The 72,089-nt window shown below is 35.4% G+C and overlaps 5 protein-coding genes across 10 annotated transcripts in view; 2 read left to right on the top strand and 3 right to left on the bottom strand.

Moving 5' to 3' along the window:
- The window catches only part of LOC106624371 (spermine oxidase), a 12,310-nt gene extending 3,583 nt beyond the window's left edge, over positions 1-8,727 (top strand). For both annotated transcript variants that reach the window (XM_014244099.3, XM_036362702.2), the window contains exon 2: positions 7,030-8,727. In XM_014244099.3, coding sequence (XP_014099574.2) covers positions 7,079-8,602 — 1,524 coding nt within the window. In that variant the 5' untranslated portion in view covers positions 7,030-7,078 and the 3' untranslated portion in view covers positions 8,603-8,727. The remainder of the gene's footprint in view (positions 1-7,029) is intronic.
- Positions 8,728-10,806: 2,079 nt separating this feature from the next.
- On the top strand, positions 10,807-12,739 carry LOC106624399 (spermine oxidase). The gene has a single exon (XM_014244132.3). It carries the CDS (start codon positions 10,941-10,943, stop codon positions 12,651-12,653), a length of 1,713 nt encoding a protein of 570 aa, XP_014099607.3. The 5' UTR covers positions 10,807-10,940; the 3' UTR covers positions 12,654-12,739.
- Positions 12,740-13,213: 474 nt separating this feature from the next.
- pyd3 (beta-ureidopropionase pyd3) lies at positions 13,214-16,175 on the bottom strand. Its single transcript, XM_014243934.3, has 3 exons — positions 15,881-16,175; positions 14,358-14,620; positions 13,214-14,287 (listed from the first exon to the last, which is right to left on the bottom strand). The coding sequence occupies exons 1-3, from the start codon at positions 15,982-15,984 to the stop codon at positions 13,497-13,499; spliced, it is 1,158 nt and encodes a 385-aa protein (XP_014099409.2). The 5' UTR covers positions 15,985-16,175; the 3' UTR covers positions 13,214-13,496.
- A 4,694-nt stretch (positions 16,176-20,869) lies between these two features.
- metro (membrane palmitoylated protein 7-like protein metro) lies at positions 20,870-51,850 on the bottom strand. 5 transcript variants are annotated; one of them, XM_036362669.2, is made up of 12 exons: positions 50,697-51,850; positions 29,670-29,748; positions 29,217-29,398; positions 29,035-29,130; positions 28,825-28,956; positions 27,646-27,675; positions 24,747-24,914; positions 24,509-24,691; positions 24,308-24,446; positions 23,713-24,006; positions 23,301-23,644; positions 20,870-21,604 (listed from the first exon to the last, which is right to left on the bottom strand). In XM_036362669.2, exons 2-12 carry the CDS (start codon positions 29,710-29,712, stop codon positions 21,428-21,430), a joined length of 1,788 nt encoding a protein of 595 aa, XP_036218562.1. In that variant the 5' UTR covers positions 29,713-29,748; positions 50,697-51,850; the 3' UTR covers positions 20,870-21,427. The 5 variants fall into 5 exon arrangements, with proteins under 5 accessions (XP_036218562.1, XP_036218576.1, XP_036218564.1 ...); XM_036362683.2 differs by having other exon boundaries at positions 23,713-23,889; XM_036362671.2 differs by lacking the exon at positions 50,697-51,850 and adding an exon at positions 31,817-31,927.
- A 19,667-nt stretch (positions 51,851-71,517) lies between these two features.
- LOC106623973 (uncharacterized) lies at positions 71,518-71,922 on the bottom strand. Its single transcript, XM_014243629.2, has one exon. It carries the CDS (start codon positions 71,920-71,922, stop codon positions 71,518-71,520), a length of 405 nt encoding a protein of 134 aa, XP_014099104.2.
- Between the last annotated feature and the right edge of the window lie 167 nt (positions 71,923-72,089).

The following is a 72,089-nucleotide window of genomic DNA, read 5'->3' as shown; positions in this document are numbered from 1 at the left end:
ATAATAAATTGTTACATATTCATTTATTAAGAGAAAACAAACAAAAGTCTTTTTAATTTTGAAAAGTGAGTCAAATGTGCTGAAATGAGAATTAAAATCATGACATACAAGTATACGGCGGAATGGCTCGTTTAGTTCAAAATTTGATCTACAGGATTTTAGCAGTAAAGGTCTAAACTGCCTCGAAAGGCGAACCGGGATATTAAATTTAATTTCAGACAGGAGAAAAGAACTGCAAACAGTTCCATTCAAAAGTTTCACTAAGAATATTATGCCAAGCATTTCCCACGACTAGAAAGTGTAGGTAGATTAATAAGTTTTAAACGACTAGTGTATGGAGGTAGACTTACCCTAGCATCCCATCGGAAATGCGCTAAGGCGAAAAGTAAAAATTGTTTTTGAACAAACTCTAACTTGTCAGAATGGATTTGGTAGCTAGGGTTCCATACAACAGAGGTCTAATATAGGTCTAACCAAGGTTGTATAAAGTGTTTTAGTAATTTACGGATCTCTAAACTCTTTAGACCAACGTTTAACAAAACTGAGGACAGCTTTTGCTTTCAAGACCATAGTATCAATATGAAGACTAAAATTAATATGTGTGAATTTCGTGAAGATACCTCGACAAATAAAAAAGGTTTCCATACAAACACTTTATTTTGATCTTTCAGTTTGTATGGCAGCTATGTCATATATTGGCCCGATCTGAACATTTTTATACCCTGAACAGGGTGTATTAATTTTGCCACGAAGTTTTTAACACCCAGATGGAAACGTCGGAGACCATATAAACTATATATATAAATGATCACCGTGACGAGCTGAGTTGATTTAGCCATGTCCGTCTGTCTGTCCGTCCGTCCGTCTGTCCGTCTGTATATACGCGAACTAGTCCCTCAGTTTTTGAGATATCGATCTGAAATTTTGAACACTTCTTTTTCTCCCCAAGAAGCTGCTCATTTGTCGGAACGGCCGATATCGGACCACTATAGCATATAGCTGCCATACAAACTGAACAATCGGAATCAAGTGTTTGTATGGGAAACTCTTTCATTTGACGAGGTATCTTCACGAAATTCGGCATGTATTATTATTTAAAGCATTAATCTAATCTCCGAAGAAATTGTATGGATCGGATGACTATAGCATATAGCTGCCATATTAACTGAACGATCGGAGTAAAGTGCTTGCATGGAATATTTTTTTATTTGACGAGGTATCTTCACGAAATTAGGCACGAGTTATTGCTTAAGGCAACAAATTATTCTCCACAGAAATTGGTCAGATCAGATCACCATATCATATAGCTGCCATACAAATTGAACGTTCGGAATCAAGTTCTTGTAAGGGGCCTTTGTTTTTGTGAAGGTTATTATAGCTTTAGCGCAACCGAAGTTAACGTTTTTTCTTGTTTTTCAACTATTGTAGCCTCCCTCGATTTGGACCATAATTCTTGCTATATTTCATGAAGATATATTGTCAAATAAAGAAGCTTTTCGTACAAAAATTTAATTTTGATATTTCAGTTTGTATGGCAGCTATACCTATATAATACAAGGTGCGTTTAAAAGTAAACAGTAAAAAAGTAACAAAGTAAACTCTAGTGGCGCCATCTATATGTCAACTAGTGCGGTAGAATCTGCTATCCTTTATCGACTTCCAGTAAAAATTTCATGACTTTTCATCTATTGGAAGTGAAGTTATTGCGTTTTAAGTGTCAGTATGTTTTTGTCATCGGTGCGAAAATGAGCTTTGAACAAAGAGCCAACATTACATATTGTTTTAAAATTGGTAAAACTTTTACCGAAACGTTTCAATTTATGAAACAAGTTTATGGCGATGATTGCCTATCCGTAGCAGAGTGCTCGAGTGGTTTGAACGTTTTCAAAGGGGTCGTGAGGACATAAATGAGAAATGAGCCGAAACCCAAAAAATCGCGCCTGGAGAAGTCAAAAGTGAAGACAATGCTGATTTGTTTTATGATTCCAAGGGTATTGCCCACAAAGGATTTGTTCCACCCGGCCACAACGTTAATGCGCTATTCTACCTCGGAGTTTTAAAGCGTTTGGTGCGCCGTATTCGACGTGTTCGGCCCGAATATCGCGAAGATGGAAGTTGGCGTTTGTTGCACGATAATGCGCCGTCTCATCGATCGACGCTTGTGGCCGATTAGTTGACCAAAATTCACATTTTAACAATCAACCACTCCCCGTATTCACCGTGCGACTTCTACCTTTTCGTAAAAATGCATTTGCCGATGAAAGGAAAGCGTTATCCAGACGTGGAGGCCATTCAAAAGGCTTCCACCGGCATACTGGCGGCCATACCGGTCAACGAGATAAAACACTCGTTCGACATGCCTTTGGACCATGCAAAAAGCTGTATTAAAGCAGAAGAAGACTATTTTGAATAAAATTAATTGATTTTCCCGATAAAACCATTTGTTCTGTTTTTTTTTTTAAAGTCTTGTTTACTTTGGAACGCACCTTATATAATTCCATTATGTTCGACAGTGTTGCATAGTATAACATACAAGTAATTATGTATGTATTTGTAAAAAACATTAATTTTCTAAAATCTTGTGAACTTAAATAAATATTAAAACTTAAAATGGATTTTCAGAACCAAATTATTTCTTTTCTCGAATGTTTTCCCGCCTTTGAATTGTGTCTGTATGGTATGTATGTAAATCATTGTTTGTTTACAGCGTTCCATATGTCTACTTATTTACATTTCTCGCTTTTCAAAGAATTCAATTTGTTGCTTCGAATTTCCAGTTAATTCAACATAAATGCAATGAGCGTTCTCTTTTTATACACTGAGGTAACTTATTCAGGGACTGTAATCCGCTCAACTAAAAGTAGCTTCTAACAATTTTGAATAACTAAAATAATATGTAGGACTCATACACCTACATATATCGGCACATGAAACAAATATTTCCAAAATACTACCTCAGTGTTAATGGTTGAACCTGCACCACTGCGTCGCAGAACCCACTCCTTAGCTGGAAAAGAGGCGCAGTGAGCTTTTTCACGGATAGATCGAAGCTCAAGGGAAGGTTGTGGAGGGTGTCTTCTATCGGGAGCTCTCAATCAACTCAGAAATGGCAGTCATTATGAGGTCTACTGAAATACTTGCTTTGAGAATGGTTCATACCTCTGCAATGATAAGAATTTTAACCGGACATGGTTTAACATATTAGAGGATGCAACTTGTCAACACTTCCACAGTCCAGCTTTCGGCAGACTAAGGTTCAAGCATCTCGGTAGTCATACCTTCTACGAACCAGGCGAAATGTTTGAAATTTATATTAGCCGCCTCAACAAATTTGTGGCAGACTCAAGGCGTTTTGTCGAAATGTGATGGTCTTTCTGGCTCCAAGAATATTCGCATGACTACTTAAACTAACCTCACTTAAATGTGCTGGTATTACGTCATTTCTGAAACTCTTTAGAAATACAAAAATAAATTAAACAAAGCCGGCATAGTTACTCCGTGTATAACAAACTACTGGACCGAGTTTTATAACCCCTGATGAATTTGTTGCATTTTATGAATAAATACCTATAATTGCTTCAGTTTCGTTTGAAAGCTATTTAAAATTTGTCCGAAAAATGGAAATTTCTATATTTTGCACTGCTACAAACTGCGACGGTATCAAATGTTCGGACCGAATTTAAGTATCACTTATTTATTTATTTATGTTTTCTATATACATACCTTCAAATAAAATTTGTCATCAGACAACTTATTTAATGTCAAGTTTGTTTGTAAACAAGACTGATATTTATACATACCTACAAATGTCTAAAAGTTCGCAACTTAACATATATATGTACAATTAAATCACCAACATTCCTTTCTGGACAAAAGAACATACTTTTCATATTCGTATACTCAGGCGTTCTCGCGGCTGTTGTTGAAATAAGCATAAACATACAAGTATATTTCATTTCCATTCATAAATTTGCCCTGTAGAGAAAATCTCAAATGAACAGTTAGAATGTAAAAAAGCTGGTGAGAATTTCTAGTTTGGAGAATGACATAAAGTAATAAATACTGGAATTTTATGAGGTGTTCAGACATTTTTGCCTGCTGGATGTTCTCAGACCACCAAAGATTTAAATACGTAGGAATAATGGACTATACTAATTAATATGCTTTACTAAAATGTGTTCTATTTAGACATGTGGTTTGTAAGAAGAAATAAAACGCATATAATTTAAAGTTATGGCCATCGCGCAAGCCAGCCGGGGCGGCTCGAATGAATTCCAGCCGAGAGGATTAATTTTTGACCACTTTTGCATTTGAGACCGCTATATTTTGTCAGCTATATGGTATATATGTATAAAGCGCCGAGTATTTTTTTTCAAGGCGTCAATCGTCTCGAGTTTATCTATGTAGACAAGCAACTTCACATAACCCTATATAAAATAGTCTAGAGTCAGATAGTATTATCATTAGGCTATAGTTAAGCTTTTAAGTGAATACGTGCGATAGTCTCCGAGTACGATCGTCGTCGTTGAAAAATACATTTCGAGAAAAAGGCGTTTAAAGATTTAGGTGCTGAAGCTGACAGATTATATCGCTTCCACACCACAGCGTATTACATTGGTGAAATGCTCTTTTTACTTCAACTCCAAAACATTTTTAGATTTTTTGAAAATCCTAGATTGGCCTAACCCCTTAACTTTTTTCATTCATGAATGTTGTAAAAAAAAGCAACGCGATATTCCTGCAGGGCGTTGTAAATATTTACACCACTTGATACGTTGCATGTTGCGTGTGGTTACTGGCACCTCTGTCTGCCCATTACCTTGCATTACACCATTTGTATTTGCTCTTTATGAGTTGCAAAAAATGGGCTCGGCATGCATTTTCACAATTTTTCACACATCAACATTTCCGTACATATACATATGTACATGCATATGTAGATATATGAGTGCACCGTTCCCTGCTTTGTTGAGAAATTCAGAGAAAAACTTCAGCTGTGCTTTTTTTCATAAGAATGCAAGAAAGCTTGGTGTGTTGTTGTTGTTTGTTGTTTTTGTTACTTGTGTGCATAATGCGAAAAATTAAGCATTCAGTGAAACGAAACAAAAAAGTCAGCAATAAGTGGAAAAATGCACAGTTCTTATTTGTTTGCAGATGACGGCATAATGAGTGGGCGTGTAGTGTCGGTGTCATAAGTATGTGTATGTACAAGTATGTTTGTATAAATGTGTGTTGTTTTTGCATTTACGAACGAATGAATGAAAATTTGCGATTTCCTTGCACAATAATGACACTTAATATAAGCCGGCTCTGGGTACTTAAAGCAATAAATGTTGTATAAAGTTACTTTAGAAGGTGTTATGGTGGTTATTTAAGACTGGCTCTAATATTATGTATAAACTTAAAATATGTTTACATTTTTCAGTGTATCAGGTATATGCAGTGTTTCATTAATACAAATAATTAGTTTATAAATGATTAAATTAACGAAGAATATACATATAAAAAAAAATGTTAATACACATCGATAATTTAGCCACTTTGTGTGAGCCTTCGTCAAGTGTTCAGAATGTAAACATTAAATTGAGCATATATGTAGTATATGCATTGTTTAATCCTAAATATCTAAATATTAGGTCTAGTAAAAAGAAATTCATTATTTTTGCATTGAATTGAAGGTTTAGGGTAAATATGCAACGTTTTGTCTAATAACTTATTGGAATTTCGAATTTCATAATAGCACTCTCAGAGAAACCCTTATCCCTATCGGCGAAAACTTGGACAGACGATTTTCAAAAGTTGTTTTTTAGGCGAATTTTCACCGGCAAAATCATGTGAGTGTCCTTGCGTGGTCCTGATGAAACACACTTCCTCACCGATTGGCCAAACTTGGCCACTTTTGAGCGATTGCTTACTTCAGATGGCCCATTCCCATTCTTGCCTTACAGGTGCGAATTAAGAGTTTTACCGTAGGAGAGCAGTTCATATAAGATGATTTCATACCAATCTCATCAAAGACATAGCAAAAACTTCTTGACCGTTAATCTTGGCTTAACTCCCATTTGCACCAGCTCATCTCGATGCGACCACGATCGTTTTCGTTTGACGTTGTCGTAAGTGACCCATTTTTCATTTCAAATAATAGTCCGCTTCAGAAATGGATCGATTTTTTTGCGATTCGCAGATGGAAATTTGCTCCATGAGCTTTATAGCTTTATTTGTATTCGACGTTAGTAAGCCGACTGTTTTTGCTATGCGAGCAACAGATAGTATTTTCCTCTTGAAGTCCGCCGAATATTAATTAAATTATAATTAGTTTAATTTCTGAAAGGAATTCGGTACCTATACTATAAATACTTGTACTAAACCAATGAATAATTGTTCATTAGTATCGCTTAAATTAGAGGACGGCTGGATCGACTTGGTTAATTTTAGTTATGAAATATTTCGTGAACAATAGTAAAACCCATAAATTTAATTTCTCAGTGTAACTACATGAATTAGGAGTTACCTCAAGGACGTAACGCAATAATAATAAGCAAAAGACAGATAGCTGCAAAAGTCGTATTGAGACCCCAGTCTCTGAATTAAATAACTCAATATACCATAAAAATTCCGTCGTAATAGTAATGGACCCAGATTTTTATTCACCTAAGGACTTTCAGCTCAGCAACCAACAACTGGCAGTCCTTCCATAACTCCATTTCTCTTCACTAAATATAACGAGTAAAAGCAATAATGAAGTAGTATTAAGCATTTGCTTTCCTTCAAATAATAGCTATTTTCAAATTACCCAAAATATGTTGGAATTTGATTCAAAGCAGCTCTCTCTATTTGGGTTGAAAATCATAATGGAGAAGAGAAAGAAAGAGGAAGGATAGTGTCACGGAAAAATCAAGAACTAAATACAAAATAATTATTAAACTAAATTTAAATTAATATTTTTTAGTTATAGGTATATTGAACCATAACGAATTTTTATACAAAGAAATGTTAATTAATTATTTTCCATAATTTATTTCATTTTAGATATTTTAACACAACCTTCTAATTGCGGACACTCCCTCACAGTTAGGTAATGACGAGTAGTACGGGTCCCAGGATTGTTATCATAGGCGCAGGCGTCTCTGGCATTTCCTGTGCTGTACGACTGCTCGACTATGGTTTTCAAAATGTACTACTGCTAGAGGCTGAACCCCGGATTGGCGGGCGTGTGTATACTATACCGTTTGGCGAGAATGTCATAGACTTGGGCGCCCAATGGTGTCACGGTGAAAAGGACAATATTATTTTTGAGCTGGCTAACAAACATAAGTTGCTCGAATCGACGGGCGACGTCTATGAAAATTACCAGTGCATACGCTCAAATCGAGAGGTTGTGCCTGAAAGTGTGAGTCAACGACTAAAAGATATCGTCAACGATAGTTTAGTGACGCGTCAAATGGAACTGCGTAACTGTAACGGTTCGTTGGGTAGCTATTTAACAAATAAATTCTATGAGGCTTTGCGTAGGCCGGAAAATTCCGATATTGATATGGCGATAGCTAGAGAGTTCTTTGAAAATTATCAAAAATTCGAGAACTCAGTAGAGGCCTCGGACACGTTAGATGAGGTATCCGGTCGTGGATATTTGGAATATTGGGAGTGTGAGGGTGATATACTACTAAACTGGAAAGATAAGGGATTCATTGAATTCTTACGATTGATAACAAAAGCGCGGGAGTTAGACAATGAATTGGGCGTACTGGAGAAGCGTGTGTTGTTGGAAAAACGTGTGACACAAATCCACTGGCGTCGCAATGACTACGGTGTGGATGTGAAGTGTGAGGATGGTGAGAAGATTATTGCTGAACACGTGATATTCACCGCATCGCTGGGTGTACTCAAGGAACAACAAATAACACTTTTTGAACCAAAATTGCCTGTGGAGAAGCAACGTGCCATCGATGGACTGGCTTTCGGCACGGTAAATAAGATCTTTGTGGAATTCCCCGAGAAGTTTTGGCCTGACGACTGGACCGGTTTTACGATGTTGTGGCGCGAGGAAGACATCAACGAAATACGCGGTACTTCCCGCGCTTGGCTAGAGGATGTGTTCGGCTTTTACTGCGTCAGCTATCAGCCGAAAATTTTAAGCGGTTGGATTATTGGCGCCAATGGACGTCACATGGAGACATTACCCGATGATGAAGTGCTTGCCGGTTGCATGTATCTCTTCCGCAAATTCCTACAATGGGATATACCCAACCCGTGCAGCTTTAAAACCTCAGCCTGGCATACGAATGCCAACTTCCGTGGCTCTTACTCATTTCGTTCCATGAACACCGAAGAGATCGGCACCAACGCACGCGAATTGGCTCAACCGCTCACGGTTGTCACGAGTCCGCCACTAAGTAACGGCGGCGAGTCGAATGCGAATCCACTCTATCCACAAACACGTTGTGATAAGCCGATCGTACAATTTGCCGGCGAAGCGACGAGTGATCATTACTACTCCACCGTGCATGGCGCTGTGGAGGCGGGTTGGCGCGAGGCGAAGCGCTTGGCAGATTTCTACGGCATGTCACGAAATGGCAGAAAGGAGCCAAGAGCACAGTTATAACAGTTTTAGGACTTTGGATGCTAATAGTGGCACGTGTTGAATAATTGTCTCACGTTAGCCACTGTCGCGGCATTCAGAGTCCCGAATATGCGCATTGAAAAATATAAATCGACAAATTTCCATTACTATCCTCACGTTAATATATAAAGAATTGTAATCTATTAAAGACACTACTTGCATAATTTCCAGTCAACTATAAAAACTAAAGTTTTAACTTTTTTATTTTCCGAAGTAAAAATCTCTTTATACCTTTGTAAAAAATAGTGGTAGGACTAAACGTTACAACGCTCCGAATATTATAAAATAACTTGTAGAATTGTTTAAGATTGCTTTGTGAAGCGCTTGCTTTCGCTTAGCATACCCTCAGGCTTTCCTGTTGTGATTTCTGGGCGATTCGTACTTATTGCCTATTCATCGATTTTATTATTTTTCATTTCGTATTCGGTTATTAAAATTCATAATAATGGTTGCCATGCAATTTATACGATTATTAAAAAAAAAATTAAAAAATATTAAAATTTAATAATAATAAAAATTAAAAAAATATTAAAAAAAGTAAAAATAAAAAGTTTATAAAAATAAAATAATAATGTAACAGTCAACAATTTTTCTATATTTACAAAAATATAGTAATACTTATATATATTTACGTACGTACGAGTACAAAATTCAAAACTCAACTCAAACAATGGTTGATATTCTTATATGTATACTAATAAAAAATCACGTAATAAATTTTAATGAAACAATATTGAGCTTGATTGTTAAACAATCCATATTCATTTTAAATACTGAAAATTGTAATGTTTGCAAACTACTGTAACTTTTTAATGCTTAGCAATATAATATTGTACAATCTTAATGCGCAAACTTAAAATAAGTAATAATTATGTAGCTCTGGTGTATATTATACTGGGGAAATATTGCGCTGAATTTATTTCCAAACACATTTTTTTCAGCATTGCAAACTTCTGTTCAGACAAGTTCTACAGATTTAGCGTACATTTTATGAAACTAATAAAATACAAATATTTGCTGAAAATATAATAACAATATTGTTTACAAATTTTCAAACAGTTGGCAACACCGCTTTAAAATAAAAATATCGTCCACACAAGTCCACGTAATTCTGTTCACATTGTTAAAATTTTCTTTATTTGATATATTTTTATGTAATTATTATGTAATTTTTGATATATGGTAACCCCTCGAAAGATATTTTTATTGTAATCCTTATTAAACTTAATAACTTTGATACTATTTGTTTATCTTATACAGTATAGAGAATTTTAATTTTAATAAAGTGGCAACCCTTTCAAATTTATTTTCAGTTAGAAAAGCTAAACCTTTTTATTTAATGTACATATGTGTATTTATTTCATAATTTTTCATTTTACCTAAAAATTTTAAACTGGTGGCAACCTTACAACTACTATTTTGTTTTAATTTATCAGTATAAATTAAAGAACATATTTAAATTAGTATATTCAATAAATAAGTTACGAAATATTTTGGATAAGCTAGCGTGCACCTAGCGCAATCTCTTTGAAAGGTTGACTCGGCGATCAATGAATGAATCTCTAGTCATTTACAAGGTCAACAAATAAAGTGATATATTTCTCTCTTTAGTTATAGCGCGATTTCGACAGTTTTCGGGCGTAATATTAAATACCTTGACACTATTTGTGCAAGGTCTTACTTTTACGAGTATAACTTCATAGATGTTTGATCTGTATATTGTAAAATGAAAGAATCATCAGGACTTTAAGAGCTTGTTATATAGGAAGTAGGCGTGGTCGTCAACTGATTTTGCCCATTTCCATAGTGTACTCTATTAATAACTGGATAACCTCACATACCAAATTTGGTTGAAATTGGTGCAGGTCTCATAAAACCCTTCCTTGCCATCCTGGTTGTGAAATCAAATGCTTCTAGCTCTTTTATTCAGTGAGTTATTGCACTTTTAGTAATTTTAAACATAACCGTTATATGGGAAGGGAGTGTGGTTATTATCTGATTTTACCGATTTTTGCAATGTATGAAGAAATGCCGAAAATACTTCTTCTCAACATGTTTGGTTGAGTTTTCTTTAGTGATTTGGAAGTCCCACAAGTGCCTCTCACTACTGATATCCCCGTTCCAAATCCCAGTTTTGTATCTCAATTCAGTGCTTAGTTATGAGACTATGGGTTTTCGTTTAATGGCGTTTTGTGGGCGTGGCGGTGGTCTGATTACGCCCATCTGCAATAACAACCCTCTTAATTCTAATGTTTCGGCATAAAAAGGCCTAATTTAGAGTATTCCTCTCTTTGCATGCTCAAATATATTTTAAATTTACATGACATTCTACATTTTAGGTTTTGTTGTGATTATAACAAATGTTTACAATATTTTCTTAGACAAATTTATAAATTGGCAATTGAAAAATTCTAATTTGTGTTCTATTTTATTCGGCTTTGCATTTGAAATGTGTTTATTACCGGCACAGAAGAGTGGTTCCACCTTAGATGGTAGTTTAACGTCCGTCAGTAGTGAGTCCTTCGTGCATGCAACTAGTTTTAGGGAAGGATCACAGAATGTTGGAGCGGAACCCAAGTTTCTAATTATTGGAGCCGGTGCGGCGGGTATCGCGTGTGCTGTGTCGTTGTTGAGAAAGGGTTTCAAGTGTGTGACCATAATTGAGGCGGAAAATCGGATCGGTGGACGGATTTATTCAAAACAATTCGGTCACAATATTATAGAAATGGGTGCACAATGGTGCCATGGTGAAACTGGTAATATTGTCTTCCAAATGGTCAATGGTAAAAATATGCTGCGATCCTCAAGTTATATCTATACGAATTTTGATTGCATACGGTCTGATGGCTCGGTCGTGCCGCATGATGTGGTAAAAAAATTGAAAACTATATTGGCACAAATATTTGCCAGACGTGACGAGGAATTACCGACATTTGAAGGTACTCTTGGTGAATATCTTTTCAAGAATTTTTTTAAAATATTATACCGTGATGAATATAAAAATATCGATGAAGTAATTGCAAAAGAATTTTTCGAGAATTTCGCGAAAATTGAACGATCGGAAACATCAGCGGGACTTGATGAAATGTCCGGTCGAGGTTTTCAAAGTTATAAAACCTGCGATGGCGATTATTTATTGCATTTTGAAGAAGGGTTTTTGCACTTTCTACGCACACTAATGGGAGCAGATGAGCTTAGCAATGATTTGGGCATACTCGAAGATAAAATTTTATTCGGTATTCGAGTGAAAGAGATCATATGGAAACGTCATGATTTCAAAGTCGAGGTAACTTGTGAAAATACTAGTGCTGTTTTCCTCGTCGATCATGTTATAGTGACTGTTTCGTTGGGTGTATTGAAAAGAAAAGTACAACAAATGTTCACTCCTGAATTGCCACTATCGAAGCTAAATGCCATCGAAGGACTTGGTTACGGTAGCATTATGAAAATATACCTAGAATTTCCCGCACCATTTTGGAGTAGTCATTGGACAGGTTTGGCAATGCTTTGGCGGGAAGAAGACGTTGCGGAGATACGTGACAGTCAACGTGCATGGTTGGAAGATATTTATGGTTTCTACAGAGTACCCAGGCAGCCATGCACACTAGTCGGTTGGTTGGTCGGCTCAAATATACCACTCGTTGAAACAATGTCAGATTTTGATGTGATTGACGGTTGTTTATACTTGCTGAGACGTTTTCTACCACAATGGAAAATAAATAACGCTGTAGATTTGGCTAGAACCACATGGGATACCAATATAAATTTTAATGGCTCATTTTCATTTCGCTCACTCAAAACAGAAGAGTTGTCCACGTCGTCGGCAGAGCTGGCACAACCAATAACTATATTAGGGCCGGCCCCAACCTATCGTATACTCACTCCACTTAAAGGCGCTCTAGCCGTTAAGCCGGTAGTACAGTTCGCTGGCGAAGCTACACACGATTACTATTTCGGTACAGTACATGGTGCAGTAGAAACCGGTATACGAGAGGCCAAACGTTTAGAAGGTTACTATGCGGTAGATATATAGATTACTCGATGTAATATTTACAACAAAACATTTTACGAGTAGTATATTGTAAAATAAAATGGTTACTTGGTTTTATTTTCTGCAAAGTACGTTCTTTTATATTCTCTACGAATTATCACATGTTTTTATAAAGCAAAACTTCGAATTTGGCAGAAGCCTTCCCATTTGAAAATGACAAAACTTCAAAGTCAATAGTTCATAAAGAAATGACATCCAGCTGTAAAGAGGTGCCTCCACCTCTAATGATGAAGAAAGAAATGTAACCAAAATTTAAGCGAGTGATTTTTGGTCAAACGATTTGCTACTTACGTAGATATGTGGATCACCGATAATATCTTTAGGGTTTAGTCATATGATCGAAATCTTTGATCGCAGAATTTTTAAAACGTATATACATAATATAATTTCTTTTATCAGCTTGAAATTAAATTTGTCTGTTAAAAGTGAGACCGTAGAAGAGCTGAAGAACAACTATCAATACCAATAATTATTGAGATTCGAATATAAAGCTCCGATACGCCAAACTTGATATGTTTTAATTCGGTAAATAATTAGATATATTTTTAAGTAAAGTCCATCATTTATTAGCACTGCCAAGTGCTCCTCACCCAGTCTTGCGGGTATCATATCTTTCTTGATATTGTAAATTTTGATAGTAAAATTAAATTTACAATGTCATAATATCTATTATCCATTTGAGATATACTCGTAGTCCACTCCTCCATTATGAATTGCCGTTTGTATTATTATTTCGGGAAAAAAAACACAGTGTCGCTTTTATTAAAAAATTATGTTAATTTCATAGGGAACAAATATCGGTTAATCACATGCAACCTTCAGCTGTCACTCCCTTATTACTTGGGGCTTAAAATCAAGTTCAGAGGCTCGCTTCAAAGATTCAGCATACAGTGGTAGACGCTGTGTCATTGGGAAGTTCCAGAAGTCTTTCACTTGTCTGCATAAATTCAAATCCAGCTCGGTGACAAGTAGACCATCCCGATGCCTGGATAAGCCCGGGGTACGTGCACCATTCGGTGCCGCTACATAAGATGAACCGTAAAATGGTCCAAAAACTTTATGCGCCTTCTGTCCATCTCCGGAAGTATACTCATTGGGAAACTCTTCGCTACCCACACGATTTATTGCGACTGTGAAATAACTATTTGCGATAGCGGCATTGCGCGCCTCAATACCCCAGAGTGGTTCGCTCAGTGCACCCACGGTGGCCGATGGATTAAATACGATTTCTGCACCGTTCAAACCGAACATCATCCAATTTTGTGGATGATGGCGTCCATAGCATATATTTATTGCTATTTTGCCAAAGTCTGTCTCGAATACTGGATGACCGGTGTTACCTTCCATATAGTAAGTGGATTCGTTGAAGTCACCGACACGTGGAATATGATTTTTACGATGTTTGCCGAGGTAACGTCCACGGTTCGATATCACCACCGTTGTATTCCAGATGGTATCGCCATGCGTCGTATCACGTTCGAGCACTGACGATAGAATGACCATGTTGTAGGCTTTGGCAAGGTCCTGTAGCATTTTTGTTGTCGGGCCGTTCTCAGCCTCTTCGGCGAACTCGCACCAGGGAAACTTTTCACGTGTGCAAAAGGCAAATGGCATTGCTAGGTATGGAGGAAAATAATAGCTCAGTATAATGTTCATTTATGTAAAAAATTTTCTTTTGCAACTTACTCCACGCCTCCTGCATGCATATAATATTTACTTCCGCCGCTGCTGCAGTTTTGATTATAAGACGTATTTTATTCCAGATGGCTTCGCGTTGTTTGTCTACTGGAGCGGTGGTGGGCAGTACAATAGAGTTCTGGACAGCACCCACACGCACGATGCGAGGTTTTCGTATCTGCTCCGTCTGTGCAGAAATACGATAACCCTTTATCTCAAAATCATTATCAACAGCCAAGGCGACCGCAGAAGCTGGTAGTTCCAAAACATCACTGTTACAGAAAAGAAGAAAAAAATGTCGTTAGATGAATATTGTGGAAGTCGTCCAAAAACAATTCTTACATCAAAAAACATGGAAAAAGTGATGTTTGCTCGGATTGCACATCGCATAATTTGACAAATTGCTGAAAAAAGTTTGCCCCGATTGACCCGTAGAAATGATCACGCAATTCAAAAGTGCTATTTGAAAAGAAGATCCCAACTTATGTGACTTGTTGTATGACTGCAGAACTAAGCAACTTTTTCAGGATGACATATAATTATTTAATTATTTCCATAGACCGACCCGAATATGGTAGAAGAATTAAACGTCGAGATCAAAGATAGGGTCCATACATATGTATGTATGTATATAGAGAAAAATAGTGCGGATAACTCACAAAAAATTTAAATTGACAAAATCCATATCCATCCATCTACCTTCATACAACTTAAAGAATTTTACGAACTGGTATACCGATCGCTTACTGTATCACTGAGACCCATGTTCTCTCCAAAATATAAGGAATTGCATATAGACCTCAACCGTTTAACCTAGAATTAGACCTGAAGAGCCCGCTCCTTTCTCGACAAAAAACTATGATAGTTCTAGCTAGAAGCTAAAACTGTCCGTGGGTGTGCGTGTGTCAAGTTAAACATAATATTATTATATTGTTGTTGTATTGCTGGGTGTATATATTTTATCAGTACAGTGTCAAACATGTCATATACCCACCTGTACGCCTATATCTTTTATGTATATATATATTGACATATATACGCCTTTATATATACATTTTAGCTATTAAATACTATAATTATGTATAAAAGAAATGCGAACAAGTAGTATATGCACATTATCGCCGGGGTTTGTCGCGCGTAAATATTGAACTGTAGAGCAGTATATATGTATCTATATGTACATTTTGATCAAATAAAACAAATGTATATACCTATAAACATTACTTATCAAGCTCATATCATTAACAAATCAGACGTATAATTTATGCATCAAAATAAAGTCGTTGTCTCCAGATAAGCTTGTGTATATAGCATATCAAGAGAATATAGTTTTTATGATACTCTTATAACTGACAAGACAAAGATTGTATTATTTACTTAAAGTCGCAGATATATTTTCCCAATTCACTTCTTCACTATTATATAATTAATGATTCTATACACTCAGCTGCTCCAGTTCGATTTCAAAACAAAAACTTCTATACACGCAATTAAAAATTGATATATTTATAGTTTCGCTTTGATCGACTTACTGTTCGGAGACGCCGTACAAAATACGCTTCACCTCTTTCAACTCATTTTGTGGTATATGCTTTTCCAGACACTCTTCCAGGCTATTCAAATTGAAATCAGACATCTTGAATTGCAGCTTTTATCAATTTTTTTAGTTGCAGTACAAATTTTGCAATTTTGTTCTTAAATACTTGTTTAATGTAAGCAAATTGTTTGGTGTTTTCTAATTTTCAAAAATATTCAACTTTGTCGATGTGAATCTAACTATGGTATGTAAGTCCGGTGCTTGCTTGCAACTGAATGACAATGTTTAGAGGGCGCCCTCACTTGGGTGGTGCCAATGCAATCTTAGATTGTTTAAACTTTTTGTGACGTTCAATTGTGTTGCTCTCAATTTGTATTATTTGCTCGCTGAGACAGATATGTACTTGTACTTAGGTGGGTTTGTTTGTCTCTATGCTAGCTAGAGTTTACGCTCTTAATTTGTTTGTTAGTATCTTTTTTGTGAGATATAGTTGTATGTATGTATATGTTTATTTATAAATATTTTATATATGTTTGTATATGTAGTTGAGTTGAGAGAAAGATAGAGAGAGAGGCAGATCTTTGTTTCCCATTTGAAATAATTAGTTTTTATTATGATTAAATGTTTATATACCCAAAGAAAAATGTTGGGAACAAGTAGTGCTAGTATAAATTCGACCGAGATGGACAGAAAACATAAGCAATTTATTAGTGGTTGAAAGCCAAATGAAAAAATCACTATGAAACTACTTTTAGGTATAAGAGATAGGCTACATGGACTAAAAAGCTTTTGGCTTAACTTTGTCTCGACATTCAACAGATCTAATAACATACAATTATAATGTTTGTTCTGTGTTTTACCATGTTAGATATAGGCCATAAAATTAATTCCATATGAATTTCAAAAAATACAGGCTAAATCATTTTCAGCCAACTATTGTGCTTTCGAACCCTTGGGTCGATTTGTCGATTTTTACCGGGCAACAACGAATTGCCAATTGGAATCTATTGTATAATCATGTATCCATTTTTCATAACATTGTTACATTGTCACAAATCGGCACAGAAACTCGTTCTTGTAGCGTGTCATGCTGCCTTTGGAACTCTTTTGGTAGCACTCAAAGCTTTTTCATTTGCAAAAATGCGTTAGTGATATGATCAACGTATCGTTTTGAGATACTAACTAACTTAATCAAGTTCATCTTATGTTTGTTTCTTCAACAGTTTAGTGTTTATTTAGGAAAAACATATACAATAGTGTTATTCAAAATGTCCCATATGAAACTATAACACTTTTCCATCTTTGTGAGGCCGAGCCTTGTCATGGAAAATTAATGCCTCCTGCCCAGTCGCAAACTCCGGATGTTTTTCGGCTAACGTTCACTTCAGTTTGATGAGTTGTTATCGGTAGTGTTGCCCATTAATGGTTGCAGCCGGTTTTAGAAGGTTATAATACAGCACGGCCTTCTGATCCCAACAAATATAGAGCATTTCCCTGGCGTCATTGCATTTGTATGATTTTTTGCGTTTTTCATCCCCAGTCAAAGTCCAATTCAAAAAGGACTTCTTTTTGAAGAGTTAAAACAGCAATTTTAAAATGCAAAATCGTCTTTAATGTCTTCAATTCATATTACACCCGATTTCCTTGCTTCCATGCTTTCAGTTTCCCATATTTAAACTTTTATGTCCATCCAAGATATCCTGCGTCTTCGAAGCTAAAATAACCACTTCTATGTCGTGCGAACCACAAAAAAACGTAATACGTAATACAATCTTAATCTATTATTCCTAGGAATATATTTTTAGAGTTCAATTAAAATTTTGAAGCGTTTTGCTCACCCAACACCAATAAAACGTGTCTTGGAGGAAATAGTTGAACTTCGTAATACCAAAAAGAGTTTGGTTGATCTGAATTTGAATTGGTTTAACTTCAATATAACTGAGTGGAGTTGAAAACCGTAATATTACCCCTACTTTTAATTTAATTAAAGTAAAAAAGGCTAACTTTAAGGTCCAGTACTCGGATCTTTTGAACACAGGCACACCTATCTTACTATCAATATAATTAAAGCAGTCGATAACTTTGTAGACAAATGTAATATGAACGGTGGGAATAGCTTATGCATGTTGTCGTCTCTCCTTGCTGGATTGTTCTTGACCACATAATTACTAAATAATCAACGGAACTGGTAGCGTATGCAAATAGTTTTGAAATGGAAAATGGACATTCTCTACTAGTTCAATAACGTTCTTAAACATTGCGTATGATCCTGATAAAGTAATCGTGAATCGTTGCGTCTGGAAAATCTCTATACAGTTAGATCCGAAAAATGTTGATATTTATTTGTTGATGGTGTTTAGCCCGGTGTTTAGAAAAAGGTCACCGAAAATACTTCTACACTCTCATCAATCGGTGTTTCTAATAGCAGTTGGCTGGGTTTCTTATAAATAAAACTTATTTATGTTCATTGTCATAACTTTTTTATTAACAAAAATGTTTTTTGTTTATTTAAGTATCTTCTCTATGGATGTTTAGTTATTATGATACACTTAAGTAATACAACAATATTTTATTGAGAATAAAAGTGCGTAAGTATGTTTAAAGAATAATAGTCGTTGATGTATGAAAGGGAGGGTAGAGACTGCTCCTAAATTTATAGTGATGAAGTATAAGAAGGCAAAATTTAGACTTTAATGGTCGGAAAGTAGAAGTATTTTACAATTATTCAAAGCTTCAGTAATGACAAACAATTTTATTAAGTTTTGGTGACTACTTTTTAAAAAGTAGAGCTTGTAGCATAAGTAGAACCGCTAAGGTTAATTGTGTTCGAGTTTATAATGTATATATGTACGAGTATATGTCTATGCATGTACATATGTATATATCTGTGGCAAAACTTCAATAAAGCTTAGGTCGACTTAAGTTAAGTTTGACATTGTGATTACTGAAATTTGAGTATATACTTTAACTTGCGTTAATATAAATTTGAAGGCGCAGATTCTAGGGAGCAGTTTAAAATGAAATATATAGTTGAGTCTCGAAAGCGTTTGTGAAAATTTCGCAAATTCCTTCCATTACCCAAAGTCGGCTTACGCTCTTTTAACTATTGCCACAGAAATGCATATATGTATGTATGTGTTTATTCATGTTTGAGTACTGAACATAATGTTGTCATAATTTGTCTGCAATTTCTTAACATTTTTTGCTTTGTTTTTATTGTTTAATAAATTTTTTATTTCAACATTTTCATATTGATAACATTTCATTATATTATAATATAAGAATATGCATTTTTAATTTTAATTACAATAGATAATAATAAGGTTTATTTTTTTGTAATTTCACGCTTATATACATTGTAAATATATTTGTTATAACACTTTGGACAATCTGTTTTTTATATAATTATACATATCAAATAAATAGTTACATTCTTATTGTTTAATACTATTTTTTATTGCATGGGTTCGAATAATTTTTGGTAACATATTTTGAATTTTTGGAAAATTTGTTTTTAATTTTCATTATTGTTTTCTTTTCATTGTTATCGCATGTTTTTTTTTAGTAAATAGGTACATTTTTGTAATGAATGGGACGACCGAAGACACAAAATTTTATTTTTGGCTGAAATTTATATATTTTTATAGAGCTATCTGCCATCAAAATAAAAGGGTAATTGTGTTGAAGCCTTAAATAAGTTATAAATATAATAAATACAATGCAATTTAGAGTTTTTGAGTTGAGGATCTATATATAAAAACGAAAATTTGCTGGTATGTGTTGACATATTGTTCAAATTATTGTGACAAAATTTTGTTATTGGTGTGACAGGTTATAATAGTAAACAACACCGGCTGAATTTTAAATATTTTGTTAAAGTAAGTTGAAGTACGATATTTCTGCTGGTAATATTGTTTGTTTTCAAAAACAGATACTTGAGAGTGCTTTAGTACAAAAGTTTCAAATAAAACATTGAATAAAATTTAAATCTTTCAATAAAGTTCGATATATTTTTTGTTTTTAACTCATCTGTTACTCCCGCACCAAATTCAAGTCGCTCGTTGACCGAATTTACGAATTGATTTTGAGCGAAAAGATAATAGAAGGTCGCTGCGAACATTTGGCTTCGCGATACGATGTAAAATCATTGATACATTTCTTTTTATTTGTTGTTTGGAAGCGCCAGCACTATGTTAATATTAAATATCAAATTATATCTGAAAGAAGAGGTTTTAAACCCAATTTTTATAAATATATAATGTATTTTGAACTGCACCAATTGGTTTCTGACATTTCCTTTTGGGTGTTACAAACTTCGGGGCATACTTGGAATACCCTATTCAGAGTACAAATATGGACAAATCAAGACACATGAAAAGTTATCATAATATGCCGGAAAGGTTATGAAAACTATCAATGCTGAGAAGGTCGTCTGCAATCGGGCAAGCATTTAAGGCTTAACGTAATGGCTTAGGACATAAATATACAACATGAATAGCATAACAACCAAATGATAATTGTAGCTTTTTAGGTATTTTTTCTAAATTAGATCGATAGCGTTACATAAATTCCCGGAGAGTGTACTAAAGTATATTTTTAGAAAGTAAAAGTATATTAATTTTTTTAGGCAGTTTAAAATTATATCTAATATGTAAGATGTATGTATGTTTGCATTTCAGCAGTGAAGGAAAATATTTTAACTAATATACTTTTAGCAAATATTTTGACATTGAAGACATGTATTATTTAAACATTTTATTTACATGATCTAATTAAATTTCAAAGTTGAAAATATGAACAAAATAATAACAAAACTTAAGGAAAATCTTTTTGTTTAAAATTTCATAGTTTTTTATGCATGCAATACAGTTTATTTTATTTATATATTTTTTGCAAAACAAAATTACTCTTACTTATATTTTTATATTTAGAATTTCATTAACTACATTGACGAAAATTCAGCGAATAATTTCAAAATCGGTAGTATTTTTTTGTAGGATGTTTGCACATTGTTTTATTCTTTAATTTAATTATTTTACATAGACATAATTTTTACTGCAGTTGGCAACACTGAACTTATAATGTTTTTTTGTGTACATACATGAGAAGTTTTTATTTTAAAATGTTGTATTGGAATATTCATTTTTCTTTGTAAGTGTGGAGTTTATGTATATATATTTATATAGAAACATGCTACGCCAACTGGAAATTTTTGCTTCCGCTTCTGTTTCATAAATTATCGTCTATACCTAAAAAAATTAAAATATTCCAAATATTCTGCCACATTTCAAAAATGTTTTTTTTACATATATTTTGGTGTTTTTATGTCAAATTCATTAAACAGTTTCACTTTTCTTCAATAATTAAAATTAAATATTTAATGCACGTATGCATAAATATATATAGGTATATATATTTGCATGTATGTATGTTTATATCATATTTGTGTTATTGGTTTTTGGCATTTGTTTTTTGCATATTCATCAGCAGTGTTTGTCTTTTTCTGGTTGTCAATTCTGTTTCCACAGCCAGTTCAGCCATTTTATTGTACCCAAGCGGCGGGCGCCCACAGTGGTTCATTTTCCAGGCGTTGCACTACATTCATCAGCTGTTCGAAAGTTGCTAGTAGATCATCGTTTACGATGACTTCATCGAAGAAGTGACCATAAAGGAAATCTATACGTTCGGCTGATTTAAGCATGTCGTTGAATTCCTCGTCCTAAGGAAGAAAAAGTAAAGGCTTTAGTTAAAACATTTGCATTTCGATTTGCCTACATTCGAAGCTTTTCATTTGTGTTGCTGTGTTTAGCTTTTGAAGAGGCTTGGAACTTGGCTAAGCTTTAGCAAAAGCTTTATTCGGTATTCAGTGGTTGCCAACTTATTAAGTTTTAAATTCAAAAATAATAGCTGAAAATTACCTATTGTACTATCAGCACACTAGTTTTTTGTAATGTTGTAAAATTTATAAAATACCTAGTAACTGCTTTTGGTTTATATTTTTTTAAAGGAACTCAATTGTTAACTTTGAAACCCTTTGGAAATGGAAGATAAAATAAAACAAGAAAAACGTCAACTTCGGTTGCACCGAATCTACAATACCCTTCACAAATACAAAAGATTCCTTACAAGAACTTTATTTTTTCCGGTCAGTTTGTAGCATCGACATGCTATGGTGACTCGATCTGAACCATTTTTTCAGTTGCCTCGGATAACCACTCATTATACCGTTGCTTTAGACAATAATTCATGCCGAATTTCTTACAGATATATCTTCAAATGAAAAGGCTTTCTATACAAGCACTTTCGGTCGCTTTGTAGTGCAGCTATATGCTATAGTGGTTCAAGATCGGTTCCGAGAAAGGAGAAGCTTCTTTGGGCGAAAAAGACGTGTGCGAAATTGCAGATCGAAAACTGAAAACCTGGGGGACTAGTTAGCGTATACACAGACAAACAGACTGACATGGCTAAATCGGCTTTGCTCGTCACGCTCATCATTTGCATACTTATATATACATATATTTTATAGGATCTCCGACGTTTCTTTCTGGGTATTACAAACTTCGTGTTTTTTTTTGAATTTTCTGAGAAAATTTACCTGTGCAATGTATATTTTTTACAATATCATAGTATTTAGAAAAACAATTTATATTTTGACGTGAGAATTTTTGCTGGAAAATTGTGGTTGTTTTTCCGATACTAAGTACGGAAGCCAGACCAAAAGGCTTTATGAAAGAGAGGATTGAGTAACATGACTGCTTGATGGCCGCTACGTCACAGGGCACTTATCCCTGAAATCTGACCGTCGAAAACATGGTAAAATGCAACGCTAAGCATATGCAGATGATGAAACGTTAGAACATTAATTTTCAAATTCCAACCTTCAAACGGTTGAGACGTCGTCGTGATGTCGTCCAATACTTACTCCAATACAAATTTGGTAGATAGGGGGGAACGAATTCACTGGGTTTTTAAATAGAGCTTTGGAATCAGTTGGGAGTTGGCTTGCGACCTCCCGTTTGGTAAGAAGGATGTACAATTGATTAGTGCTTTTGCGATCTTTGTTCTGTTTATGCTTAATGTTGCGCCAATTTAAAACAATTAACGAAATTTTATTATAAGCTTTTTGGGAAAACTTTAGTATACCGTCCCAGGCTTTCGGGGATAAAATGGGTATGGACGGATAGAGGAGATTCTCCAGATCAAGAATATATACAGATATAGCGCGGGAAACTTATAGTTTTCGAGATATTTACGTTCAAAGTTGATTTCAACATTTACATCTACATTTCCTTTGGTACAATATAAGAGATCAATCACTCAGTAATTAACTGTACTACAATATAATTACTTTTAATAAATACTCTTGCTTGTTTTCATCTAATATTCAATCTCCCACTTTTCTCCGTTATACTTACCGTAAAACCTCGAGCATTACTCTCGTCGAAAGTTGACTTGGCTCTCGAGTCGGTGCGTGACTTTTTCAAAACATCGAATTCTGGTGGTTTTATATGGATTATAAACGGTTTCGTTTGTACCGTGCGGAGCGCTTTGATCGCTTGATAGTGTGGACTCAGCACACAAACACAGCCGGCATTCACAATGGATTTAACACTCTCGCCGGAAGTGCCATACAAATGACCCTTATATTCACCATGTTCAATAAATTTGCCGGCAGCGATATCGGCTTCCATTTTGTCACGTGCCACAAATATGTATTCGCGTCCTGCGACCTCCCCGGTGCGTATTGGACGTGTGGTGTCTGTAGAAATATAAAAGACATAAATGATTTCTGAAAATATAAATTGTTATGTGTGTGTAAACACTTACATGGCACTGGACTGCGAAACTTTTCGGGGTCGCGCGCTACCAAGCGACGCCTCAGCTCATTGCGACCCACGCCTGGTGCGCCGATCAGCACAACTGGACGGTAGACGCCCGGACGTGGATATAATTTGGCAACCTCTTCGTAGGTGGCGATCATTTCACGATCAAAGTCGTCGTTCTCTGTCAAATCGTACATAATCTTTTTAGTTTTGGGCTGACGGCATGAGGAGGTGCTACTGCTAGAATGCAATATGGGTGTACCGGGCGGGGTAGTGCATATGGAAGCGCAAGAGCCCTCTGATGACATTATTTGAAGTTGATGCGTTAGATTTGAGTTTTTCGATTTTTGGTCGAAAGGAATTTAGTGGTCAAATTGTTTGTGGATCATGATGATGCGGACGTAGATGATGAAAATGGCGATAAGTGGTTCACCCACATACAAAAACACACACAAAGTCATGCAAAGTAAATATTATTAAAAAAGGTTATGGAATTAACGAAACATTTAGATTAGTGAAAAGCGATTTTTTGTTCGAACATTTAAATGAATAAATTGATGTAGGTATGTACAATTGTAGCTTTCGTAAAGCCAACTCACTCTTTGAATCGGCATCATTCGTCTCCGTTTGCGAACGTTCGTGTAGAATGCGCCGCTCTTGCAGCGCACGACTGGGTATCAGCCCAGCGCGGGCAGTGCGTTCCGATTCCTTACGTGCCTGCCACCAGTAGGCGTCGTCCTGCAGTGAGAGAAAAGTTTATTTTTCAAACAGTAAAAATACCGTCGTAAATTTGAATCTACCTGCGACACGATATGTAAAATATCGCCTCGTTGAAATGCCAGGCCCGCTTCTTTACAGGGTATGTAGGGATCCGTTTCGGGATTGTAGTCAAAGTGCGCACGTACACGCACTTTGGACTCACGCTGACCGCCCTTGCCATCCGATGGAACCAATTTGAAGGTGATCGTGCCCTCAGAGTTTTGCTGGTCAAAATAATTTTAAATCTAGTTTGTTTAGTTATAGGTCTTCAAAACTCACCAAAATACTTAGTACATCTCCGGGCGTTTTCCCCTCAACATTTATGCCGTTCACCTCAATCACCTCATCGCCCACATGTATCAGTCCGGAGCGATCGGCGGCGCCACCATGCATAATACGCGCTATAATTATCTTTCCCGTTTCCTCGTCTGTTTTTATCGTTGCACCCTACAATTGAATTGCATGCTAAGTAAATTTGTCTGCAGACTGCTCTTAGGATTTTAAACTGTTTTCGAAAATATTTGCAATCACGAAATCAAGCAATGCACCGTGGTGTAAACAAATTAGGTAAGTTTGTGTAAATTTTCAAAATACTTAACGCACATAAATTACGACATCGAAAGATGTAAATGTACTCGTGTTTTTGTAATAAAAATTTGTTATTTTCGGGTAGTGGATGTGGGTGGGAATATACATCTGGTCTTGGGTGTAATTGCTAATGGAATTCTTACTGGTTTATGGGGCAATAATAATAAGTGTAAATATTTGAGTTTATAAAGTTATTGTTGTAGTTAAATATGTATAATTGACGATTTGAGTTCAGAGCCAAGATGTAGATGAGATGCAGCACATGCAGTCTGATGTCGAAAGCAGAGTGGAACCTTAAAAGTTATGTTAACGGTACTATCAGTTTCATCAGCTGCGCCATCTTCATATCAGTTATATACCAGACAGCCTGCAAAGTTTGTATCGCTTCTCGAGACCGAGCCATAAAAATTTGATGCATCGGGTTTCTACTTAGACCAACACTTCATGTATAAGTTTCACTGTGATCAGATAATTGGTGTGTAGGATAAATATTTTGTGTAACGCAAGTTTTGATATTCAGGTGCTTATGGAATTTTTTTTTTTTTTGGTGAAAAAGCAAAACTTTAAAGCATTTACCAAACTCGGCGCTAGGCAAATAAGTGTTCTAACAGTTTGCTCAATTCCGTACGAGCCATATGAACACCAAAGTGATTGTTGTGGATGAAAATATGGAAAAAATCCATCAAATCATCATCATTGACTATAAAATAAAGTTAGTCAAGATAAAAAATAATCAAAAAAACGGGTTAAGCATATAATTCATAAAAATTTGGGCACGCGAACTAACTCTGTGTAAAGTGGGTTGCCGTGCGATCTCACAATCAACAAATACATATAGTGAGGAATCATTGAAAACGATGGATGAATAAATTGGGATTGGAATTGTTTCCGAATTTCCAGAGAATTTTTGGGCCGTATAATTCGTGGACCTCCAGAGAACGAACGCTATAAAACCTATTTTGAAACAACAAGAAAATCGTACTACAAAAATGATTTGAAATAGTTAGATATCAAAATCAAAGCAATGGTTGTTTAGGAATATTCGAACTTCTAGCCTGCCTGTAATTTTGCAGCTGGCTTATTTCGAATTGTCTTCATTGTAGAGAGTTCTCATTAAGCCAGCTAAAGCAGTTAGCATTACAAATCAAGGATTACGAAGGAACGACTTCATCATTTTTATGAGGCCCAAGAAATTGGAATCGCAATAGCACATCCGAAAATATTGCAAAGAAGTTTGAAATAGTGTAGATAGAGTGTTTCTCGAAAACACATGCATTTAAGTGAAAGGTCGGTTGTGGGTACGAATCGCGCCAATATTCATATTTAAAGCAAATATAATTTTTTATATAAAAATTATACATAAGTACATATATACATATGTATAAGGTCTAATACAAAATCCATTATTTTTTCATTACATTGAAGGTTTTATTCAGTATAGTTAGAATTATTTGATTAAGGTGAAATATGCATATGTTTCATAATGCCACTTATATAAACCCTCGTACCTATTGGTACAAAAATTGGGACAGTCGATTTTCACAAGCATTTGTTGAATCAAAGTTTTAATAAGAAAAACTGTTAGCCATAGACAGAAACTTGTGTTAATCACTTGGCGCCAGGTCTGAATAATGAGATGGATGCACAAGATCCTCAGAACGAAACTTCCGGGGCTTTTGGAGAGTCACTGTCGATGTGAGTGCGCTGGTGTCGTCCTGATGGAATACAATTCCTCTCTTATAGCCCAAAGCTGGCCACTTCTGGGCGATTGCTATCTTCAGATAGTCCAATTGTTGACAATACAAGTCCGAATTAAGAGTTTGGCCGAAGAAGAGGAGCGCATAGTAGATGATTCCCTCCCAATAGGATCAAACACATTATACTCTTACCCAGCGTTATTTAAGCGTTTTTTGTGCAATATTTGTCTCTTGGTCAATTGGAACAGTGCTTGCAAGATGATCGGACGATTTCTATTATTTTATCGTTTCGGAATGCAATCGACGAAACCAGAATTGTGTATGATTGACTTCTCTAATATCAGGATCAACAGCACTATTCACAATTCCATCCACTTGGCTTATGCTTTCGCCTTTATCGAGGAAAAACTATAAAATATGGCGTATTTACTCATTGGTGGCATTCATCTTTGACTATATCTTATGTTTCTAACGCCATATAACGTATCCCAATAGTACTTATACAATGCGAGATGCAGATTACTAAATTTATCTATTGGAAAAATAATGGATTTCCTTTTAGTAGATGAAAAAAACTTGGCCATTTTTTTTTATTTAATAAAATGTTAAGGAAAATGTACGTGCTTCGTTTAGTTTTCCCCATATGTGTTTTGTTGTTGTGCAGATTTATATGTACTTGTAATTCCAATATTATCATTTAAATGCATGTTTTTAAAGGTGGTGCACCTACGAATCGAATGTAAATATATTTGTATGTATGTGTGTTGATGTGAATAGTGTATAATACAGCAAAAGTTAGCAGGAACAGACATCGATATACATATAGTATGTGTATGCAGGAGTTTTAAATTATATATAGTACACATTACTTGTTTTTAAAGACAATTACTTACAACAATCGGTTCCGCACTTTGTGCTCCTGACTGTGGTTTGGAGTGAGACAGAATGTGTGTGAAATACACGAAGTACAAATTTTGATAAAAAATCATATATTTTTGTTTTTGCATTTTTTACAATACACAAATATTGTAATAAAAAAATAGTATATATTTAAACTTTTTGATGAACGTTTGAACATTAGCAATATACTTAGAGTGAGCATACTTTTTGGAAAAAATATTTGCGAATACACATAGATTTGTATAAGAAAAGGTGATGATGAGAAGTGTTTTTGTGTTTTTTTACAAGTGTAACTGTTAATCAGGCGCATACATATACTTTTATGAATATATGATTGAAGGAAGAGTTTGTTTGCTCTCTCAAAGTTTTTATCTAAAAAAGTGGTGAAAAGACGCCTTAAAAGTTTTCGGTTGAGAGCGGTGCAGAGGTTTTGTAATAAATTTGGCGTATAGAATTAAATTAAGATATGAAGACATATTTTATTTTACTAAATTCTTCAAATGTTATATATTTTTAAATATATTATTTTACTGAGAGTACCAGTAATTTTTAAACTATTTATATAGAAAGTATCAGCAGTGCGTTTTTGAGGAAATATTTTTTAAAACGCAAGAGTTTAAACACGCGGAAACAGTTATAAAATTTTGAACAAGACAAAAGTATATTAGAATTATTCAAACATTACTTGTACGCTCTCTCGCCTTTATCATTGACCATAAAAAAAATGAGTGTATTTTAAGGCGCTGAATCGATCCAAATGAACCCAGTAATTTATGCATTGAAAATAAATAAAGTACTTTTCAACATACATATGTTTAAATAGCACTAACAATAACAAAAGCGTTGAAAGCAGAGAGAAGTTGCGCGTTACCCTAAACTGTGAAAGTGTAGACAGATATAATAGTTTAGTGAGGTTATGTGTTTGCCAGTGAGTGTTGTGTGGGAGTAGAGCGTTGATGCCGCATGCCATTGCCTGCATGAAATGTTGATAAAATTGTTGATGATGTTAGTAAACGAATGCATTGATGAAGAAACTATGTTAATTTCGTTTATTGTTTGACGTACTCTTTGGTTGCTTTTGATGTGGTGATATGGGTGAAATGATTTAACAGCAAATTCCATTTTTTTAAATACAATTTTTGCAATAAAATCAACTTAAGCGGCTCACTTACCAACGGCTCATTGCTCTTCACCAGCTGGACGATTTTAATTGTTTCCTCGTCCTCATCCATTTCGATGGGTACTTCCGGCAGATGCGGATAGAAGTCCTTCTGCGCAATGGCATCGTGTGCATATAAAAGACTCTAGAAACAACAAATACACACATACACATTTGTTAACATGCAAGTTGTGCTGCATAAAATGAAGCTGTGAAAACTCACTTGTAAATGCGGTTCTTGCAACAAATGAAAGGCCTCTTTGCATTCCTCGTTCAGGTGGCAACGTTGCGATAACTGCTCCAGCACTTCGTACAATATCTACAGCAAGAGAATTTTGTAAATTTGAAAAATGTTTTTATACTTGTATATGTGTGTGTGCGCTTGTTATTTGGCGACAATGTTACCTGTCCGGAAGTGGAGAGCACTGGCGCCAGTCGATCGTCTCGACCCACTTTGGCCACTTTTGTGTGCACATTGACAAGTGCATTGAGCTCCTTTGATTCGAGCAAGGCTTTAAGGAAGTCGATTTCCTGGTCATTGGAAAGATTTTCCGCCTCCTTTAGAGATGTTATGAGTTTCGATAGTGCTACGTTCAGTTTTAACAAGGGAGAGATGAAAAATTATTATAAAACGAAACGACAATTTACATAGAAATTAAGAGAAGGGTGCCAAGAAGGTAAAGAAAAATGAACGGAAGTTTCTGTGCACCTTTAAAAACTTTTTTGTGTGATATTTAAGAGAGGGATTAAAATAGTATACTTTGTTAATAGGATTGAAGTAAGTTAATGGGACGAGTAGATATAGGAACACATGAATCTAAAATAAACCTAATTGTATCTGGGAAATTACGTTCTTACCGGGATCCCAATTTGTATCTGTAGCCATAACTTCAGCTGTCATCCTCTTAGTTCAGCAATTGATTTTTTCTGACATGCACTGAAAGAAATTGGAAAGAATTAGACTTTTGGGAAACAAATAATTTTTTGGGTCTGCTATTAATTTCATATTAATAAATTTTTACTATAAGTCTCAAATATTGTTGTAGAGAACTAAGTCGTGGTAACTTGTTCACTTTAGTGAGAATGAATTTAACAATAAAATTAAGATTACAAAATTGTTATATGAGTAATGGCAAAAATCCTCCGCTGAACCCTCCACGAGGGTGCCGACTGGGAATAGATACCACAGGTTCACGACGTGGGCAAGAGCGAGCTGGCAGCAGTTCGCCCCTGTTAGTAGTGAGGTATCTAGCTCAGGCAGTGTTCGGTACTCTTCAATAGTGCAGCATCCAGATAGGAGGTCTTACCATGGTAGGAGGTATATAAAGGGCTGGATCAAGGTGTCATGCGACCCGTGCCGAAGATCAACCTGGCTGGGGGCCCTTAAATAGCCCAGTCTCGCACGGAGCTTACGGATACCTGGCGTCCTCCGTAATAAGATAGCCTTACTTGCGTAGCGGGGGCTATGCGCAAGCGGACATACTTTCGCCAATACTCGTGGGTCCAAAATTATGAGCCAAAATTTCAAGAACACAAACAATAAAAACAAAAAGGATTTGTCATCCTATTTCTTATGTCGAGTGACAGCCACTTTACCTACCCACCTACCTACCTATATGAGTAATTGTGCGAAGTTCTTAAACCAAGCAACTCTCATAGAAAACCTCATCCTCATTGGCAAACATTTAATACAGTTGATTTCCACAAGCTTCTCTTGAAGCGAGTTTTCATCAGAAAACCCGTTGGCAATAGACAGAAACTGGTAGTAATCGTTTGACGGTCCAATTGTTGACAATACAGGTTCGAATTAAGAGTTTGGATGTAGAGGAGCAGCTCGTACTTAAATGTTCCCTGCCAACCTCACCAAAAGTATGGCAATACCAAGTATGGCTGACCATCAATCCTAGCTTGCCCATCGTTTGGATCGGCTCACCGACCCACTTTTCTTCACCAGTAAACATCCGCTTCAGAAATGGATTGATTTTGGTGCGATTTAGCAGTGATTCCCTGATTGAAATTCGGTTTATGAAGTTTTTTGCGTTAATTTGAGTACCACTCATACATTGAGCTTCTTTTATTACCCAGCCTTATTTAGATGGTTCGCAACAGTTTTCTTTGCAAAGTCTAGCTTCTGATCAATGGGAACAGCACTTACATGATGGTTGGATTCGACGATTCGCCTTATTTTATCATTATTGATTTTTGACTATTGGCCTTCCAGAGCGTGGCTCATCTGTGACATAAGAATTACCGTAATGGCCTTGACAAAACTGAAATTGCGTGTGATTGTATTTTGCAGTATCAGAACCATAAACACTATTCATATGTTTAGAGGAAAAATAATATGTGGGGAGACCTTTGTTAAATATTCATATTAACGAACTTTTGCTAGAAAATATTGTTTATGCAAATTGTTGTGCAATGTATCTCAATATTGCTTTAGCACAAGGCTATTCATTTCGTTCTGCGGAGAACTCTTTAGTTTGAAAAAATTTTAGTATCCTAAGCAAACGGAACTATTTATGAATATTAAGAAGCCCATTTAATTACATGTCTTTAATAACTCTTCAATATCCTTATCCAAAACTATATATACGTATGTAACACTGAATATTTTTTACTGTAGCACACATTTTCATACATATGTATGTACTTCCCTACCCTTATTGTAAATATCTATGACCTCAATAAGATTAATTTCCAAGTCCCAATTCATGCCGTGTCCTTATCCATTTGGTAGTAATTTTCAAGGTTTTGCGTGCACAGAAATGAACGGCAACTCCCCCATTTTCCACGTTCTCTTGTAAGCTGCAAGCTCTTTTGCATCGATCGGCAATGACTACTAAATCTCCACAGCATGTTCAAAAATCCAACAAAAAGTTTGTGGAAATAATTGCCAATTATTTATAAAATGTTGCTATAGTTAAACACAATAATTAAAAACCACAAATTGCAGTGGGGTGATTCGTTCAAACCTATTTAAGTAGGTATGTGTATTTGATTACCACTTTTCCCTATACTAAATCCATATCGATGGTTGCCAGAATGGCTGAGTGGGAGTGTATGCTTAGTTGTGTGCATATGCTCTGAGGTATCCGACGCGCTGGCGCCCAAAATCACAGCATGGAAAATCATGTAAAGCGCCACAATTCAACAATCACAAATCACAAATATGTAAGTAAGTCTATAAGTTTACTCAGCCGTACATATGTAAATACATACAGTGGATGTCAAAACTAAAGCACAAAACTTATCAAATAACTACAATGTTATAAAAAAAATTGATTTAACAGAATTTCTCATGAGCAGTGATTTTCCGGGATTTACCAACAGCAGGTTTCCTTACCAAAGGTGACGGAGAAAAGAAACTGACATATAAGCTGTCTTCGATTCGCCATTTCTCCGCTCGCTATCTTTCCGCCCTGCTGTCTTGTCAAAAAAATTCCATCTAAAAGCAACTATAAAGTTATCGAGAGAGTATGCGGATACTTCATAAAAGTGGTATAGCCGCTATCTGCAGTGCTATCAAGTTTTGTTTTGCATATTTTATATCAGTTTTACTATTGTGAATGGTTCAAATGACAAATGAAAATACTAATTTATTTTTATTCTTTGATTTTAAAAACTATTTATTGTATAAGACTTAAAATCAATTGTAATAAATTATAGAAAACAAAACTAAGTTACTGAAACGTTTTTTGCCACGGAAGAAATAATTTCTCCCCCAGAAAGAATCGTAACACAATTGCAAATTTGTCAGAGAACATGCTAGGACAGGGTTATACCACGAATGCTGTCTGTTTGTTTGTACATCACATATATATTGTTCGATTGGCTACTCTACAATGCTTGGCGAATCTAATACTGCTATTGTTTATGATAATACCGACGGATGGCTAGAATTGGTAGTCTTTTGATATTTTATTAAAGATAAAAAAAAGATGAGTTTACTCCATCAAAGAAAGAAATGCAACACAATAATATCTGTTTACCGATTTGATATGCTAGTTCAAGTTAATGCTTCATTTTTGGCGGATACTGTACATATACACATATACAAATATTCAAGTCTTTAAGTCGAAAAGTGGCAATCAGCGAATGAAGTGAAATGTGAATTCTCGATTACCTTGCTGTATATAAAATGATAGATGTACCATATTTGAAACGTATCGAAAAAAATCAATGATTGGGCCTATTGATTAGAGTTTGGCGTGTTCGCTTTGAAAAGCACGTGCCTTTTAATAGAAGCCATGAAAGTTAAGAAAGCGGAAGTGAGTGCACAAAGTGAACGTTTTATTATGAATCAAATATAGTATTGATATATAAAAAATTTATGGTACTATTAAAGTGGTAGAAAATTAGAGAATTGAGTGGAATAAATAAAAGATATGATTCAAATATATTTTTTTATTGGCAAGCTAAGCTCTTGACAAGTTGGGTTGATTTTCGAGGATGAAGCTAAAGTGTCTGCACATATACTTGTATTTCTTCTTTCAATTAAATTACGAAATAATATGATTTCGAAGGAGCCAACATCCACACGAAAAATGTTGCAAAAATCTCAGATGGAAACAAAAATATCATGCTTTGCGTGAGATATGCTGATAATACTTTTCCACAATAAGGAGTATAAATACTTGCAACGAACGACGAAGTACGAAAGCCGATATAATTGACAAAATATCTGTGTCTGTCGTCCATCCACTACTAGTTATTAATGTCGATAAAATCAAAAAAGTTCAAAAAACAGTGGTTGAAAATCGTTGTGCTGACATCAGAGAGAAAGCAGAGAATATCAACATCTTTTATGGATCGACTCAACAAAATACGATTAATATTGTGGGTATGAAGTTGTTAATGCTGGGTTCGTACCAAAAGACCTAATTGTTTTGGAGGTCGCAAAAGAGATGTTTGAAAACGTAGGTGAAGCACCTATATTTACCAAGTGCATTACTACTGGTAAGGAGACGAGTTATGAATATGGCATCAAAACTTTACAAAGCAGAGACAATTATGAAGTCTCATAAAAACATTGAACATTATCCAAAAAAAAAAATGTGTATTCCATACGAGGTCTAAAGTCTATTGGTCCGGTGTTAAGTAAAGAATTATGTAGATACGTCGAATTATACGAACAATGTAAGGATATTCGCAAATAAATGAATGAAACATGTCCAGACACTGAATGTATACCTTTCAAAAAAGAAAAGGGAATAAGCAATTGTGTTAAATTGCACAGAATATGAGGATGTTAATCGAATATTACTAAATTCCCCAGATTTAATTATCATTGATCGATGAGGATGACATATAAATATATTATATTGAAAATATTATATTAATGCTAAACAGATCTTAAAAGAAAATAAGAATTTCACAATAAATCCTCAGTTTTGCTTTTGAATTGTGAAATTATTTTGCTGCCTTTCAGTCAACTATTTCGGAACCACTCAGGATATGGCACACAAAATTTGCATGTGCTGACATAATTCCAAAGAACCGCTCAAAACTAATGTTCAAATACCGAAGTATACATGGGCAGCAAGTTGAAGCAGCAACTGCACATACCTAAATACATACATATTATAAATGAATAAGCAGTTTTTGGAGTGCATCCAAACAAAAGTCACTGGACTAAATGTGCATAAACTCATAACTCAAAATACATACAGACATATTTACATAATATGTTAAGGTAGGAGCACAAGCAACAGCCAAACAATGATGGAACTCTGCAGATTGGCCGAACTGAGCAAGCAAAAAACGTACATATTATATATGTATGTAAAGAAGAGGGCAATGTGGCTAATGATTTAGATTCATGTTTTCGAAAAAAAAGGAAGAGTTGAATACGGGCGCAATAATACTATGCGTGTAATCAATCCACTGTTTTTATAACTTAGTTGCAAAAAGAACAATGCGACTCACTTGATATTTTTACTTTTCGACAGTATCGTTTTAATAAGTGGCCCGAGTAAAATCTGTTTTCTCGATCTTAATGTGTTAAGTTAGCTGTGGTTTGCCAAGATTTTTGCCAGCGCTCATTTGGATTTGAACAACAGTTTGATTCGCGCTCAGTAGACATAATTTACTCAGTCTGTGTTGTTGATTTTCATATCATTTGCAATATTATTCAATAAATTTTCTTAGAGAGTACTATCACTCCCTCACATATCGTATAGTAATCGCATATATGGGTATAGTGAAGGCTTTACTATTCAATATATGGATTTGAGGGTTTATATACGAGTATGTATTATAATATCGTGTCGCGTTCCGATTCATATCCATGGAAGGAAACCCTGCATGTACATTCAAAAGAGGTAATTAAAGCTAATACCATCGAAAATCCTCGAATAGATTTTGGATGTTCGTAAAATGGGCTGATTGAAATAGATATCTAGAGATATCAAATGGAGATGTTGTAAAAATCATTAATAATATGGCTTGCCGCTCGCTCTGTGCAAAGTGGAACCCGAAGAGATTTAAAATGTCACCATGTGAGAAATCAATGGAAACGATCACAAATATTGGCAAATTGGTTCGAAGCACAATACTTACGTAGTCGCAGCATTTGGACTTATATATGGGTCTTCTATTATCAAATCTCAAGAGCCGTGACTGGATACACCTATTAAAAGACCAACTGTCTTATAAAGACGGTATTAAAAAGTAGATGATTGCCATATTCGGAATATAGTCTCGATGTTGGTTAATAGAATCGAATTTCGCCAAAAAATATATTTTAACAAATAAGAAAGGCCCAAGCTCGGGTGTAACAGAATACTATATTCTCACAATTTCCAAGGAACAAAGATGGCAAAATAATAATAAATAATATTGCACAAGAATTCAATATGCTTTATGCGAGAACAAATGGGTTACAATCAAATTTAGTATCTTATTAGCTTATATTATTGCTTATAGACTCACTTAGTTTCTTTATTACATTTTGCTCGTCTATAATATATATTTAAATCAAATGAATTAACTTAAATGGGAGGTCGCTCTTTAGCAATATGAGGCCTAGGCCAAGGTCTGGACTAACTCATATTCAGCGCTAAACCTTATTATTTTTAAGAAAAATTTACCTAAATAAAAGCAATAAAGTCAGATAGAGGGAGAAAATGAATGAATACTATTATATCGCGTATATTGGGGTTAGGGGAAGATCTGGACTGATTGCATTAACGTTTAGCATTACTCAAGATATGTTACTCGAGAACATGTTTTCACGCAATTTTGTGATGATAATTCTCACACTGATTGACATATTGGGCATAAAATAAACTAGACTAACGAAAATCATTATAAATAGTATATGGTATGGGAGCTGGGGTAATTCGTTGATCACACACATTTTCGCATTAAACTATGGTCTGAGGTTTGTTCAAAAACAATCGCGCACATTAATGGTACGGTAGCCGCCGTATTCCCCAGACCTGACCCCCTGTGCCTTGTTTTTTTCCCCCAAAACTGAAGAGGCCCATGAAAGAACGACGCTACGATTGGGGTCAAAAAACTGCATCGCAGGAGAATTAGAGAGAGATTTAAAATGTCCACTCTTAATAAAGATTCAAACCGCATATGCTTCTTCCTACAGCGATTTACTGCACCAAATTGCAGCTTTGCTTTATTTTTGGCTTAGTAATGGAACTTTAGTTTATAGTTTATATATAGTATAGTTTATAAGTTTTTGATTAATGGCGATTTGTGGGTGTGATCCGAACTTCTTATAGTACTAACACGTGTACTAAATTTCATAAAAATATCTCACTTTTAAATCAAGTTACAACTTGCAGGGACAGACGGACGTAGTAGGATGTTGCGAGAGTATAAAAACAATACAATTTTATTAACTTTCAATCTGCCTGTTATTTTAAAATAAATAAATAAGTTCATAAGTTTTTAAGGGGATTGAAGAAAAAACACCCGACTTCGCACCGTTCCGTATCAAATCCTCTTATGATTTAGATAGCTAAATCACGCAATTATTATCTTATAATTATCTCGACTTTTTCGGAGTGATAAAAACAACAAGTATGTGCACAAAACTGTTGTACTTATGCAATAACACTGCCCTCAGGTGCACAGAAAATCGGCTCAGCAAGCAACCAACCAACCGCAAAAGGCGAGGTGGAAATCCACCGAAAGGATGTACGAGCAGCGACAAACAAAAGCTGAAAAAGAGGCAGAGTTGCAATGGCTGCTAGTTCGTATTGTTCGTATTGTTTATTGGTGCAGTAGTCACTACTATATATTTTTTTGTGTTGTTGTTGTTCATTTTGTTCTTATTGCAGCTGGTTGTTTCCCTGCAACGCGGTTTTGCAAAACGACAAGTGCAAGGATTCACCACTACTAAGTACTATATGTACGAGCTAGCAGCCGTTATGAGCGCACGAATGAGTTATTCAAGAGGTTCACTGCTATAAAAACACGTGATATATACTTGTTCATACATATAAAGCCTTTGCTTCGTTTCGCAAGCGGAGGAAAGTGTGTGCAGGGGTACGTAGGTGTGACGGTGAAATTGTATTATGCTTATGCTGTGTAATTTGTAAAGAAAACACAAAAGTGTTGCTCTTTGTGGGGTTATGGTCGGAAGAGTGTTGACTGTGGTGCGGGGGCGCAACACAATTTTTATGTAGCAAGTCGCAACGGCAAAACGGCCTTTCGCATTCAATGGTTTTTAGGTCAATTTCAGGAATTTAAATGTCAATTTGTATGAAGTGTCACGTTTTGGTAAATTGAATTATTAGAACAGCTCGAAGGAAGAATGGCCACGCTAGCCATTGTTTTTTGTTTGTTTGTTTTTGTGTTTTATTCAAAGCCTGCTTCTAAAATTCAAATGATTGGAGTGGGAGTTAGTAGCTGTAGCTGGTGTATTCCTCTCTATGGTTCAATCTCAATATTATAGATAAGTTAATTCTTATATCAATTATTCCAAATCAGGTACAGTTAATTCTTCACAAGAATTCGGATATAAAACTGTACTTTGGTACAGAGGATTGCAGTAGAAGAGGCACCTGGGACCTAAGCATTTACAAAAATGTGCGTTGCCCGCCCTCTAAAAGGTTTAATGCAGATAACTATCTTTTAAGTCACTAAAGCTACAATAACCCAATTTGCTTTGGATAAATCCTTTAAGAACCCCTACCGACAGTGCGAAAATGGATGAAATCGGATTATAAACCTGGGGGGAGGGCCCATATAACAGTTTTGTTAAAAACTATGAAAAGCGCAATAAATAAAAAGCTAAATGCTTCAAAAACACAAAAGCCGGTGTCAAATTCAGCCCACATTTAGGTGAAAGTCCATATCTCGGAACCCACTCAACCAATTTCAACAAAATTCGGTACGTCTAATTACCTTGACATTCCTACATTACAGTGTGAAAATAGGCCAAATCAGACAAAAACCACGCCTACTTCTCATATACGCAGTTTGAAATTCCATCTGATTGTTTTACTTTCCTGTATACAAATCAAGAACCAATCAATGTATCAGAATACAACTTTGCACAAACAGTGCGCTCAAGATGTTTCATCTTACGCCCGAAAATTGTCGAAATGGGATCATAACTTTGCCAGAACCCAGACGCAAAATTGTGGACCCCAGTGCCTTCGGCTGACATTTTGACGAAAATATCGCTCAATCTGTGAGATATATTATATTATTGAACTTCGGAGAAAATGTTTCTTTGATAATAAAATACCCTTGTGTCAAAAATGGGTTGAATCAGATCAATACTTCCCTTAGCCATCATATATGTAAGTACCTTATATAAAGATTTTTAAACTTTCAGTTAACTTTATATCACATATACCAGCCAATGGAGGAGTTATTTTAAGAAAATTGAGAGAGCATGTTTTTCTAATAACATCTTTGTGCAGTATAGATAAAATCGGGTGAAAAATAGTCCTTGCCGAATCATAACTAATATCAGGATTGTAAAACATCCAGTTGACACTATCCCTAGATTTTCAAACTTCTGGTTGGCTTTATATCGTATATATCTGTCAATATGTAAGATATCTTAACTAAAATAACTGAAAGTATAATATTGGACATACTATAGTTTAATGTCTAAAATATGTGAAATTGGACTACGAATTACCCAAACCCCCATATAATATACATATTGATTTTCGTTATTCTAACAAACCCTATGCTGAATATCTCGGTCAGTGTATGTGCTGTATATTTAGAAAATTTCTAGAAAATATAGTCTTGAATATAGCTGAACTATGTCTAAAGTTAGTGAAATCAGCCCAGCTCTTTACTGCCCCCAATATACCCCATATAAAGATTTCCGTCTTCCCACCTGTCTCTAAACCGTTTTGGTTGGTCAAAATGTGGGACAATTTAATGAAATTAAATGAACACGTTTTCTTAAATGTTATAAAATTATATTATCCCTAATATAATGACTTGCAATCATTTGGTTGACGTTTTTCACATCAACTCATTATATTAAATTTACCCTCTTCGGTTTAGTTTAAATCACATATATCTCATTTGAGGATGATTTTTATATAATTTTCGCTGACGGCAAGTAAAATGTTGTTATAAAACTAAGTAAGTTAATAAGATACCATATTTGATTGTAATCCATTCACGATTTCGTCGAATGATGCTTTCTTTGATCCTTGAAAGTTGCGAGAGTATAAAATATTCAGTTACACTCGAAGTTAAAACTTAATACTTAAAATCAATTATAATAGTTTATAGAAAACATAGCTAAGGGTTTACTAAATCATTTTTTGGCGCGGAAAAAACAATTTCTCGACAAAGAAAGAATTGTAACACAGTTGTGACATGTAAGCGCAGGATTGTACCGCAATTGCTGGACGTTTGTTTGAACATCTAGTATAGTTTGTTCGATTCGCTTTTCTCCAACGCTTGGTGAATCGAAGTCAGCTAATATTGCATTCTCAAAGGAGCGTAATTAAGCAATCAATCTATTGTGTAGAATGAGTTTCCTTAGCTCAACAGTTGTTTTTAACAGTACATAGTAGTCGAAACTGTATGGAATTTTCTAAAGTACAGGCTAAGTTAGTTTAGGTTGCCAAGTGAAATGTGAACTTTATGTGAGTATTAGATAATTCAGTATCACAAAATAGCGGAATCGGAATAGTGCCGCGTTCACCATAACACAATTTTGAAAGGGAAGTTGAATATAAACAAAATATTTCGATAAACATAAAATAATGTTGTGCTTTTTTAACATTTTAGGCTTTAATTACCAAAAAAGCCTAATTTGTGAGAAAAAAAGCAAAATCCAGAGCTTAGACAACATTGAAAAATTTACTGATATTTTTTACGTATTAGCTCTACATCTATATGTAATATATATGTCGTATGTAACACACAGTAGAATATTCATTGTCGTAACTGCTAGATACACATTGTACCATTTGATCATAATTCTTCCACATCTCTATTTAAGTTGGTTAATAATCACAAAAGCTACCGTTTGCATTTTTAGATTCACAATAAACTTCTCCATCTGTGAGAGAGGTGCATAAATCAGATTAACGAAGATTAGCGTTTTCTTTTCTGGACATGCAACATTATATTAATGGTCCATTACACCTTGAAAAATGTTCCAAAAAACAAAAAAAAAAAAGACCAACCATACATATAAATACACACGACGAAAGTTTAATGAAATTCTCCTACAATAAGAAATTGAGTATCGAAACAAGAAAAAACGTTAACTTCGGTTGCGCCGAAGCTATAATACCCTTCACAAATACAAAGGCCCCTTACAAGAACTTGATTCCGAACGTTCCATTTATATGGCAGCTACATGATATAGTGATCTGATCTGACCAATTTCTGTGGAGAATAATTTGTTGCTTTAAGCAATAACTCGTGCCTAATTTCGTGAAGATACCTCGTCAAAAAAAAATTTTTCCATGCAAGCACTTTACTCCGATCGTTCAGTTAATATGGCAGCTATGGTCATCCGATCTATACAATTTCTTCGGAGATTAGATTAATGCTTTAAATAATAATATATGCCAAATTTCGTGAAGATTCCTCTTCAAATGAAAGAGTTTTCCATACAAACACTTCATTCCGATTGTTCAGTTTGTATGGCAGCTATATGCTATAGTGGTCCGATATCAGCCGTTCCGACAAATGAGCAGCTTCTTGGTGAGAAAAAGACTTGTTCAAAATTTCAGATCGATATCTCAAAAACTGAGGGACTAGTTCGCTTATATACAGACGGACATGACTAAATCAACTCAGCTCGTCACGGTGATCATTTATATATATACTTTATATGGTCTTCGCCGTTTCCTTCTGGGTGTTACAAAATTCGTGGCAAACTTAATATACCCTGTTCAGGGTATAATTAAGAGATATCGGTACAAATCTGCGTTCAGCATTAATATCACGAATTGAGCTACATATGTATGTCTTTCTGTCCGACAGATGTATTGTTGAAAGTAAGGGGCTAAACTTTACATGCTGAGCTCAATCTATTTACAACTTCGCTAAGTAATAACTGATTAATTAATATGAATTATTTTTATAAACAATTCTTTTGCAGACTCCTTACAGGTTTCAAAGGCCCTACGATTCTTACAAATTTACCGTGTATATAATGTATAGCAGGCGATTTCCTATTACATTTATTTTGACTTGAATTACAGATTATATAAGTTCATCCCTTATTAACGCATAACTCTTTCTATTTATGTGACTTTCCGAAATGAAATGAATCATAAAATAGCTCCATTACTTATAGAGAAGTATAATTTATTCGTGTTTATTTTGCCACTTCAGATATCAAATGCAAACCATTACTTCCAAAAATATGTGCAGAAATATGTAAGTATTTCACTTTGAAATTGCTTTGGAGCACTTGAATTCCTATGAAATGTAATATGCCGAATAAAAACCAACACTTAGCAAACAAGTGTGAGTGCCACAGCCAATAACCGATGAAAATGAAGAGGAGGAAAATAAATTCTTATACGCTTTACTCTTTTAAAGTAAACAAAAGTGCAAAATAGTGTGGAAGCACCAACGCGACGTGGTTCCAAAATTAACTGTATGTGTGTTTGTAGGTGTTCGCATTCATATGGCAACCACGAATAAATAAATACACAGCTCTGACGAAATGTAGGCGAATATGTGGATACTGGCGGATAAAGTGAAAACTTACTTTTTGCTCCGCTTTATTGTATGTGTGCATTTAATGTCACACAAAGTCGCTGCTCTCATATTTCACATCCTCGCATATAGCCCCACTGAACGCCCTTTTAATAACGTACTTGTATTTACTATCATACAAAGTTGCGAAATTGCTACCAGACGGCCCCCAGCTGGATCCAACGTACAGCTATGTGTGTGTGTGTATGTGTATGCTGTCGTGTTTTGCAAATTACGCGATTCCAGTGAATTTGGCCAATGTAACATGAATGAAAATGTGTGAGCGCCAAAAAGAGGTATTAAATTTCTTAACTGTGATTAAAAGCCTTACAGCTACTGTAAACAACAACAACAACAAAAGGACTTTCAATGAAGTGTATGCAGACCGTGAAATATGAAAATTGTGCAAGGGTTTAAAAGAACGTTTGAAAATGCACAACTGGAGCACACTAGGGTGAGTGCATTTTTGTCTTCAAACGATATATTGTACTTGAAGAGCGATAGAAATAGAATTTACGACAATTTCGCCTTGTTAATGTTTTGAAGTGTATTTGACAGGAGGATAAATTAGATGAAAGATAGGGATGTCTTCCTTATGACATTGCGCGCAACAACATTTTTTTGGAAATATTTATACCTTGGGCTGATCTATAACTTTTAAACGTAACTGCACCCAGAAAATTACTTCTGACTTTGTAAGTCAGCAGAAAATATCAGGTAGGTTCTGGTATCCAAGTGATAGTGTAAATCAAAATAAATATGAAATGGAATGAATTTGGTTTTGGTGTTTTACAACACGAGACATTGGTTCATTTTCGTTCTCGTTCTTGTTTCTTCAAACAAATGAATTAAAACTTTCAAAATATTCATAAAATAAAATACTTCAAAATAATAACAAAAAACGAGTGCGTTAAGGTAGTAGTCTGGTAACTTGGGTTCAAAAAATCGAAATCTTTTTTACTTAATTTGAAAGTTCGGGAGTTATAACGAGTTTCCTAGAGCGCCTCGGAGTCCAACCTTTACGTTTGTTGAACTTTAAACGCGTTTTTTCTCAAAACATAGTTTTTCTGGTCGGCCTGGGTAATAACTTTTTTTCTACGGAATCGACTGCTTTTAAATTTTAGCAGGCTGCTCTACACACTTACAGTTCTCGGCGGTTCTAATGAGAATTTTTTTCACCCCTAACTTTTTGTTTACAACCCTTTCTTTGCTAAAATAAATGGACTTTTTGAACTTGACTTGAAATTTAACTTCAGTAGTTCCGCCCAGAATGGCATGTCTATAGATTGAGAATAATCAAGAATATTTCATTTCAGATAACATCAAGAGCCAAAATCACCCGGGCCACCCACGTGCACTTTTTTTGAGGTTCCAACTTCGAGTGACAATAATAATAGTAATAAACTATTAAATTTTTTTAAATAATTTTTTTTTATATTTTCAATATGTAAATAAAAACACTCTAAATATTCAAGATAATTAATTTTTATTTTCCTATAAAAAACCACCCTCCAAAGAAGTCATGTAAATAGGCGTAAGTTACCAGACTACTACCTTAAGTATATTTGCTACGATTGTTATGTGGAAAAGTTTCTTTTTTTGTTGATTTTGGTCGTGAAATGGAGAGTGGGAAGTCAATACTCAAACAGAAATTGGTTTCTTTTGTCGACACAATCATTATGTTGTATACCTACATAGAAATGCAAGATAAATTTTACGAAAAATAGTCTAAAACCTCAAAAGCACGGTGAAAAATCATTACTTAATGAGTTAAGTCAGTAATTACTGGGCCTTAGGTCAAGTTTGTAGGATAGTTTTGTGGAGTTTCTTAAGTATAGCAGCGACTGGCATAGGATTCTAGTGGGCGTTTTCATGTATATGTGGTGTGAGTATTAATATCAAGGCATAATTATCAGTTTTCATCAATTTCTGAAAGGATTGGATTTTATGGCTGAGGGATATTTTAAAGTAAGTCTTTGACTTACCTGCCAAAAAATATTATATTTAATTTACTGTTGTTTTGAAAGCATTTTTCTTGAATATACTAAGGGAAATGAGAAGAAAGCACCATTCGTCGGTACAACGCGCCTTATTTAAACTTGTCATCAAATTTTCTTAGGAACTCTTCTAAATACGGTTTAAGAGGCACTTGGATAAAGGCTTCTAAAACTGGACGGGTTAGGTTGATATCAAAACATGCCTGTACGCCATTGATTGAAGTCAGAAGTTATCAGATGTAATCTAAATATATATTTTAAGGTTAGCCTAGCAATATACTTTAAACCCCACGAGTATAATGCAAAACTAGTTTGACTTTGCCGCTTCCGACTACTACTTGCTCCGGTCGATGCAAAACGCCCTACTGTAATACGATCAAATCAGAACAGGATATTAAAAATTGGCAGGATATACATTCTTGGCCGCCAAGCCGTAGTTTTTTTTGGCATGGATTCCATAAACCGACATAAAGATGGCAAAATATTATATTTTCAAGTGGGCAATACTTTGTTATACTATTGTACAAGAATAGTTTAGAGGAAAGAAACCATTTTTCGCCATTACGAATAAACATTTTTCATGATCGGAAATTGAAGATATGAGCTGTTTTTGATGTCGATAGCTTGATCCAACAAACCACAATGCCACAATCAAGTTTAGTTGGGGTAATCAAGCAAATCATTATTGCAAATCTAAAACAGAATGTACTAGAATGATTCCATTCCAGTTAGTCACATGCAGGAAGTGGTATTCTAGAAATGTAAAATACGTGTTCTATTGCCTCTATCTTTATGAATATACTTAATTTCCTTTCTTGTTTAATCAATGATTTAGTTTTAGTTGTTTAAAGCTCAAGGTCTATCGAGGCCTACAAGTATAGTTCTACAAAGTCGATAAAACAGCGCTAATTATGTACGCATTTAACAACAAAAAAATTGGTGACTATCGGCACCATCTTGATGAAAGAAAATTATTAAGTAGCAAGTCCATAAACTCGAGTGACGCCAGGCAGGTTCAGCTTTTCGAAATCGCCCACTCACGGCTTGCGTGCAAATATCATTCGTGTATATCTGCCACTCCTGCTGGCGCCGCATGCAACGTACGCTTTGTTGTTATTTATTATTGTTTGTTTTTGTTATTCTGCTGCTGCAAGATGAGGGTGCGTTGATAACTGACATTGAACTCATACAAACACACACACACTTGTATGTGCGTGCTTATGCACTTACATCCATATATATGTGTGTGCGTTTCTATGTGAGTTTAATAAAATAGAGCGAAAAAAGATAAAAGCGAAAGAAAATGAAGCCGGAATAAGCAGCAGTGGAAAAGGACGTCTCAAGACCTTGAACTAGTTAAATTAATGTTACTAATGGAATGACGCCACACACTTATTAACGCCTGCACATACACACGTACATACAATAGACGGCATGCACTTGCAAATTGTATAAGCACATGTGTAAGTACGCATAGCGTGAGCGAATGCCCAAGTTGCTTGCACATCAATTTAATGGCGGTGACAGTCAGTCGACTGCCAATGCATTTAACACTAATACTCGCACACACATTCATACAAACATTTGTATAACCAGTTCTCTATGCTGGTATTTACATAAGTAAATTTGAAACGACCGTGCCACAATATCAAGTGGTCGCTATCAATCTAACAGACACCTCAAGAATTAAGTTGGCGTAAACAGAGAATTGCAGCAGCACACACTCACACATACATACATGTATGCTGAAGGTGCGATCGCAGCCGGTAGCCATGCTCTACTGCCCAGTACTCAATGGTAGAATTATTTACTGTTTGCATTTCAACTTTGAGTATTTTCACTTCATCACTATTAGGACCTGGAAGCAATCGACTTTGTTCATTTCTAAGCGGCTAAGCTCTTAATGAGTTGTTATTTATCGTTTGAGTTCCGAATTCGTGAACGGTTTGCCGCAATGGAGAAGACCAACCTAAATTTGCATGGTCAGACAAATCTAAATAGTTAGATAATATTATATATGTATATACGTGCATATTATATATACATATAAACATATGTATAACATATGATTGATGTTATTTTATTGCTATTCAATTATGGCGCCCCCGCACACGCTAGTCACTGAAGAAAATATCTAACAACGAATATGCAGATACCGGTCTAGAAAAAGTAGAAATGAGAAGAACATGGTACGCAGAACAAGACATTATGGATGGAATGAATAAGATGACACATCAGCCAAGCAAGTTTTATAAGCTTTATTATAAATGAAGTCAGCATAGTTAAAGGCTAAATTTTCATATGAGGGTATTTTGGGCTTACGTTAAGACCAGAAAGTTTCCGGAAATTGTTTTTTTCGATATTCGCGGTTTGGTTCATCATGAATTCGTTCCAACGGTACAGACGGTCAATAAGGAGTATTATTTGAGAGTATTGAGGCGTTTGCGCGGAAGTAGCTGCCGTAAACGGCCGGAATTGTGGGCTAACAATATCCAGAAACTTTCTGGTCTTAATGTATACAACACTATTTGTAACATTTATAAGGAAATGTCGGAAACCCTGTAAAGGTATACATCATAATAACCAGGGAGGAGCTGAGTCGATTTAGTCGTGACCATGAATGTTTGTTCTTCTATCTGTACTGTCTGTTCTGCGAACTAGTCTCTCAGTTTTTGAGATGTGGGTCGGAAAATTTGCACACGTTGTTACCTCCCGAACACGCTGCTCTTTTATCGGAACCGTCGATATCAGGCCACTATATCATATTGCTGCCATCTAAACTGACGGATAAATATCAAGTTTTAATAAATTGTTCAGATTGGACTAGTATATCATATACTCGTATGTAGCTTCCATACAAGATGATCGATCAAAATCCTTTTGAAGCCGAGAATAAAAGAAAATTATTAGGTACATTTCCGGTGAATTAATTGAATACGTAAGTGATTCGTGGCCCAATTCGAGAAGTTGTGGCTTCTGTTCCATTGTAACGGTTGATGAAGCTATTATAATTTGGGACCTACTGCATTCATTGTTTTGCATGAACTTATGAAGTCCAGCTTAAAGCCCGAATAACAACCAACAAATCTTTTCATAGCGTGTCTTTAGAGGGCGAGTTCTAACTTCTTAACGTCTGGATATCTTCTAAGCACCTTATTGAAACGACATAAAATTTTCAGCCTGTCTGATAGGGAGTTTGCATCACAAAGAAACGAACTTCGAAAAATAAAGAACTCCCTGAAGTAATGCTGGAACATATTCTTTTGTTTCTTCCTTAATGTAGTGTTTAAAATAGAGTCTAAGTTGACTCCGATTAGCTTCCCTGCAAGCCAACTATTTGTTAAACCACTTTGTTAATTATCTAAGAGCGCTACCAGAAATTTCTGTTAAAGTTTTTATGAGTTTCTTAAGGCTGAATTGACAAATCGAACTAACACCTCGTGCATTTACACGTGGATTGTTCATCCCTTTCTTACGCATAGTGCTTATGTTAGTTTCCAAGTCAATTCTTTCAATGTATTGAAGAAGCGTTTTCATGCAGTAATATTTCTACTTTATGTTGTGGCCGTTGTTGAATATGACATTTCGGTGGCTTGGATATACTTGTATCTATAAATATCGATATATGAAGCCTAAGCCATTGTAAGTTTGGCACACAAAATTGATTCCACTGTATCAGGCTTTGTATAAAATAGCATGCGAATTTTAAGGCTTCAAAAGAAAAAAAATTTATTATTTCATCTAACGAATATGGTGTTCACATTTTCCAAAATTAAGGTCTCCACACTTGCGATTTGTCAAAACTATCAGATTCAAGGTATAGAAACTAAAATGTGTATATCTTTTTGTAACTTTAAGTTGTATGGTGATCGAAAAATTCTCACTCTACTACGGTGAAAAGTTCTCTTCTATGTGCTCACTCAAGAAAACTTTTCTTATACCCTTCCTCTATGGAATAAACGTACCTAAGATACCATATCTACATATGTACATATGTGTGCATGCCTATATCTAAACAATGATGCGTTCAGAGTTTTGAATTATTAACAAATAATACTTCAGTCATTTCTTCATGGTGGCGTTGCATTGTTTCCGTTTTGTTATTCACCCCAGAACAATAGGAGTGCACTTGCACTTGCTCGTGTTCGTCGATGACGTGATATAACTCAATGTGAGATTGCATGCGTCAGCAAAGGAATTTCGAAAGGAGGAAGGAATAAACGAAGACAGGAAAGTGAAATGCTTGGAAGGATGTACACATGTCGAAGAATAAAAGGGTACGCACTATTTATGGCTTGTTTAATACTGGCATTACTTGTGAAAAATATCGAGAGTTTTGTACAATAATTTTTTCAGTAATCTGGTAACACTTTTATACAAAATATCTTTGGAAAATATCATAATAACTTTTCTGTCTGGTTAATTATTGTGTCTATAGGAAAATGTTAGCCTAGTCTTTCTGTAGGAAATGTTTGATCGGGAGGTACTTTAATACGTTAATATGAAGAAAACAACAGTCGAAAGTCATCGTTTTTTGTGCGAAAGTGTCAAAAGTGATTGGCACGAATTAAAAGTGGTGAGTTTGGCTTGGAAAACGAAGGCCGTGTTGAGTGGCCAAAATAGTTTGAAGATGAGGAACTCAAAGCATAACTCGATGAAGATTGTACCAAACATAAGAAAAGCTTTCCGAATCTTTGGGAAGGTCTCAAGCAGCCATTTCAAAACGTATAAAAACAGTCGGTTACATTCAAACACAACGAAATCGGTTGCCATATGAATTGAAGTTTCAACGTCTGGAAAGACAATTTTGCATGCCAGAAATGCTGCTTGAACGCTACAAAATAAAGTCGTTTTTGATTCGGATTATGGCTGGTGACGAAAAATGGATCCATTACGCCAACCCGAAAAGCAAAAAATTATATGTGAAACCTGGCCATCCAGTCAAATCAACAGTAAAGACGAATATCCATGAGGCTAAGGTAATGCTCTGTATTTGACGGTGGGCTGTATTATAAACTTCTAAGACCGGATGAAACTATTAAAGGGGAATGCTACCTACAACAACTCATCAAATTAAGGCGAACTATTGCACGAGGAAATAATTTTTCTTCATGACAACGCTCGGCCTCATATTGCTAGACCGGTTAAAAACTATTTGAAAACCAGCAGCTGGGAAGTTTTGCCTCACCCGCCTTATAGCCTATATCTTGCCCCTTTCTGAATTCCCTTGTGTTCCACTCAATGCAGAAGGCCCTCACACTGGAATAAGGTTCACATCAGAAAATCAGCGGGCTATCAAAAATTAGCTTGATTCATTCTTGGCCGCCAAGCCGAAGCAGTTCTTTTAGGATGTAATCCGTAAATGGTCATATAGAGGGTCGATTCTAAGAAGGATTACACTTGGATAGCTTAAACGCCGGTCTGTTATGGTACCCAAAACTCCTATGAGCTGGATCAATAGACCCTTTAATGTCGTCAAAGCGCTTTGTGCTTATGACAAACTTGTTGAGACGGCCAATATCCATCTCGGCCAAATTTTCTGGTCCGCCGAAAGTGTGATTGAGCTTTGACAACTAGCATGGGGTAGTATCCTAAGTCGCACCGCATGAGTTCCCATTAGACAGTGCCCATTGAGAACTCCTACCATAGCGACGAGATGAACTTTATTCAAGGCGAAAAGATCCCCCGACCTCCTGCGCTCCACTCTCGGCCAGAAGGATCTCGCAGTGCATGCGAGGTCTATTGGTCCAAAGCCCGTACGCAAGACGTTAGTGGAGATCCAACTCGATCACATTCCGATGTGAGCGAGCCAATGTGGGATACCTTAGAAAAATTTAAAAAGATCATTTGGAGTAATAAGGTTTGTAATGCTTACGGTTAGCCGACTCATGATTTTAGTCCATTGTAGCCAGACTCAGTGTCACTACGGTATTATACTCAACCTTGTTAATGACCGAGAATAAGAGACCCATGAGGAATTAAACACAACGTTTTTACTTCACAGTTGAGAATAATGGATCAATGGTTTTGTGATCGGCAGTTCTAACGGCGAAATCTACTAATTCACCAAAGGAATCAAAGGTTGAAATAGGAACAGGAGCGGGCTGCTTCTGCAGTAATTCACACACAGATGGTAGTTTCAAACTAAATGACAGTGTTCCACGACTTCAACTTAACAGACATTGGGCAGCTGGGGTGTAAGTGCGGCTGCGTGGGGTCTGGCGCTCCTGCGTCTCCCTTTTCAAAGAACTAATAAAGTTTGATACCCAAAATTGATGAAATCGGTCAAAACTTCCCTTAACATCCAAAAAATGAATAAACATATATTTTCACAACGTTCCTTGGCTTTACTTTATGCTAGTTAAGCAAGCCATCAAATGATATTCGGATGTAGAACAACTACTCAGACTTTCGACAAATATTTTACATTCTACAAATTGCAAAAGTATTAAAATTCAAACGGAAGCAGAACTGATCCCTTATCCTTTTTTGGTATTCCTTCAGAATAATAACCGCAGTTCGCTAAGCTCAATGATTGGATATGCAGAAATATTTTTAAATATAGTAGCTTTGGGACCAGCCAGCTGAGAATATAAATCCATTATAAAATGTTTGCCAAGCGCCTTAAATCTTTCCCTTGATAAATGTAAATGATTTAGAAAAATATATGTGCGAAAATGGCCCATAACGAAGTTGTTGACTTCATTGTCGTGTTGCTTACCTCAGCAAAAGAAATGCGGAAGGGGGCCTCTTCGTGCGGCTGCGTTAGTTGACTTCCACTCTTTCTTCTTTTTTTTGTACGGCACTACAAATCACATACAAATCATTACACACTAAATTAAAATTTCGTGAAACACACACGTTTCAGATTTATGAAGAGACATATATATCTATATATATATATGTATGTATGAATGTAGCACTATTTATGCACGCGCAGTATGTATGTGGGTATTTGCGCCCTTTGCCGATTGTGTGTAAGTCTGTTCGCATGTGGCACATAAATCTGCAATTACAAGGTTTCCGTGTGTTTGCGAGCCAAAGATTTTATTCTTTGCTGTCTTAGTTTACAACAACAAAGTTTTAATATACTGCTCGGTATTTGTTCTATCTTGCACAATTTAGGAATTATGTTTGTACATATGTATGTATGGGTGTCCGTCACTCACCCCTCTACCGAATTGCACAATCGTCACTTTGGTTTTTGGCCACCTTGCTCGCTGGTTTGCTTTCTTCCACAGCCACCACCGAAGGCGAAGACAGATGTGAAATTATGAAATTTGTATCTTTGATTTCACTACAGTGGTGCCATGTATATGTATCTAACGGTACATACATATATATATATAACCAACACACTTCGTAGTATTCTGTGCACATTTGTAATGCGAACGGTGCGTACGCTATTTATTTACTCTCGTGCGAGATCTCAATTCACAGCACTACTTCACTTGTTTCGACTGCGGCTACGTCGAGCGAAATATTTTTAACAACAAGGAATTTTTTTGGCTTGCTATTTTTAGCTGTAGACGTGTTTTTTGCTTGTCTAAACGGCTGGCTGAAGGGAGGTCTACGTATGAATCAAGCGTAGCAACGACCTCAGCACTGAAATGCCACACTACGGAGCACACTTTCACCAGCTCGATAAAGCTTTCAATAGAAATTTCATTTTCCAAATCACGGCATTATCTTAAATTTTGCTTTGCACAAATTTCCACATGCCTTGTTGGCAAGCTCTCTGTGAAAAAATGCAGGAAAATTCTTTGTATTTCTCTTTTTTTGACTTTTTGTTTCTGCTTTACGTCCAACGCTTTAGCCCACACAACCGTGCCACATTACCCGTCCGTCTCAAACGCGAATCATTTCTGAATTGTATTCTAATTTCCGTGCATCGTGTGGAGACCATGCAGTTGAGCTGACGGTTGTTGTGCGAACACGCTCCGGCGAGCGGATTGCGCTCTTGTTGCGCTCTGTTTCTGATGGGAAATGTCAAAAAGTGACATTTCCTGTAAATGGTAATGTCAAACATCTTTGTTTGGGGTAGAAATGCGCATGTCTCCGGCTATAACGGTAGTTCAGTGAAAGAGGGATACATAGGTATTGCAAACACAGGGTGGTTTTTATTTTAATTTACTTAAACGACACTTAATGAAACGGTTGTTTAACCCTAATGGTGTGCAATTTCCTGTTGAATAATTCTCAAACAATAATTAATGTTATATAATAAAGTAAGTTAAGTTATATGTTCTACCTAACCCAACTAATAAATATGTATGCATTAGAAAAAAATATCAGTAAAGTACACGAGTACATGAGTACCTGAGTAGGTATCATTTGTGATTATTTGCTTTACACATGTTATTTACTTTAACTAACCCAATTGATTTCGTTCATAATTCTAACTTTTACTTTGATGCTATAGTGATCCGATTTAGACAATTTCTTCGAAGATTCCACCACTGCCTTAGACAATAATTCTTTCTGAATTTCTTGATGATAGTTTGTCAAAATGGAAAGTTTTTCATACAAGCACTTGATTCCGATCGTTCAGTTTATACTACAGCTTTCCGATCTAAACAATTTCTTCATAGATTGGACCATTGCCCTAAATACTAACCCGTGCCGAATTTTGTGAAAATATCTTGCCAATGAAAAGGCGTTCCATACAATCATTGTTTCCCATCGATTACTTTGTATGCTATGCCTTAGATAATAATCAATTTCAGAATTCGTGAAGATATCGCGTCAAATAAAAAAGTTTTCCATAAAAGAATTTAGTTCCGATCGTTCAGTTTGTATGACAGCTATATGCTTTGGTGGTCTGATAATCAGCGGTTCCGACAAATAATCAGCTTCTTGGTGAGAAAGAAACGTGTGCTAAATTTCAGGTCGAATATATACAGACAGACGAACATGGCTTAATCGACTCAGCTCGTCACGCTGATCATTTATATATACCCTATCTCCTATGTTTCCTTTTGGGGATTGTTTTCATGGTACTACTAAATTATTATTATATTGTAATTACTCTATATTGCCGTCAAACTAGTTCCAACATCTGGTTGTGGGATTTTCGAACTTGAAGGTAAAGAGGTAAAAAACTGTTGCACTTTAATCAAAATTTTGTTTTGATTTTTACAATATTTTTATACTTTTATTAAAAAGATTGCAGGGGCTACGTAATGAACAAATTCGCTTAGAATGCATTTTTCATGCGTAGACCATATCAACACCTTATGAGTTATTGTAGGGAGTCGGTAGAGTGGCGCGCACTCCTCTCTATCTGAGCTTAATCGATTTTGAAAAAGCGCTCGACACTCTGATTTGAAGAGCCCCAGCATGTAAACAGCTGTACTCAGGCGCTAGCTGTTTGGTAAGGCATTCAAACATTCTACGGCATTATGGCATGCAAGTTCAAACTGATGTCAAGCAAAGGTAAGTGCTATTACCGCTGTTATTTAACTTGGTTATGGACTTGGGGATGCTACAAACTTGTGTGGCAAACTGAGCTATATCTTTGGGTTTAAGCGGCCCTCGAAGAAGTTGACAAGTTTTACTATTTAGGCAGCTTTAACCCAAAAAAATGCTGGGTCAGCAACAGATAACTCAATCAGATATCCAAAGATCGCGACGCATTCGGCACGTTCATATGTATCCAGACATACGAATATAAAAATATTCGAATGCCGAGCTGTATGGCTGCACAACCTGCACCATAACAGCAATTGTTTTACAAACTTTGCAATCTTTTCTTAACCTAAGTATACCTTCGAAAGATTATGCGAATATTATTACTATTACTATACTATTCGAAGTTAGCGTATTTCATATTTACTTTCAAGGGATGTGAACTGAAAGCTCAGTTTTGTAGAGTTGTATCAAATCGGAGTGAGAGTACTCTCGATAAAATCGAACTCTCGCTAGTCTTTATGAAATTAAACTTGATCAGACGGGAAACGTTTATGTAATTTTATATATGTATATATGTATGTACAAACCTACTTAAAAAATGAGTACTTAGTCACAAGTAATCTAAAATTAGTGAGTGAATTCTCTAAATTAGCCTAGAAAACCGCCAGCAACACCACCAGCACCAGCGAAACCGCCGCTTGAACTCTCCGCATAGCGCGCCTTGTAATGACCACCTCCGAAACCACCGCCGATGCCTTTGAAACCACCCAAACCGCCGAGACCACCAACACCACCAAAACCTCCTAGGCCACCGCCAAAGCCTCGCGAACGAATGTGTATGCTGGTGCGGTAGCGCTTGAAACCACCACCAACGCCGGCACCAGCGCCTGCTAAACCACCGATACCAGCACCCGCCAAGCCACCGCCCAGTGCCGCAATGCCAGCACCACCCAAACTACGACCTTCAACACCGAGCGCCGGCTGTTGTACAACAACCGGCTGCTGCACACTAGATATTACAGGCACTTGTTGTACGCTTTGTAAACTCGATATCACCGGAACTTGCTGCACCTGTTGCAATTGCGAATATACTGGGAATTGTTGTACCGACTGTAATCCGTTAAGGTCTCCACCGTAATTGGTATACCCATTGAGCGCATTCGTGTAAGCTTCGGCGTTGTTGGTTCTAAGTGCACTGAGACTGTCATCCAGACCACTTGCAGAATGGCTATAACTGGTGCCAAGTCCACTTAAATCTCTCGATAAGCCACTGAGATCTGTTGAAAGGCCAACTAGATCATAGTCACTATCACCGACTAGGGAGCGAGTTTGTCTGTAGTCGGGTACACCGTAGCTCGTGGCTGGCGGCGTCAGCCGCTCCTTTTCAGCATAAGTAGATGTTGTGAGAGCTAATAGGCAAGCTAATAACACTCTTGACAGATACCACATACTTGCAGTGGATTCTGAAAATTAATATCTCTTTCGAATAATATTTTTAAATTATCTTGTGAAGTTTACCTTGCAATAGCCTGTGCTAATCTAAAATTTTTTCGTAACCCCATATGACTTATATAGTTTCACACGCTATCAATCCCAACAGTAAATAGTAAGTTTCGAAATTTGTTTTTGACATAAGTCGACTGGGCAAATGTCATTACACTTCACTTTAACGATTAAAGTGCAACAGATCTGGGCTCCCAAAAAAGGCAAAGTAAATACTCGTTTGCTCACCTCGGTAGTTTCCCAAGTTTTATTTAGTCTTGTTTATGAAGAGTCATGTTTATTTATCATTGTTGATCGTTTTAATTATGCAGCCACGAAAAATCGTAGTTTACTCGGTTATTGCATAATCTCTGCCAGAGTACCTTCGAAGGTGATGAGAGATCAGTGACAAGCGATTTGCTGTCGCTTGGCATCGTATGTGATGGCTATAGCTTAGCTGACCAAGAAACTGTTTGTACATGATATTTTGGAGTAAGTTAGAGCTCAGCGCATGTTAATGACCCTACATAGACATATTGTTTACATATCTATCGCGGAGGTGCTAAATAACTACTAGCGTATGAAAGAGGGCATCCAAGATTTGGTTCTATATTAGAGTCAAATAGATCTTTTAGAAATACTATAAATACGAATTTGGAAAATATTAAATAAGTTCAATCGACAGTGGTAATTCCTCTAATATATCACCTCCAAATAAGTCCTCGTGTAAAAATAAATTAGCTAAGTATATTGGTACTTTCCTTTTTTAATACAGAATGCTTAGAAATACCATAGATTGAACACATTTGAAGAAATATATAATACTGAGGCCTTGCTTAATACAACAACTGGGCATTACATTATATCTCGTTATGTTAAGATTGTGCCGCTTCTCTCAAGAAATTTTTGTATGCTTAAAAACAGTATTAAATAATACAATAACATTCCCAATATTAGTGATGTTCTAGATTTTAGACAAAGCAAGTTCAGTGAAATGTGTAGTTCTATGAAGTTAAGTTTTCAAGGTAACGGAATTTTATTCAAATTAAAAAAAATTTAATTATTATTATATCTTGAACAGGGTATATTAAGTTTGCCACGAAGTTTGTAACACCCAGATGGAAACGTCGGAGACCCTATAAAATATTATATATACATAAATGATCAGCATGACGAACTGAGTTGATTTAGCCATGTCCGTCTGTGCGTCCGTCCGTCTGTCCGACTGTCTGTATATATATGAAATAGTCCCTCTGTTTTTTGAACCTGTCCTTTTGCACATTTGTCGGAACGGCCGTTATCGGTCCACTATAACATATAGCTGTCATACAAACTGAACCATCGGAATCAAGAGCTTGTATGGAAAACTCTTTCATTTGACGAAGGCGCTTGACAAAATTAGGCATGAGTTATTGTCTAAGGCAACAATGTTATCTTTAAAAAACTTGTTTAGATCAGATCACTATATCATATAGCTGCCATACAAATTGAACGATCGGAATCTAGTTCTTGTAAGGAAATTTTGTATTTGTGAAGGGTAATATAGCTCGGTTCAAAGTAACGTTTTTTCTTGTTTTTTTTTTTTTGTTTAAAGTACATTTTAGTGATCTTACAATTTTAATCCGAATAGTGAACAAATTATTCCCTGTTTAACCTGCTATAGTAAAGCAGCGTTCGCGCTTAAGCGCGTTTTTCTCGAAACTGCATTTTTCACATCGGACACAGGCTATGCTTTTTAAATATTAACTGTATATTCAAAGTAACAATATCTAGCACGTATAATTTTGTGGTTAATATTAGTTTGGTTTGACATTTTATAATGAACGTTTGAAAATGTATTACTAAAATAATGGCTTGGGTCGATCGACGCGTCGCACGCTGAGTCCAATATTCATTCGACAGAATCGCCCAGCAGAGTCGGTAATTCGATGGTGGGATCGGTTTCGTACCACGTTTATCCAATTCGAGTAAGAATTGAAACCGAACGACCTTCAAATGCGTTGAACGTTCGGAGAATGGGCCCAGGGGTAGTTAATAAAGGCAGAGGGATCATTGGTCCATATTTCTACAAAAATGAAGCCGGCCATAATGTAACAGTCAATAAGGAGCGATATAAAGCCATGAGTAATGACTTTTTCGTGCTTGAGTAGTTTTAATTATTTTTTATTCAATGGTAAATGAGCTACGACAGTCCAAGAGGAATTTCGTAAAGGTCGTTCAAAATCAGTTGCTGTTCTGGAAACTATTGGTGCTGTTCTCAAACTTATATTGCAAGAGCGTCATGTGCGTAAGTGGGATCAGCATACATTCAACTCAATTGCATGAACATATGATTGGAATGGGTGTTTCAAGATGAGCCGAATCAAACAATAGTTGTTCTCTCAAGAGTCCCTTTCAAGCAAATGGATGCCTTTGTTTTTGGAACAACTGGACATTTTGCAACCATACCACTAGAACAACACAGGCCAGTAAATTATGAGTGGTACACAACCATTTGTTTGCCAGAAAACCGAAAAACCAACCGCCGAAGACGGATCACTCTACACCACGACAATGCGAGCTCTCACACATCGACTGAAACAACTGTATTATTAAGATATATGTGTAAATCACCGTTCATTCACTATTGTCTTGTCTTAGCACCAAATGACTTCTTTTTATTCCCGTATGTAAAAAATAAACCAAGAGGTTAACGTTTTTCCACATCTGAGGAGGCAGTTGTTACGTTTAGAACGCAAGTTTGGGAGATACCTCAATCAGAGTGGCAAAAGTGCTTCGAGAATTGGTTCAAATGCATGCGAAATTGTATAGATCTTAATGGAGAATAAAAAAATAAAAAAACAAGTAAGGAAGAGCTAAGTTCGGATGTAACCGAACATTTTATACTCTCGCAAAGTCAAATAGTATACTCGTTTGAGATTTCTTTGTGGATTGACTGATATTTTCGGTAGAAGGTCAACTATAGGCACTGGGGTCCACATATTTAGTACTTAGGGGCTTAAACAGTTTTAGTTCGATTTAGACAATTTTTGGCCATAAGGTGGCATACTTTAATCGCATTATTCACGCAAAGTTTTATCCCGATACAGTCATTGTTGCTTGATTTGCATAGTGGAAAGTAAAAGAATCATATGGAATTTAAAATGGTGTTATATGGGAAATAGGCGTGATTGTAGTCCGATTTCGCCCATTTTCGCACTATGACATAGAAACATGAAAAGAACGTTATGCACCGAATTTGATTGAAATCGGTTAAGCAGATCTCAAGATATGGGTTTTCACCTAAAAGTGGGCTGTGCCACGCCCACTGTCTAATTTTGAACGCGGTTCCTATAAAGTCATCTCATACCATCCCAGAGATAAAATTTAATGTCTCTGGCGTGTTTAGCGCTTGATTTATCGCGCTTTTAGTAGTTTTTAACAGTACAGTTATATGGGAAGTGGGCGGAGTTGCCACCCGATTTCAACTATTTTCACATCGTCAATAGAAGTGCTAAAAACATTTGCATCCAGTGAATTTTGTTATTATAGCATTAGCGGTTTAGGAGATATGCACATTAAACCTAATAGAGGCGGGACCACTTAAAAAAAATTAACCTGCAGATGCCCCTCCCTAATGTGATCCTGTGTACCAAATAACAGTCTTGTATCTTATTGCGGAGCTTAGTTATAGCAATTTTTTTGTTTTTGATTAATGGCGTTTTGTGGGCGTGGCAATCGTCCGATTACGCCCATCTGCAATACCAACCGTCTTACGGTACCAAGAAACATGTCTACCAAGTTTCATAAAGATATCTCAATTTTTCCTCAAGTTAGAGCGTGCACGGACGGACGGACGGACGGACAGACAGTCACCCGGATTTCAACTCGTCTCTTCATCCTGATCATTTATATACAATATATATAACCCTATATCTAACTCGATTAGTTTTAGGTGATACAGACAACCGTTAGGTGAACAAAACTATTATACTCTGTAGCAACAGGTTGCGAGAGTATAAAAAAAATAAGTGATTTGCGACGATTAATACTTGTTTTTGTTCTCTAATCCCGAAATATAAAAGGCAACTCTCATAACTCTAGCAGTAAGAAAGCTTCGAGCCAGAAATTGGAAAATTGTGTGAAAATTGATGTGGAGCGTAGATGAGCAATGTTGGTTCATAACCCCTGATAATGAGTATAAGTGTTCCTGTTTCCACTAAAATTTAAGCTTAATTGTGTATCGAACAATAAATGGATATGCGTGATTTCTGTAGGGTTTCTACAAAAAATAGAAGAAATCGGTCCATATATAGTTGATATATGTGTTACGTGATATATGGATTACCTCTAGTTTTCTTCTGCGGTGTTATTCAAACGTATTTTATTAAAGCTTACAATTGCTTAAAACTTGTCGGGTCTCAAGTTATTTAGAAGCTCTTATGTTATTTCGCTAAGATTAATTAAATCCTCTGATATTGTTTGACAATTTTTTTAAACACAGAATAGCACAGTTATTTTCTCCTTTGCTTGCTTCTGACCACTTTTTGCACCATCATACCCCACTGTGTCATGCCAAAAAATGCCAAAAATAAGTTGAACATTTGCGACTCCATCTTTGTTCACATCATACAAGTTCAAATGCTTGTGGTAAGGTGTAAATTGATATTGTAAATGGCAGTACGCATTGTGATTATGTTTAGCATAAGCTCAAATTCAATTGCGACTACATAATAATAATAGTAATATTCTCAAGTTATGGACGATGGACGACATATAAACGCACCACTTTTTATCACATTCCGAGACGATTTGCCAGTTCGTTCACAAAAGTGAACAGTAACGCAACGTTAGTAAAGTAATAGCCGAAAATTGTTATTTAAGGGGTTTGTGTGAATTCTACGACAAAGTGTGACAAAATTATTCAAATTCGCAAATAATTCCGAAGATCTATCAGTATTCGCCGCAATATGCATAAATTCGCGGTCATCTTCGCCTTGATCGCTTTCTGCGCTTCGCAAACAAGCGCTAAGCCAGTACAAAACGAGTCAGTTGAAGTAACAGCGGAACCGGTGACGGAATCGATTGATGTGGAGGAGGAAAGCACTGACGAACCTGAAACACATGCACCAGTCGAAGAAAAAACTGAAGAATTCGTAGAATTGAATCCGCAATGGATTGGTGAGGAGGTGTATGTAGCTGTGCCAGAACATGAAAGATTCGTGCGTCATGTCGGATTTGGTGGCATTGGTGGTGGATTTATTGGTGGTTTCACGGGTGCTGACATAATTTCTCCTGCTTATTCGGTTTCCTCGATTCAAACTGTACCTGTGATCACCAGCGTACCTGTAGTGTCCAGTGTGCCTGTAGTGTCCACTATTTCAACTTACCCCACTTATGCAACTGGATATGGTTATGGTGGTTATTCGCCCGTTGGATATGGTGGCTTCGGTATCGGTAAATTCCGTTCGAGCTTTTCGGTGAAAGGTTTTGGCATCGGCGGAGGATTTATTGGTTAATTGCTTTACACTCGTTGTTCCGATTGATTTCAGATATCGTTAATCTAAACATAAATCCTATTCTGATATTTTAAATTTAATTTAAATTGTTGTACACAACAGGATGAAATTGGTAATGGTGCATGGCAAAAATATGTATTTTTTATCTATTATTATATAATACATATATTTGAAAAACTAAACAGAATATTATTATAAAAACAGAAAATTGTCTATTTTAATTTCCTGAAGATGATAATAGAACTTAACTAATCGTAATATCAAATCTTGACGAAATTACGAATAATTAAGTCATACATATGAAAAAGGAAGGGCTTATTCCAATGTAATCGAATGTTAGGTATTCTCTATAATTTTTCAGAAAAATTTTTGGTAAAATCGAGAGATCTTAATAAAGTATCGATTTAACTGGTTACATTTGACCCAACGGTTATCTATCTTTTTTAAGCCGTCTGAAAAATAACCTACTTATTCTACTCAAATTCCTTCACGGCAAATTATTTTGAAGTTTAAAAACAAGAAGTGGCACAGGGCCAAATCCGGAGGATATCGGTATATGATTGAAAATCTAATTCGACTAAATGGTAGTGGAGTTGAAATTTTTAAACCAATTTTCGACAAGCGCTATCAAAGGTGAAGATGCGCATACCATATTTAACCGCCCTTAACAACCTTATATAGCTATAAGTACGATTCCGCCAGTTCGATTGCGCTGTATCATGATTCATTATGATATAAGCGAAATTGATGAAGTTAGTAACCCTTGTAATTGATTTTCGTGTAACGAATTCTGTTGTGATGCCAGAGGTCATTATGTTCCGCTAAGAAAAGTGGAATTCAGTCACGGAAGCGAATAAAATCGGTACATATCTTCTCGTGCGCATCATCTCTTCTGTCTGTCTTTCTAGAATTTCTTCATACATTATGAAAATAAGGAAAATTAGATGATAACCACGCCCACTTCCAAAATAACAGATATGTTAAAAGTACTACTAAAAGTGCGATAACTCATTATATAAGTACTTCAGAATCATTAAATTATACATCTCAGATACTACTTGACGAATTCTATTCAAATTTGCTGAATACTATAATCCGGACTTGCTTATATAATATTACAATGTGAAATCAGACCACTACCACGCCTACCAAAATTTTAAATTACCTCTCATTCTTTCACTTTTCAGTCGATGGTATAAATCGAGGGCCAATGACGTCCAAAAATTGTCCAAATCGGACCATAACTTTTAAAGTCTACAGATACAAAATTTGTGGACCACACTACCTAGGGCTGACTTTTTACCTAAGACATCGACCAATCATTGATATGTTCGACTGAATTAGGGTAAATTTTTACCTAATAATATAGTGCCTGTGTGTTCTGGGTCTAATAAAATAATTTGAAACTTCCGTCTTTATACCGTATTGATTTGTCCTATGTAAGATGTTTTAACAAAATTAAGTGAACGTATAACATCGAATATTCTTTAGTTCAATGCTGAAAATGTGTGAAAATGGTCCACAAATTATCCCACCTCCCTATGCTCCCCTACATATAATGGTATTCGTTATTCTTGCAGACTTATTGTCTTTTACATACATTGTGACCAGAAAGATTCCGGAAATTGTAAATAAAACGAAACATTTTTAATCTTCATCAATATTTATTTTTTCGCCTTCAAAATATGCTCCTTTTGAAGTGATACACATATGCCACCTCATTTTCTAATCATCGAAATATGACTGAGGCGCTGTCTGATTTTCTTTTACGGCCTCAATCGAGTCGAAACGGGTTCCACAGAGTGGTAACTTCAGTTTCGGAAACAAGAAAAGTCGCATGGGGCCAAATTCGTTGAATACGGTGGTTGATCGATGGTATTGAACGAGTTTTTGGTCTTAAAATCTTTCGTTATACTTTGAAGCAACATTTTGTTTTTTTTTCGAAATGCGCGGTTTGGTTCATAATGTATTCGTTCCAATGGGGCAGACGGTGAATAAAGAGTATTGTTTGAGCGTTTCGAGGCGTTTGCGCGAAAATATAATATCTGCCGTAAACGGCTGGATTTCTGGGCCAACAATTTCCGAAAAATTTCTGGTCTTAATGTAATACATACATATATACACGGCTTTCTACCTCGCAAACTGCGAGCATATAAAATGTTTGGTTACATCTGAACTTAGCGCTTCCATACTTTTTTCTGATTCAATCAATAGAATTAGGCTTGCGTACGACTGTCTATTAACTTAAACAAAAACAATTACAATGCACATGTTATATTCTGATAAGTATTCAAGGAAATTAAGTAAATAGTTAGAAGTACTTATATGTTAGTATACCGATAAAAGCTGAGTGGTTTATAAAAAGCCTCAAACAAATAATATCTATATATACAAATGTTTATGTGTTTCTGTGCTCGATATGAAAAAATACTGTTTTTGGTACGAAATATATATTTTTTATTCAATACAATCTCCCTTAACTTCAATATACTTATTCCAATGATCTTTCAGTAATGTTATGCCATCCCTATAATGATTTTCCGGAAGCTCTGCAAAATACCCGTCTACGGCTGTAATAGCTTCTTCATTCGACGAAAACCGTTTTCCACGAACTAATTGTTTCAGTTTTCTGAAGAGATAGTAGTCGCTGGTAGTCAAATTTAGTGTAATCATTGTTAAAACACTTTTGTGAGCAGGTGTGAGTTGTCTTGAAGAAAAATTATATTTTTGTGCTGAAAACCTGATCTTTTCTCACGAATTTATTTATCCAGCTGATGCAAAAAGCTGCAATAATAATCAGAGTTGATTGTTTTATCTTTCTGCAGATAATTAATCAACGAAATTCCTTTTGCACCGCAAAAAACTGATGCCATAACCTTCTTTGCTGATCGTTGTGACTTCACCTGCTTTGGAGCTGAACAACCAGCTTCAGTCCACTGTAAACGGTGCGTTTTGAAGGTTAAGACCTTTATACACTTTTACCAATTGTTCACAAATTTCCTTTGTTTTTAAGCCTTTCAAAACAAAGAATCTAATCATTGCGCGATATTAAATTTTTACCATATTAAAAGAATACTCTGACACAACAACTTCAAATGGCTTGTTAACAAAGAATTAATTGACAAAATGGCTTGTAACTTTGCATGTGTATACCATTTTGATAAAAAAAAAATTTGGAGCTAGTAATGCTATTTCTTGGAGAGAGAGCAGAAGCTTTCCAACCAACCTGTGCATGTTCAGTACTACATGCGTCGTTTTCTCCCTGGGAAGCTTCTCATTTTTTGGAACCACCGATATCGGACCACTATAGAATATAGCTGCCATACAAACTGATCGATCAAAATCAAATCCTTGTATGGAAAACCTTTTAATTTGACAAGATATCTCCGCGAATTCAGCACAGATTATTGTCTAAGGGAACGTTACTATCTCCGAACATATTTTTTGGATTGAAGCGATCAATATCAATATAAAGTTTTTTATGCTGAAAAAAATGCGCCTGTGAAGGGTATTATAGTATATTCAGAGCTTTTCAAAATATCATATACTTGTACATATATTGAATAAAAATTCCAAAATAATTTAGTTAAATCTAGAAAATACTTTTCAAAGGCTTAAGTATGTATGCCTTTATGTATATACATAATTACACAACTTCAGGTTATATTTCATCTCTTTACTCACAAAAGGTTGGCACAATGCGCATAAAGAGGTATTTCTATAATTCATTAATGACGTCGCTTTTGTTGAAGTTGTAAACAAAAATCTCTATGGCCAAAAGTCAATTGTTCGGAAGCAAGCTAAATATGAGCACTTAAGGTACTGTGTAGCAAATACGTTAAAAGTTATGTTTTCGAAAGTTAAAATAATATAAAGACGAAGTTAATAATTTTTAAAAGCAAAAAAAATCATAGGATAATCAAACTAATTGGGAAAGAAAGATAAAATAACAAAAATGAAAGGAAAAACAATTTATCGAAAAATTAATTTAATTTGAAAAATTATAACAATCAAGTTTTTGGTTTTTTATTTTACCTTTTATAATTTTTTTTAATGAAATTTTATGTAAATTTAACTTTTTAACACACTATTTTTTTACATTAAAATATTTGTCTTATTATGACTTAATACATGAATAAAAAACCTAATTGTCAAAAAAAAAAATTTCACGAAAAATCAGATTTTTTATTTGTTATTTTGGTAAGCTTTATATTTAGTGAGGTATTTTTTTGAATTTACTAACAAAGCTTGCCATCGCCAAATATATAATTTTTATACCAACAGGAAGTAGAGATTTCAGCGAACACGATCCAGGAGAATATATCTCTATTGTTTAAGATATCGGCCGTAAAATCTGTAAATTTGTTGTAGAGGTACTAATAGGATTTACTAACATTTTAACTTCGGATTAGCGCTTGACCAATTTCATTAGTTTTAACAATTGCATAACATTTCATGAATATCTCTTGTTTTAATTGGAGCCGCAGGCGGAATATAGAGTGTTGACAAACTTAAGAGGAGTTTTAAAAACTATTTCATAATGTTGTCCTCTTAAAGTGGCAAAGAAATATTATCGAATTTTTCTCCCAAATATCTCAATATTTGCATTTATACAATTATTATTGTTTATTTTATGGTATTACAAAAAGTCGTTATATGAACAAAACCGTTATATTATCATGTTGGGAGAATATAAAAAATTGTTTTCGAGAAGTAGGCTAGGCAGATAATAAGTTTTAAGGATGTAGATGATTTCTAGCAAGTTGGTATCAGATCTATTGTATTTTAAGTAGTTATATAGCTATGATATAAAAAATACACCACAAAATCCAACTCTGAAGTTGTCATTTAATGCGATTAATTACCTATTTCACTTTTGGCTATGATATTTCCAAACGCTCTCCAACGGGTTTCAAACTGTCGTGAGCATTGATGGACAAATGACAGGTGTTTATCGCTTCTATAGTTACCAGACCATTTTCTCAGCATATACATTATACATACTTGTATTTTAAGTTTTCAGTTTGAACCACTGTACTCTTGAATTATTGCATCTAATTCCCGTACCTTTTTATTTGGCTTAAACAAAACCCATTTAGTGATTACCGAAATGGTACTACAAAGTACTATTGGAGTATTAGGAAAGCAACAACAACAGCTTTAAGTTCAAAACCACCGAATTGAATATTCAATGGCAAAAGCAGAGTAATTGAACTCTAAGAAAATGATCTTGAGTTCAGTATACAATATGACTTTGCGTTATTGAGTTAAATTTTAAGATACTAGAGGTATAAATGAAATGTCGATTAACGCGTGAGCTTTAGTTTGTTTGGAATATCGCGGAAGCATAAATCATAAATAAAATAATGCGATTGGGAAATTTTTATATTTTGTTTCTAAGTGCGGTTTTATTATCGACGGTCTGCGCCTTCACAGAGGAGCCATTGGAAAATATCTCTGCGACTGAACCATCACAGTTGAATGTGACTACACTACCAGTAGAGGAGCCTGGACTGTCCAGTAAGGACCAGCCAGCAAAGCAGTTGTTGGTGGAGGCCGTGGAATCGCAAGGTCACGAAAATGCTGGCGAACGTAAAGCGCGACAATTCGGCTTTGGATATCCGCCACCACCACCACCTTTTTATGGCGGTGGTTTTGGCGGTGGCTTCGGTGGTGGTTTTGGCGGTGGTTATGGTGGCGGCTTCCAGCGAACCCGCGTCGTTACGCGCACCCGTGTGGTGAATCGAGTACGCGGTGGCGGATTCTATGGAGGCGGAGGAGGATACTTTGGTTAAAAAAATTGTGTGTAAAAAATCAATGTGATTAAATAAAATTTCAAAAAATTTTAGTGTTGTAATGGAAAACTTGGTAATTATCGGTACAAACATAATAAATGTGCTACATTGTCCTGCAAACTTCTAGCGACAGCCATTGTACATTCCACTAAAGTATGCTGATTAAATAATTATGAGGAATAACTAATGTGTAATTCATCTGGGGAAATTTTTGTTAAGCATTTGTCAGTTTTTTTATAGTTGTTGACCCAACCTTAAGTTCAAATTAATAAAAAATATGGTGGTTTGCATTTGTGTTGTCGAAAGAACATAATCAAATAAGGCAACTTAATATAAATTCTTTTGATTGAAAGCGAATAGAGTGAATGTACTGTACGAACATGGAACTGTACTGTACGAATTATGGAACAATTAGTGAATAACAGCGTAGATAACTTAACCCGGCAGACTAAACAATGAATTTATCTTGGCACAGTATCAATACCTTTTTCTAACAAATCGCATAACGCTAATCGAAATATTCTCGCTTTATTTCATTGAGATATTTTTCTCTTACAGCGAAAGACATTATGCAAGTCGTAAAATTCTTATCTAGATGTTGGTCTACCTAAATCTAACTCAATAACTTATAACGGTGTCAGCCAGGAGAACAGAATTCAATATTTTGGGTAATATTTGGATTTACATAAGCACAAGCATTCAGTGACAGTCGTGAAGTCATCGAAAGCTTGTCTAATATGAGTCGTTCATTGAAATTATCGCGTTCGCATCAGAGAAACAGCAGTGGATCTTAACATCTCTTTTGACTCGATCCAACACATTTTTGGTAATGTTTTGAGTATGAGGCGTGACAATGGTAGCTTGTCCCAAAAAATTGAACGCGCCATCACATTCTAGCATGGTTGTGAGTGAATTTTGAGCCAAACACGAAACGAGATATATTTCTCAGCCACCGTTTTCTTCATATTTGGCTTCCTGTGATTTTTTTCAGTTTTCGAGACTTTTTAAAGTTATCTTTTTACCTAATATTTCATAGAAGCAGCAGCACATTATTGTGATAAAAATATAATAAATTAATTTCCAGAAAATCTCTCATTGGTTCACTGATATTTTATATATTATAATATTTAGTCTGTTATATATACGGAGGTCTTCATATTCGATATCTGGCGACTAGAAGGTTTCACATTCAATTTCTACCATTTTTAGATACGATTTAGTACAGTTTTAAGACGGTATTTGTTCTTTATTTAATGCTCATATTTACAATAATGCTTTGTTTATCTATTTAAAGTTAGTTCGAATTTAAAATAGTGTCATATGAGAAGTTGAGATGATTGTAGTTCAATTTAAATAATTTTAAAGCTGTAACAGCCTACCAAGGGAGGTTTAACGACGTTTTGCTTGGGGCTGAATGAGTCGACTTTGTCTGTTCAAAAAGTTTGGTATAAAAACAAAAAAAAAACGTCAACTTCGAATGCACCGAAGCTTATAAAAAGATCATTATAGATCTCTTTTAAAAGAAATGGTTGTGTGTAAGGTTTCAGATCGATATCTCAAAAACTGAGGGACTAGTGCGCGTTTATGTCCATGGCCACCCAGACGGACATGGCTAAGTGGGCTCAGCTCGTCACTGTTTATTTATATATGTATATACTTTATAGGGTCGGCAACGTCAAATTCATAAAATAGCGATATGCTAATATCAAATGCTCAAATTTTCACTAGAAAGACATGCTTACTCATACTAATTACAATTATTTAGAATGTAATTAAAGAAAGCATTCTTCTGTTTAATAAAATATGATATCTCTAATCTATTTAAATTTACGACCACTTAATACAATTTTTCTAAGCCCTTAAACAATTAAAAATTTGTTTATATAATATGGATGGTGCCATTTAAGCGGAGAATAGACAAACTATTTGTCAAACGTTCACGAGATGCGTGGCTAACAAAATATTGTTTTGGTTGTTTTTGATCTTGTGTGCCATATTTCTGCTGAGTCATGCTAAAAAGTTGGATAAATAGAAGTCACTTAGGACTGAAGCAAAAAACTTGTCAGTGAAAGCGAAAGAAATTAGCGTTAAAATTTCTTCAGACGAAGATTGTGAGTGTATACAAGCATATGTAACAGCAGTCATTTCACTTATATTATATTTAGGAATACGATTAAACAGAAATTTCTTATTTTTGCTTGTAGCTACAGAAAATATATTCGACGGAATTCACCCAAAATACTATCCAGTATTTCTCAACAAAAACACACATGAAGATTGCGTGCTGCGTCGAAATGACACCGAAGATTCTTTCAGACCACCATTCAAGGACCAAGCCCACGTTCTTAATATGGAGCCTATAAATACAACAATTTATGAACCAACTTGAGTAATGAATACAGACAATTATTGGCACGTTTATGGATTCAATGACAATGTTTGGCAATATAACCAACTCAAATAATACAATTCTTACAAGCTCAATTAACATGGCAAATATTGGCAGAAAATAAGTATATTTGTATGAAGATTATCGTTTTCTTCGTAAAAGAAAGGGAGTTATAAACATAACAAAAAATGTACAAATCGAATATCATAAAAAAAAAATTCGTGAGGTTTTATTTGAAATATTTTTAAGAAAGACACATACAATAGTTTCACTCAAAGTATTGCCCATTTGAAGCTATATTCTCCCATTTTTCTGGCAATTTGTGGAGTCCATCCCAAAATAACTGGTGTTTGGCTTCCAAGAATGAATCAAGCCAAATTTCGATAGCTTTTTCTGATATGAACTATATTCCTGTGAGGGCTTTCTGCATCGACCGGAACAAATGGTAGTCAGAAGCGGCAAGATCTGGACTATAAGACGGGTGAGGCAAAACTTCTCAGTCGCGGTTTTTGAATATTTTTTAGCCTTATCTTCAAACTTTATGCTCTAACATGCTCAGCGTGTTCACCATAAACGTCAAACAAAATTTTATGACTTTCGACTGAGGTTTTCTTCATATTAAAGTAATGAAGAAGGACTGCCAGTACAAAACACATTTTCAGGAACAAAATTCGATATATTTGAGTGAAAACAAAACAAAAGATATTGTTGTTTACTATCAAATGAAAGACGCACGAGAGTATTCGCTTTTCAACGATGTTAGAAATATTGAAACAATCGAACAATAATCAAGTTATGCCATCTACTGACTATTACGAAAAAATCTGAATTTTTTTCATTACAAAATCTAGCAGCAAACCGCAAACCAGTTGTATTGAAGAGTTGTTCACTGACTTCGAACTATTTAGATAGTAATCAGAATTGTACCAATTTTTATGGAAATTTCGTTCAGGAAGGGAGCATAGTTACATATTTGCGTAGTAAAAACAGATTGAAGCAGGTAAACCATATTCAAATTAATTTTAAGAGTAAGAACTTAGACAGTATATTTCTGAGCGACATTAGAAAATCAAAATAAAAATTACGCTAGCAATTTAATAAAATCCGATTATTTGGTAAGACTTCCACGGGATTTAAAGTTTTTCTATTAATTTTCAAGAGTAAGAGATGTATTCGCCATTTAAAGTTATATTGCACAAAAGAATATGCCAAATTTAAAGAAATGGCATCTTATGTACTAGAATCCATACGCTTTGCTGAAATTCTCAATATGTCCTAATGCGAGACTCAAATCCACTGGATTCGCTGAAATAATTTGAATTCTAATTATTTGAAGTTACCTTAGTATTACAAAAGAAAACACCATTTTAAAATATTTGCCCCTTAAGAGTAATATTTGCTGCTGTGAAGTGGAAAAGGTGTTTTCACATACAATATAAATTACCTCGCATCCACTTTTCTTAGTCAATATTTAAGTTAAAACGATCGTAACTACCACTACATTTTCGGTACTAATAGAAAATTTTATCTCATCTGAGTGTATAGTTTAAATTATTGGACAAGTTTTCACCACAATTGCATTTAAAAAAGGAAATAATTAAAGCCCACTACTTAAGAGGCCAGTGTAATATGAAACTAATCACTACATAAAAAATATTCGCTATGTAATAATTTAGCTTTCTAACCGCGAGCCTGCTTTCTAGCATATTTCTTAACAATTTTAGCAGATGAATAAATTCACCTTTTATCTTTTGCCATTTAGAAGAGAACTCTATGTAGGAATACTTCGAAGTATTGTAAAATACACTGGTTAGTCACCAAATTAGTTCCCTAAACTAGTTCGGCAAACCGTTAAATTGATCATGCTTGCCAATTGAATAACCTATTAATTATACATATATTGGCTCTACTAAAAAGAAAATGAATATTTTTTTAATATATGCATTAGTAATTGTTGTCTCGTGTTCTATAAGTGCGATTGGGATATGGATTTAGAAATATAAACATTTGTAATAAAAAATATTCTCAGACAGTTTTGTGATTGCTCGACTCAGTATTGTTTTAGCAAATATCTAATATGGTATGTCATATTTAAAATAATGAAAATCGTCGCAGAGTTTCAATTGTTCAGAAGCTAAACTTTGCACAAAAAATCGTTTGGTATCAATTTAATAAGGCTGGATATAAAAATAAGCTCGATATGTGTGACACACGAGTTAACACAAATAAACATCATGGAGCAAATTATTATCTGCGAATCTCAAAAAAATCGACCTATTTCTGAAGCGAGCTCACTACAAACATTCCCCCACAAGGAAACTATTAATTAAAATTTGTGCTGTTGGCCAGCTTTTTCAATAGAAGAGGAATTGTGTTCCATCAGGATAACTCCAGACCACATACATCGATAGTGACTCGCCAAAGCTCCGGCTGCTTTTTTGGGATGTTATTATGCATCCACCTTATAGTGTGGATATCAATTGATTACTCTGTATATATCTCTTCATGTTGACCAATGATTTTTCTGGTGAAAAATTCTCCTCAAAAAAAGCTTATGAAAATCGACTGTCCCAATTTGTTTTCCAATACGGACGAGGGTTTATATGTACATTACTTAAATAGGATAATTCCAACTATGTCAAATGAAGCCTTCAATATAATGCAAAAATATTTGATTTCCATTTGATAGACCCATTATTAAAACTAGATTGTGTTCTAATATGAAATCAGATCCATACGTCTAAATCATACCGTTCGACATTATTATCATACCCATTAAGATGAAAATTTCTATTTTTATAACATTTTAAAACAGTATATTTTATATACATATATACATACAAAAATTATTTTACTTATTACTAATTACATACATATGTAAGTCGGGTTTCACTTGGATACTAAATAAGAAGTTTGCACTCAAAACAATTTCAGCTGAAGTCATTGCTGTCTTCTCATACACGCCTTTTACCACATTTTTCCGAAGAATGGTTTAAAGCCGCCACCAAAACCACCGCCGAGGCCCTTCAAACCGCCGAGGCCGCCAAAATCACCAAGACCGCCGAAGCCCTTCAAGCCACCAAGTCCGCCGAGTCCACCCCAACCACCGAATAAATTACCACCTAAGCCATGACCACCACCAAGAAGCAAACCCAAACCGCGCGTAGAACGCGCCTTTCCATCGCTATCCGTGACATCCATCACAGATTGACCGGCATTTTCAATATCCAGTAGGCTTAGGGGCGCCGCTTCAGCTACATCAGCCACCTCCACAATGGGCACTTCCACCACAGCCAGAGGCGCAGCATGGGTTTGACAGGCGAAACTGGCGAAATAGACCACAAGAAGCGCGCAAATTGTTACTGATTTCATTTTGTAGTTTTTTCCAAAGCGTTTGCTTTTGTGTTATATAATATTATTTCACTAAGTTTTATGAGTTCGGGTTGGTTGCGCGCGCTCAAGACCCTGTATCACTTGTGTCGTATGCAGTTTTGTTGCTCAGAAAGTGCGTGACGGCTTTTATATGGCACTTTAGCTGT

The sequence above is a fragment of the Bactrocera oleae genome, chromosome 4, assembly GCF_042242935.1.
Source record: "Bactrocera oleae isolate idBacOlea1 chromosome 4, idBacOlea1, whole genome shotgun sequence".
Taxonomy (NCBI): Eukaryota; Metazoa; Arthropoda; class Insecta; order Diptera; family Tephritidae; genus Bactrocera; species Bactrocera oleae.
The sequence above is the reverse complement of the archived record's forward strand: the minus strand, read 5'-3'. Positions and strand labels throughout refer to the sequence as shown.

Excerpts from the sequence above, each read along its gene's own strand:
- LOC106624399 (XM_014244132.3), top strand. The coding sequence starts at position 10,941 with ATGACATTCTACATTTTAGGTTTTGTTGTGATTATAACAAATGTTTAC.
- pyd3 (XM_014243934.3), bottom strand. The coding sequence starts at position 15,984 with ATGTCTGATTTCAATTTGAATAGCCTGGAAGAGTGTCTGGAAAAGCAT. Across the intron at positions 14,621-15,880 it reads TTGTACGGCGTCTCCGAACA|TGATGTTTTGGAACTACCAG; the intron begins GTAAGTCGATCA and ends TTTCTGTAACAG. Across the intron at positions 14,288-14,357 it reads ATGCATGCAGGAGGCGTGGA|CAATGCCATTTGCCTTTTGC; the intron begins GTAAGTTGCAAA and ends CTCCATACCTAG.
- metro (XM_036362669.2), bottom strand. The coding sequence starts at position 29,712 with ATGACAGCTGAAGTTATGGCTACAGATACAAATTGGGATCCCG. Across the intron at positions 29,399-29,669 it reads AGATACAAATTGGGATCCCG|CACTATCGAAACTCATAACA; the intron begins GTAAGAACGTAA and ends AACTGAACGTAG. Across the intron at positions 27,676-28,824 it reads TGAAGAGCAATGAGCCGTTG|TCAGGAGCACAAAGTGCGGA; the intron begins GTAAGTGAGCCG and ends TCCAAACCACAG.
- LOC106623973 (XM_014243629.2), bottom strand. The coding sequence starts at position 71,922 with ATGAAATCAGTAACAATTTGCGCGCTTCTTGTGGTCTATTTCGCCAGT.